The 72,089-nt window shown below is 35.1% G+C and overlaps 2 protein-coding genes and 1 non-coding gene across 8 annotated transcripts; 1 reads left to right on the top strand and 2 right to left on the bottom strand.

Annotated features, from left to right (window-relative positions):
- Window positions 1-15,718: 15,718 nt before the first annotated feature.
- LOC110613103 (protein SEMI-ROLLED LEAF 2) lies at window positions 15,719-28,228 on the bottom strand. Of its 6 annotated transcripts, none has more exons than XM_021754051.2 (21): window positions 28,079-28,228; window positions 27,736-27,802; window positions 27,228-27,395; window positions 26,587-26,661; window positions 26,018-26,133; window positions 25,497-25,611; window positions 25,072-25,200; window positions 23,896-23,943; window positions 23,587-23,756; window positions 23,286-23,482; window positions 22,892-23,187; window positions 21,624-21,773; window positions 21,171-21,530; window positions 20,885-21,034; window positions 19,926-20,001; window positions 19,301-19,428; window positions 18,990-19,190; window positions 18,261-18,401; window positions 18,062-18,190; window positions 16,840-17,040; window positions 15,719-16,292 (listed from the first exon to the last, which is right to left on the bottom strand). In XM_021754051.2, the coding sequence occupies exons 3-21, from the start codon at window positions 27,360-27,362 to the stop codon at window positions 16,134-16,136; spliced, it is 2,976 nt and encodes a 991-aa protein (XP_021609743.1). In that variant the 5' UTR covers window positions 27,363-27,395; window positions 27,736-27,802; window positions 28,079-28,228; the 3' UTR covers window positions 15,719-16,133. The 6 variants fall into 6 exon arrangements, 5 of the variants coding, with proteins under 5 accessions (XP_021609743.1, XP_021609742.1, XP_021609744.1 ...); XM_021754050.2 differs by lacking the exon at window positions 28,079-28,228 and adding an exon at window positions 27,905-27,982; XM_021754052.2 differs by lacking the exon at window positions 28,079-28,228 and adding an exon at window positions 27,905-27,923 and having other exon boundaries at window positions 26,031-26,133.
- A 33,964-nt stretch (window positions 28,229-62,192) lies between these two features.
- Window positions 62,193-63,319, bottom strand: LOC110610846 (tetrapyrrole-binding protein, chloroplastic). The gene has a single exon (XM_021750920.2). It carries the CDS (start codon window positions 63,225-63,227, stop codon window positions 62,409-62,411), a length of 819 nt encoding a protein of 272 aa, XP_021606612.1. The 5' UTR covers window positions 63,228-63,319; the 3' UTR covers window positions 62,193-62,408.
- A 477-nt stretch (window positions 63,320-63,796) lies between these two features.
- Window positions 63,797-63,868, top strand: TRNAT-UGU. Its single transcript has one exon. It is a non-coding gene; the product is annotated as a tRNA-Thr (tRNA).
- Window positions 63,869-72,089: the final 8,221 nt, after the last annotated feature.

Here is a 72,089-nt window from a genome sequence, read left to right as displayed (position 1 = left end):
GCTTTCTTAAGTATCAGATGTGAATTTTTTTTTTTTTGAAATTTTTGTTCTCTCTCTAATCGAAGATAGAAGATCTTCATATGCCCAACACCTAAACTGCAGATCTAGTTTCTATTCTCTCATATATCTCTTATACTTTATTTAATCGAAATTTGAAGATTGATTTGATACCTACAAATTGAAAGGATAAGTCTTGAAATAAAAAAAATGAAGATGTGTGATTGAATATGATACATTGTCATCAAATAAAATTTCTTTATACCATATTGGTATAGAAGCACAACTTTATAGACAAATAAATATCTTGAAGGAAATAGGAGTGAGCATTCAGTCAGTTTGATTCCAAATCAAACTAAAATTGAAAAATCAAAAAATTAATTTAATAAAAAAATAGCAATTGAAATAAAATCAAAATAAATGAGGAATGAATTGCTTCAGTTCGATTCAATTTTGATTTAAAATTGCACCAATAGAGAAGTGTCCAAAACACCTACCCAAATTCTAAATACTTAATACAAAGCCTATTCTGTATCCTTGAATTCTCTACATCTACTGAAATACCAAACATTCAAAACAACATACAAAATTATTTCATTGTTAAACAAATCAATAATCCTAAATATAATCAAATGTTAACCTAAAATTAAATCAATACAATTATCAAATCCCAAACAGATTTATAAGAAGAAAGTATCAATAAGAAAAGAGCAGTATTACACCTAAAATGAGTTATTTTATATTGATATTTTTTTAGAAATAATTACCATAATTTAAATAAATATATTATATTTACAAATTACAAGTACCCAAATAGATTTACAAGAAGAAATTGAATATTGGTACTCAAATTGACAAGAAATAACATAAACAGAATCAATAAAAGACAACAAAAATTGCCTCTGATGGTGTGATCTTGGATCGGTTCAAACATCAAAATCTCGTGAATGAATAAAGGAGGTGCAATGCTCATGATGGGTGTTGGTGCTATTACTTTGAATATGAGATGATGCAAAGTGGGTCTCTCCTTGATGCTCAACAAATTTCTTCACAGGTGAGATAGATGTCATTATCTTGAAGGAAAGAAGATGAAGAAGATGAAGAAAGAGGAGAAAAAGGAATAATAGGCAACCGAAAAACTGAACCGCTTTCCATTCGGTTTACATGAAAACTACTTTTCCTTAAAAGGAGATTCTATGGATCGCAAGATATGAGATAAGTGATTATGGTTTTATATATATACATATATATATATTAGTTTCTAAATCTTGAAAACGATTTTTGTTTCTTTTTTTTTTTGTAATGCAGAGAAGTAATTGTTGTACTTTTTTTATATTTAATACATTATGCAAATATTAGTAAAATGGTTATAAAATTATATGAAATGTAATAAAGGTAAAATTAAATGAATACGATAAATATAATTGAAATAGAAAATGTTATAATTTATGATAGTTCATAAGTATAAAAAGTGTTTGCTTCAATAGTAATCAACATCGATTATCACTTTGAATTTTAACTTTGAATCATAAAAAGCTAAAATTTAAGTATGACCTATATATGTCATTTCAAAAAAACACAATGTTTTAATAAAATATGTCCAAAATATGGCATATCACTTAAAATATCGTACATTTGCAATAAAATATCTAAAATATTTATTATCCCACAATTATAAAAAAAAACTTCTTTCAATTTACAAAATTACAAATCCATAATTGCTCATACTTAGTCAACATGATTTCTTTCGACTTTTTACTGTTTTGTTGCTATCTTGTTTAATGACACTTGGTGTTGGTTGGCTGACGCAAGATGTCGACTGACTACTAGTTTGTCTCCTGAATACAAAACCAATAGTGATGACAGAGATTCACAATAATTTACAATATTAAATCAATAAGATTTTCACAATATTAAATAAGCAAGATGACAAAATCAAATTAGTAAGATACTAACAATATTGAACTAGCAAAAAACAACAAATGAGTAAAATTAAACCAACAATATTAAAACAATTCAAAATCAAGCAAATTATCATATATTTGCATTAAATTACATCCAAATTACCAATATACAACCAACAAAAAAACTAGATAGTATAGTTGCTTCAATAAAATATTTGCAAGGAAATTATCTAAATGATGTGTTGGTTGTCTACTTTACTATGTTACAAAAATAAAAAAATTTACCAGAAATATGATTTAAATTTGTTGACTTTATTTGCATGGTTTGATCTCTTTGATCCTTCATGTTTTTGTTAACGTATACTCTCCAACTATATTTTTTTATAACACCTTGCTTGAATCCTATCTTTCTCATTTCTAAGAAAATATACTTAAAATTTGTGTTTTATCCCATGAGTTTTATAATCATTTTAAAATTTTTCCCTATTCTTGATATCATCCCAATTTGAAAGGTTTGTATCCATCTTGTCAACGTATACTCTCCAACCATAATCTTTTTTATGGCACCTTATTTGAACCCTATCTTTCTCATTTTTAAGAAAATATACTTAAAATTTGTATTTTATCCCATGAGCTTTACAAGCAGCTTTAAATTCTTTCCTATTCTTGATACCATCCCAATTTGAAAGGTTTATATCCATCATGTCCCTTTTATGAAAATTAGAAAATTTCTTTGCATAATCATCTTCTAAATCTAATTTTGTTACTAAATCATTTAACATTGTATATTCTAATACATCTTCATTGTTTAGTTGGTTCATTTAAACTCTCATTCTATTTGCTTTTACATTTTGTGAGTTATTTTAGGGTTTGCCACCCACATTTCTCCTATACAAATCATCTAGGACAGATGCAACATCATTGTCCCCCTCTATGTCATATTCATCATCGTGTAGCTTTGCAATATCCATTTTCTTATTAGAAATACTCATATTATCTATGTTAGGTTTCAAGAATAACATTCTCTATTTTAGAAAATTTATTCCTATTGTACATATGTACGCAATCCCAACCACCATCTCCATCCAAAATATTCCCATCCATGTCTAAAATAAAATTATCAGTAAATTCACTTAACTCTCCTTATCTGTGACCAACCCTATCCATCGTCTCAAGGTTTAAAGACTCCCACCCCTCAAATGTACTTTGGACATTAGCCCTAACAGCTTAACTTTTAGGAATACTTTTCATTCTCATTAATGGATTCAACCTCCTTGTTAATGAGAATGCAATGTATTTCTAAAATGGTCATTACTTTTAGCAACCATAGTATTTGGTCGCTAAAAATGGTTGCTATTTTATTATTTTTTGTAGTAATTTGGTTAGCCGCTTCCTAATCTACAACCTATACCATATTGTACAAGAGTAATCTCTCCATATGTATGACCATTAATATTTTATTTTTATTTGCTATTTTTAGTTTTTCTTATTGAACTTAAATCCACCTCCTTTCCATCATCGGTCTTCTCAACTATAATCTTATACTCATCTTCGCTAGTCTAAGTAAATTATTTCTTTAAATCCTCTGATGTTAAGTGTTGAACATAAATATCACTAGTACGCACAGCTTTTGCTATACATTTTAAATATATTTTTATCATGTCTAAGTGGTTGCAATCCACCGTAGTATTCTCTACATTCCTCCTTTCAAAAATACTGTAATAATCTCTTTAGCTTCAAAGCCTAACAGAAGCTATTAATGTCGTAAAGAGAAAACATGTTCAAATCACATTTGTCTATTACCTCCTATCATCATTTCATGCTAAAAAAAATAATAATAGTATAATATAAATATATGCTTTTAATGCAAATAGACAAAAGACAACTTTCTCAATGCATAAATACTAAATACAAATGATGTCATCTAAATTATTCTCACAATATTACAACATATACACATCACAATATTAAAATAATATTATATAATATAAATTTCGACAAGAGTGGAGGTAGCATCTTTAGTCTACCAATCCACACAGATAGGCAATACTTGAGAGTGAGGGGTGGTGGACGGCGTGACAAAACACTTAACGAATTAGAAGATTACTTTTAATCTAATCATAGTAACTAATAAATAACTACAAGTAAGTAATTAAGATTGCATATATATCAATATGTGACGTATTTAATATTTAAAAAATCAATTGTCCTGCCAAGTAAGCAACGACACACTCTCTCTAATTAGAATTTCAAATTAAAATATTTTTTAAAAAAAGTTTCGATTTTGAACTAATTTATTAAAATTTAAACATTAAGATTAACTTGCAAATTATAATAAGATTCGTTTTTCCAAGACCAATGGCTTATTTAAAATAAACAAAAGTTTATATTGGTGTAAATTATAAAATCTCAACGTAATATCAAATTAACCATTTCACTCAAATGCGGCTTATATTCTTAAGTTTTTATTAGGAATCATCAAGTGGACATCTATTAGCAAGGTAATGTATTACCATATTTATTGGGTAATTTTTATTGACTTTACATGGACTTAAGGTCATGTTACACTATGGTACATAAACTTAATTGTATAACATAAAACCCCCTAATCTTCTTTAATAGTAACTATAACTCATTTTCACCCATGATACTCGGTTAGCATGTTAATAAATAATGTGGATCAATTAATAAATTTCTCTTTTCTAGCATGGAAATAATTTTTTTTTCAGAAAAAATCTCTATTCCATGCACGGCTCTGTCTCCTCCCATCATTTTTATCAGTCGCTAAACTAGTCCCTCAAATCCTCTTCTTTCTCCATGGTACAATAGCTTTGTCAAGTATCGGGAGTGGATTTTTTTTTTGAAACTTTTGTTCTCTCTAATCGAAGGTAGAAGATTTTCATATGCCCAACACCTAAACTGCAGATCTATTTCTTATTCTCTCGTATATCTCTTATACTTTATTTAATCGAAGTTTTCTCATATATCTCTTATACTTTATTTAATCGAAGTTTGAAGATTGATTTGACACCCACAAATTGAAAATATAAGTCTTGAAATACAAAAAAATTGAAGATGTCGTGATTGAATGTGATACTATTGTCATCAAATAAAATTCCTTTATACTTATAGTAATATAGAAGCCAATTTAACAACTTCATAGACAAATGAATATCTTGAAGGAGATAGATGCGAGTATTCAGTTAGTTTGGTTCCAAACCAAACTGAAATCAACAAAATCAAAAAATTAATTTAATAAAAAAATAGCAATCGAAATAGAATCAAAATAAGTGAGGAACCGAACCGAACTGCTTCAATTCCATTCAATTTTGATTTAAAACTAAACCACCTATTTTAAAGAAGTGCCCAAAACACCTATCCAAATTCTAAGTGCTTGAATAAAAAGCCTATTGTGTATCCTTGAATTCTCTACATCTACTAAAATACCAAACATTCAAAACAATATACAAAATTGTTTCATTGTTTAACAAATCAATAATCCTAAATATAAGCAAATGCTAACCTCAAATTAAATCAATAAAATTATCAAATCCCAAACATAAGAAGAAAGTATCAATAAAAGAAAGAGGCGTATTACACATAAAATGAGTTATTTCATATTGATATTTTTTGAGAAATAATTACTATGATTTAAATAAATACATTAGATTTACAAATTACAAATATCCAAACAGATTTACAAGAAGAAATTGAATATTAGTACCCAAATTGATAAGAAATGACAAACAAAATCAATAAAAGACAACAAAAATTGCCTCTGATGGTGTGACCTTGGATTGGTTCAAACATCAAAATCTCTTGAATGAATAAAGGAGGTTCAATGCTCATGATGGGTCCCCGTTGGTGCTATTACTTTGAAGATGAGATGATGCAAGGTGGGTCTCTCCTTGATGCTCAACAAATTCCTTCACAGGTGAGATAGAGATCAATATCTTGAAGGAAGAAGAAGAGGAAGAATAAGGAGGAGGAGAGAGGCATGCCTTGTGAAAGAGAATGTTCTTGGAGGAGGAGAAAAAGAAATAATAGACAAAGTTGTGAGCGGCAGAAGAACGAAAAGGAGTTTATTAAGGTTAGTGATGATAAGATAGTATATATAGGAGCTCAAAACTATATAGTTTTAAAGGTTCGGTTCGATTTTTTTTAGGTCTTTAATGGAAGAAACAGAAACCAAATCGAAAATCGAACTAATTAAAATTCTACAACCAAAACAAATAGAGTAAGCCGAAAAACCGAACCGCTTTCTGTTCCGTTTTATCTGAAAACTGCTTTCCTTAAAAAGAGGTTCTATGGATTGTAAGATATGAAGCAAGTGATTATGGTTATATATATATATATATATATATTAGTTTCTAGAACTTGAAAACAATTTATGTTTCTTTTTCTTTTTTTGGTAATGCAGAGAAGTAATTGTTGTAATTTTTTTTAAATGGGCTGATCACAAGTTATGGAGTTGATAAATCTAATCAATAAACTGAAATGAGAAAGGGAAGCACAATTAGAAGTTGAGAGGGAATAAAAAATTGAAGCAGAGAAGAAAAATGAAATATTTGAGGAAGGGAAGCAAAAAGTGGAAATAGAAATTTTGGATTATAGTTGTAATTTTTCGTAGGTAGTTAAATATTATAAACTCAGTTTATTGTTTAGGAAAATTGGTATTAGAGGATTTTTTTTATTGTAATGGTTACAATTATTAATGTAAATAGCCACTTTATGCAATCTCTGTTTCATAAATTCTTTAATATATTATTTAAATATTAGTAAAATGGTTATAAAATTGTATAAAATACAATAAAGGTAAAATTAAATGAATAAGATAAGTAGTATTGAAATAGAAGATGTTATAATTTATGATCGTTCATAAATATAAAAAGTATTTGCTTCAACAATAATTAACATTGACTATGGCTTTGAATTTTAACTTTAAACTATTAAAAAAGCTAAATTTAAGTATGGTTTATATATGTCATTTCAAAAAAAACACAATACCGTATATGTCTAAAATATGACATATCACTTAAAATATCATACATTTGCAATAAAATATCTAAAATATTTATTATCCTACAATTACAAAAAGACTTCTCTCAATTTAAAAAATTACAAATCCATAATTGCTCATACTTAGTCAACATAATTTCTTTCAACTTTTTACTGTTTTATTGCTATCTGGTTTATTTTTAAGATTTTCTTTTATTAATACCTTGTATGATGACATTTGGTGTTGGTTGGCTGACACATGATGTCGATTGGCTACTAGTTGTTAATATAAAATGTATATTTATCTCGTAAATACAAAACTAATAAGATGACATGTAACAATCCGGTTTAAACTGACCTAAATAATTTTTGTACCTATGTCGATCGGCTACTAGTTGTTAATATAAAATGTATATTTGTCTCGTAAATACAAAACCAATAAGATGACATGTAACGATCCGGTTTAAATTGACCCAAATAATTTTTGTACCTATTTTTCATATTTCTCGACGTGGAACTCTTTCCCGTCAAGCATGTACCTAAATATTACATAACAATAATAAATCAATAAGATTTTCACAACATCAAATAAGTAAAATGACAAAATCAAATTAGTAAGATAATATTAACTAAACAAAATGACAAAATCAAATTAGTAGGATACTAATAATATTGAACTAGCAAAAAACAACAAAAGAGCAAAATTAAACCACCAATATTAATACAATCTAAAATTAAGCAAATTACCATATATTTGCATTAAATTATATCCAAATTACCAATATACAACCAACAAAAAACTAGCTAGTATAGCTGCTACATCTGCATTGAAATTATCTAAATGATGTGTTGGCTATCTGCTTTGCTGTGACATAAAAATAAAAAATGTTTACCACAAGTATGATTTCTTTGATATTTCATGTTCTTGTTAATGTATACTCTCGAATCATTATCTTTTTTATAGCACTTTGCTTAAACCCTATCTTTCTCATTTCTAAAAAAAAATATTTAAAATTTGTGAGCTTTACAAGTAATTTTAAATTCTTTCCTATTCTTGATACCATCCCAACTTGAAAGGTTTGTATCCATCATGTCCCTTTTATGAAAATTAGGAAACTTCTTTGCATAATCATCCTCTAAATCTAATTTTGTTACTAAATCATTTAACATAGTATATTCTAATACATCTTCATTGTTTAGTTGGTTCATTTAAACTCTCATTCCATTTGCTTTCACATTTTTGTGAATTATTTTAGAGTTTGTCATCCACATTTCTTCTGTATAAATCATCTAGACAGATGCAATATCATTGTCCCCTTTATGTCATATTCATCATCGTGTAGCTTTGCAATCTCCATTTTCTTATTAGAAATACTGATATTATCTATTTTAGATTTTAAGAACAACATCCTCTATTTCAAGAATAACATTCTCTATTTTAAGAAATTTATTCCCATTGTACATATGTACGCAATCCCAACACTATTTCCATCCAAAATATTCTCATCCATGTCCAAAATAAAATTACCAGTAAAATAATAATCAATAAATTCACTAAACTCTCCCTGCCTGTGACCAATCCCATGAGGTTTAAGGACTCCCACCCCTCAAATGTATCCTGAACATTAACCTTATCAGCTTAACTTTTAGGAATACCTTTCATTTTCATTAATGGATTCAACCTCCTTATTAATGAGAATGAAAGGTATTTCTAAAATGGTCACTATTTTTAGCAACCATAGTATTTGGTCACTAAAAATGGTCGCTTTTATTATTTTTTTTATAGTAATTTGGTTAGCCACTTCCTAATCTACAACCTATACCATATTGTACAAGAGTAATCTCTTCATATGTATGACCACTAATCTTTTATTTTTATTTGCTAATTTTAGTTTTTCTTGCTAAAGTTAAATCCCCCTTTCTATCATCGGTCTCCTCAACTATAATCTTATGCTGCTTATCTTCTTTAGTCCAAGTAAATTGCTTCTTTAAATCCTCTGATGTTAAGTGCTGAGCATAATTTTTGCTACACATTTCAAATACATCTTTATCATGTCTAAGTGGTTGCAATCCACCATAGTATTCTCTACATTCCTCCTTTCAAAAATACTGCAATAATCTCCTTAGCTTCAAGGCCTAATAGAAGTTATCAATGTCGCAAAGAGAAAATATATTCAAATCACATTGGTCTATTATCTCCTATCATCATTTCATGCTAAAAAAATAGTAATAGTATAATGTAAATATATGCTTTTAATGCAAATAGACAAAAGACAACTTTCTCAATGCATAAATACTAAATACAAATTATGTCATCTAAATTATTCTCACAATATTACAACATATACCCATCACAATATTACAACATATACCCATTACAATATTAAAATAACGTTATATAATATAAATCATTCTCACACACTACACTGTTAAGTAATAGGATTTCTATATTTATAAAATAACTATACTTTAATGTAATAAATAAATAATTTTAACTAGCTTATCTAACCTGTTTATGGTCCTTTAGCAACATATGGCTCTTGATTATTTTTTGATCTCATTCTTTTTAGTACAAATGACAAACAATTCTATATATGCTTTGTGTTTGAAAATCATAAAGCGTTATAAACAAAAAAAATTTAGAAAAAACTTTTGTTTAATACCTTCTTTTGAAGGTAAAAAATAATGGGTTTTATCTGAAAAAACCTATAATACTATTAAGTATTAAGAACAATGGGTTTGCTCTCTAGAAACCTATAGTGTTGTCGAGTCGCATCCCTTCGTTAATGCAATAACTCTTCTAGAAACTCAAATGAAATGATTCAATTTAGATGAGATCGGGAGGTTTGAATATGAGGAATATGCAATTAGTCTTTTAGAAACCCAAAAGGAATCAGAACTCTGCTTACACCGGAGAGAGCAATTTCGTAATGGAGAAATGGAGTATTTGTGATAGCCATGTTGTTTCGCCTGAGAGAGGGAGCAACGAAAAAAAGAAAGGGAGCAATGAGAGAGAGAGAGGGGAGTAAATAGAGAGAAAGAGAAATGCATGGAAGAGAAAGATTCTTTTTTTTTGTTTCTAATCACTACCGTGCTAGAAGAGAGAAATTTATTGAGAGAGGGAAACTGAATCCATGTCATTCATCAACCAACTAACCCTATATTATGAGTGAAAATAGGTTTGTGAACATTACTCCACATTCCTCATTATATTGATATGAATAAAGTCAATTTGATCCAAAGAGTTGTCATTTGCAGAAAACCAATCCCTTTTGTGGAAAGAATGCTTGATATATGCTTGATATCTTTTTAATTAATTGAGTCATTGCTAGTGAGTCATCTTCAAGAAGTTTCAAAAGATACTCTTAAGTTGAACCATACATAAAGAATAATTATATATATATTGATAATCGCTGGCCCTCACACCTCCTCTGGGCCGAGTTAGGACCCGCAAGAGTAGATTAGACCCCAGAGCTCGAAACGACGGCGGGCCTGCCTGACAGTTTTGGCTTGGGCCTCAGAATGCATGGCAGGCCGGGTCATAATGAGCCCACGCTCGAAAAAAAGGAAATCAGCCTGATGATGGGACGTGATGAGAAGCAAACCGGCCAAGTTCTCCCGCAGAACTTTTTGCATGCGTATCGGAGAGCATTAAATGGTCGCCTGACATAGGTAGGGAGACTGACACTGCTGTACGGACGGTCCTGTCTGATAGAAATGGTGCCGTTAAGTGTCGCTAGCAAGCAAAAAGAAAGAAATAAAAGGAGAAAGAAATCATTCTCGTAGATCAGCTTACCCATCCATCGCAAACCTTATTCCTCTGGATCTCAAAACATCATATATATATATATATATATTTCAAGATTAATTTATTGAATATATTAATTAGACTTTTAATATACTAAATACTTTAAACCCTTCAAATTATAATAATTATAAATAGATTGGCACATTCAACATAATCGTTTAATCACAAATTGCTTAGCAAGCTAGATATAGATCTGGCAAACCTTATTGCTCAAATTGATATTTTTTTTAAAAAAATAATTTTGTTTTTCTTCTCTTTCTTTCACTTTGTTATTCTTTTCATCTACTACCTCAAATGTTATGAATCTGTAATTATAGTGAAAATAAAGTAAAATAACATATGAATGTGTGATTCTATTAAGTTTTATAACTTACCCAAGAAGATGACCCGATGAAAGATCCGAGATTGCTATTGTCAGAGCCGCTCCTCCACTATTACTTCTGGCCACTTGAGCTCCTACAACGCCTTAAAGGCTGAAGAAGATGAAACCTCACTCTGATAGCCCAAACCAGGCTTAAAACAACAACTGAAGCACCGAGGAAGGGAAGAAAGAACCCATTAAAGCTCAAGCAAACCCCAGCAGTAAAGGAAAAAGAGGAGAAGATGAATGGAAAATCACATGCAAACCATCAGGGATCATAAGCCAAACATCTCAAGGTCGAGGAGGCTTCAAAACAGGCTTAGAAAGACATACGATGATGGTGAAGTTGTGCTCTGAAGCATCCCATTCATGCCTTCACAGTGAGCCATCTCTGAACCGATCTACGCCGAACAGTAACCAGATATAGTGCAAAGCCTATTCAACCTCAGCCTGCAAAAGAAACCACCAAACACAACGGGAAAGCAAAAACAAAGAAAAGTTGCAGCCATAAACTAAAACCCGCATCAATAAACTCTGCTGCAAACTACCAACAAAATCAAAATAAATATATACACCGAAGGGGAGAAGGAAACCCACAATCCGGACGAGGGAGAGGAGAGCGTCCCCTAGCCAGAAGGGGCAGGGGAAGCCACTGCCCGATGCTGACGAGGACGAGCTCCTCAAAAAGAACAGAAAAAAAAAAAAAAAAAGAGAGAAAGAATAAGAGAATTACTCAGAATGCTATACTCCTGGAAAGAGAAAATATTGCTCTCATTTGTAGCCACCCTAAATACCTTCAACCTTGCTAACCAGATAGTCGTCTGATTGATTTTCTTTCAATTTTAAGATGTAAGAAATGAGTGAGATCTCAAAGTTCTAATCTACTCATCTAGCTGCTACCTCTTGTTATTTAACCTATCAATTATATTGACGTTTGTGCTCTTTTCACAGAAAAAAACTCAAACATTTGATCTCTTTTATTTTTAAAAAGTTATTAATTTGAAAAATTTTTTTTTTGTTTCCAAAGGTAAAACATAATTAATGGATTTTTACTTCTATTTTTAGTATCAAATATTTTAGTCTTTAATTATTTATTATGCCTAAATTGAATATCTCTATATTAAAATTAGGTTAATAAAGTATGAAATACCCCAAAATCCTCCGTTAACTTTTGAAATTTCTAAAAAAATTATCCCTGACCATCAATCTCTCAAATCTACTAAAAATGGCCACACAATATTCTTAAAAGTATTTTATCAAACAATACATATGTATTACAAAATAATAATTTCACTAAGATCCATAAGCACAATCCCAGCAAAAACAAACAAAATCTTACACTCTCAGCATGATTCTTATTCAGCATAAAATCCATATGTACAATTCTAATTTCACTAAGCACAAACATAAACTTAGAGGATAACCCATTACAGTTCAATTTCTCCACAAGTATAACTTTGAGAATGTGAAAAATTAAAACCATAGAGATTGAAGTTAGGCTATGGGGGTTTGGGAAGCCATCATCATTTTGAATCCTTGATGTTTGGCTAATGAATTCCATTCTAGCAGTATTTTTTTTTTCTAAAATCAGTTAGTGTTGATTCAACACAGGAATGGTAATAGAGAATAATATCTCTCTTCGATGATGGTTGTGACTTTTGGTTAGGTTTTGAAAAAATAAAATTAAAATAAAGTTATGAAGATATCATTAATTGTGATTTTATTTTATGGTTCAACTTATTTTTTTTTTCTCTTGTGATTTTCTATTTAATTTTTGGGAAAATTGAGAGAGAGGAACAGATAAGAGAGAGAAGATGAAGAAGAAGGAGAAGGAAGAGGAGGAGGAATAGCAACAAGGAAGGCAGCCATGTTGTATGTAGGAGACTGTAGAGAGAAGAAATAGAATATGTCAAAGAATGAAATGGGGTTAAGGAGGGCATTGTGCGTTTCATGTTGCATAGAGGGAAAATGAAATAGGTGAAAGAGAAACAAATGAATTTTAAAAATTTGAGGGTATATTTGAAGAAGAGGAGGGGATGGGATGGGGACAAAGAGGGCATCGTGTTGCAGAGAGGGAAAATGGAATAGGTGAAAGAGATACAAATGAATTTAAAAGATTTGAAAATATATCTAAAATTATTTTTTTTTAATGACTTTTGATGATCTGAGATCCAGAAAATAGGGTTTTACAATGAATTCTGTAAAATTGAGAAAAGTTTCTCCCCAAAGAAGAATATTTCTACTTTTATATATTTTTTTTTGTCCGTTAGTGACGTGTAATAAAACATGTGTCATTGAGTCACCTGTCCCTGTTACGTTGGTACGGACATACGAGAGAATCAGATTTCTGCTCCATGCGAAATTGCCCCCTGATTCTTTCCGGGTGCGCATGCGGATGGTTCCACAAGGAGAATGAGCTGAGCTGGGCTCGAAGCGAATGGCCCCCACAAGGCGATGGGAGCCCGGTCTTTGAGCTGGGCTGTATCTGATTTTTGAAGGGGGTTTAGAAGCCTTCAGCGGTCATCAACTTTAAATGGTTGATTAACAGAATATTTTAATAAAAGAATTCATAATTTAAATAAAATAAATATTTAAAAATTATATAATATTAAACGTAAAGTTATTAATTATGTTATATTTTATAATTAAAAAATGATTTTTATTTTTAAAGCGATTAGATGTTTGAGACACCTCCAAATCCATTCCACCTGGAGAGTGGCCGACCTAACATCATCTAATGTTTCTTTTAGAGTGGCAGCCGCCAATTTACAATGAGACAAAAAAAAAAAAAAAATCAATTTTGTTACTTTTAAGTACGCAAGTGGATGCTGATCCTTGGATGGTAACCATCATTGCTTGTGGATAGGGATGGCAACGGATCGGGTATTTTCGGGTACCCGATCCGACCGAACCCTAATAGAATGGATTTAGATAGTTATAATCGGATTTGAGACGGATTCGGATTTTAAAAATAATACCCATTGCGGGTTCGGATTGGATTCGGGTTTTATATACAGGGTACCCACTACCCGAACCCGTTTATATAAATAATTAATTTAATATAAAAAATATATTTTACAATAATATTTATAAATTTTTTTTATATATTTTTATTTAAAAATTTAAATTTAAATATTCTTTAGAAATATTAGATTTTTTAAATGAAAATTATTAATGAAAAATATTTTTTATATAAATTATTAATTAAAATATATAAGATTAAACGGGTTCGGATTTTATTCGGATAATAATAATCGGGTTTGGGACGGATTCGGATAATTTAAATTAATTTTTAATCGGATTCGAAACGGATTCGGATATTACTAATATAAATCGAGTTCGGGTTCGGATAGTTTAATTTTCGCGGGTACCCTACCCGTTTACATCCCTACTTGTGGATACATAGACGGCTTCAAGCACAATGTTTGTGGAGAAATAAGAGGAAGGAAAGGGAAAATGAGAGGCAGTATAAACAGCAGAGGAACACAGCCTTTCACTCCATTGTCTCTTGCTGGAAGGGAAATGCAACTTTGATGATTTTTCAATTTTACCCTCTTCTCACAAATAATTTTTAGGTTACATCATATGGGTTTTAGTAAAATCGAGCAGACAGATAATGATTTACATTTCATTTCAGTTTTCATTTATACAGGTTGGAGTAAACAAACTGAACCCAGATCACCTTTAACGACTTTAAATTTAATTTATTAAAATTTTTTCGATTAGAATTTAAATTTTACTTATTTTAAATTTGAATCGAATATTAATAAAATAAAATTTAATTTATTTAGTAAATGAATTTAAATGAGTCGAATTTTTATCAAATTTAATTTTCAATGATTCATGAATAATTTAATTTATTTAAAATTAAATAATTTTAGTTAAATAAATATCCATATAAATTAGTTCATAAACATATAAAAATTAACTCTTAAATATTAACGATTCAAATATATATAAATTTTAACAGTTTAATTAAATTATTTAAAATTAAATTTTAAAAAATTTAAATTTGACTCATATAAATATAGATAAAATTGAATTTATTTTACGAGACTGTTCACAAGTTCACTCATAAACTTAAAAACGAGTCGATCTTATAAATTTTAATTAGCCAAATACAAATATTATAGCGTTTAAATTTGACTTGTTTATTACACGAGTCTAAAAATTAAGCTCGAATTTAACTCGTTTAAAAATCGAATCAAACTTGATCAAATTTTTATCGAGTCAAATTTTCATAACTCATGAATAGTATCACCAAAAAGAAATAAAAAGGAAATCTCTCATTTTCCACCTCTTTTTTTCCTTTTATCTTTCATTATTTCCTCTCCAGACAAACAGAAACCATCGTTAGTAGTGTTTTTAAAGTACATTTAGTGTTGCAGTTGGAGCTGTGATTAGAATATTAAATAAATAACATTACAAAAAAATTTACTTGAAAATAAATTTAACATGTTTCTGTCATAAAAATACCACTAAACGCTAAACTGCTTTCTTCAACCGCTTGAAAAATACTTTTTAATCCTTAAACATCAATGCCAAATAGGCACTTGGTTCTCTACTTCACATCTTCTAGAACTATTTTATTTTCCCGTATTTTGGGAGTTGGGAAGTCCAAGTATACTAGAAACTACCACGCAAAGAAGGTAAGAGGAACAGAAAACTTCACATTACAAGGATATGCTTCCAAAGAAGGAACGATGCCAATCTACAATACAAACAACCTTAAAAGTTTTGCCAAAAATCAAATAAATGTTTATTTCATATAAACATCTATCAAGATATTAACAAAATATTCCTAGAAATGCTCCAAAACAATGCATATGACTAGGACCCCAGCTTCCCAAGAAGACCACCTCTCTCTCCATCTTCCCATACATACATTTGAGGCCGATAAGCAAAACCGTCTAATCAAACTTCGTATTAATTTACGATTAATGCTAGATACAGTCTCCACCACAAAAGAATTGGGAACACAAAAATGGAAATTGAATTGAAGAAAATGGGAGGAAAAGACGACAAGCATATAGAGACAATTATGTGTATGCACATAGTTAAATCTTTAGCATCCAGCTGCTTTCATGAATTTGTCATAGGGGCTTGAAGGAGGTAATCTTAAAGAACTATGTCCGTACTCAACCGACCAGAGGGCAAGTTGATCAGGTGCTTGAATTTGATTCTTACTGTTTAACGTCGAATCACTTTGTAAAAACTTCACTTTCTGGAACAGAGGCCAAATAAATAAATAAATGAGTAATTTGCAAAATATTTTCATGTTATCAAGTATGAGAATTTTACAATAGTTTAATTTAATGATGCCAGTAGCCAGTCAATTTTAGATGACAATTAGACTCGAGATTCTTCAAATATGAACAATATTTTCCACTAAAGAAATGGAAGGAAGGAAGACAACAAATGAGTTTACATTGTCAGTAAAGGAGCATTCAAAAGGCTCTCTGGCACTAAATGGGCCTTACAAAGTCTAGTCGCTAGGTTATTGCACAGTCAAGGGAATAATATTTAGGTGCCTGCTGAAATGGCAACAGCTCCACTATCAAAATGATGAAAATGCCTAAACACAAACTTTCAACTAATAGCAAGAACAGTTACATTATTACCCAATGACCAAAACAGTGATATCCCTAATTTGCATTTTTGAAGAGAGAGAAAGCGGGAACCAGAGGAAAAATAACTCCATATCATTATGTTCATTTAGTAACTAAATTCACCACATTAAATGCTGAAATCATTTGAATAAATAAACTCACCTCATTATATGCTGAAGTGCCTTTCTTTTCATTTGCAGTGAGGAAAATCTTGCCATCATGTTGTTGCTTAAAACTCTGAAGCATTGACATCTTCTGTTGTTTTCCTGTCACAAGAGCTTCACATTGACTCTTCATTTGATCATAAGGTACAGGTGTGGAGGAAATCTGGGAGCTTGCAACTTGACGTGCAGTTTCCAGTACCTGTAGGTATTAAGAACCCATACAATTTGCAAATGTGAAACAGAAACAGACATGCATCAAGAAAAGAAAAACAATTTGAAAGAATGCTGCATATATTGTACACAACCAACAACATTCAAATAATGGTTGGTTATTTCTGTGGCAACTAGAAAAGGATAAACTGTGCTTTTGTTCTTGTAACTACCTTCTTTATCTAATGATATTTAGCGTGGTCTCCTCTAACTGCCACGAACTACAAGTCAATATTTGCCTCTACTAACACTGTTTGGCTTGGCTCTTGAATTAAGATCTAGCTTGTCTTATCATTATGCTTTGCTCAGAGGATAATGACATTGAGCACAATCAAACATTTTGGCTTTCATGTTTTTTTTTCTTACAGTGCATGAACTCTATTTTGTGGAAATGAGTGTATTATGCGTATCTAGTCATCTAAGTTGCTTTGCTGGAGTAATTAGAACAAAAATTACGTGTGCCATATCAGCACCAAGTGTGCAAGCTTGTCAGTTTTAGTAATTGCATGAGCAAAGTGCTATGTCATCATGTATGTATGTTTATGTGTGCTATGTCATCATGAACCTTGAGGAAGCAGATGCAGATGGTCTGGTCCAAATCCTTCCCCCTCCCCAAACAGGAACTGTCAGCTGGTTTTGGCCTAGAACTGGACCACGACCATGTCTATGTATAGTGGTGCAACAAGGAGTTGTATTTCAGTTTGATTTTTCGGACAAAAGTGAATATTGCTCACTCTTAGCAACTGCCACACAGGATTCCACTGCCAAATCATATACATTCCAAGAGGTTTGATTTCACGCCACATCAATTTATGCTTAAACTGAGATGGACCCCATGACACTCAATGAACACCCACGTTAGTAAGTTGATGAAAATTTAGGATGGAAGTCCAATAAGAGGATTACTACTATATCATTAATTAAAGTTTATGAATTTTGATATAGTTGTCTAAGGCCTAATATTTAAGAAGAAAACCAAAGAAAAGAATAGAAAAGGATGGTCCTCTTACAGATTCCAAAAGTTCATTGACACTAAGGATGTCCAGCGAATTGACAGAAAGTGAAGTTTTGCGATCTGACAGATTCCCATTAGCTTCAGTGACCGTTTCATCATCTGTCAAGGAAGCTGCAGGCATGATCTGAAAGAAAACCATGCCAATAAGAAACCTGTGTTACTTCCAAGTTATAATGTAAAACATTAATGATTACCTCTTCAAAAGCCTGAAACTCTGTTTGGGCAAGAGGAGAACATGGCCTTGGCGTCTCCATAAACAAGGGAGCTCCAAATGGATATGCATCATCAGGCAAAAATTCCGGAAAAAGTTGTTCCTTTATGCCGGATAAATCATCCTGGAAAGACAAAAAAATAGTAAATAAACAAAAAACTTGACAAAGAAACACTTCAAATGCAATGGAGGCCTTCTAAAGTGAAGATATTTGTCCAATATAGAACCTTGTGTATGCAGACTCAACAACTAACCTTGGATTTCTCTATGGGCTTGGTGATGATTATACCAGCTCCAAAAGAAGCATAGTTGTTTAACACTATGAGGCATCCTCATAATGTTGCACAGTATATTTGATATAATTTAAGTTTCTTCAAGTTATACAATGACAATGTCACGTGGAATCAAAATTGAATCATTCAAAAAGAAATTTTTTATTCTCCATGCTCACTTCTTGAAAATGCAATCCCATTATCATTTCCATCGGTATTTCCATGCAAGCATTGCCTTCCAATAGTACTCATTCTGTCTTCATAGTACAAATGCAGTAAGTTCTAATCACCATGCAAGATGCAACTATATTCAGTCAAAACTATATGCTTTGACTTTTGAAATTCCATTCAAAACATACTTTACCAAATATCAAAATTTGAAAAGATGGATACATCGTTTATCCTCCTAAGAAATTGCACAGCATAATTGTGGAAGTGACCTGTGTTAATTTTGCAAATTTTGTCACGAACTTCGATATCAAGGTTTCCTTCAAATGGTGGTCATCTAATTCCACTGCCAATAGAGATTTTGATGCAGAAACATCATCTTCCTCTGATCCATATACCATTTTCCCTCCATTAGATTCTAAATAAACAGTCTGCAGCCTGGTGTCTCCAACTGACTCGAGATAAGGATCAGCCTGTCAAAAGGAAAATACATTAAACAAAGTTAAAAAGAAAACATGTGTCAGCCATAGAAAAATAAAATCAAAGAAAGTTGGCTAGCAGTAACTAGATAAAAAGACTTAACTGTTTTTTCTGTCAGAGATGCTTTAACCAAACTAATTAACTCAGGGAAGTTCCCTGCCTTTGCAGAAAAAATAAGCATGTATGATGCCATGGTGAAGAGAGATCTTCTGCGAGACGGCTGTAGACCTCCTGCATTATGCACACATTAAATGAGAAACATACATCAGAATTACTTTTTTCAATAATGTAACTCCTCTGAACATCAGCCAATAAATCTAATTTCAAATGTAGATCACATAATATTGTTTTTCACGAGACTTGTGAAAATGTAGGAGAAAGAAAGGCGCAAACTAGAGTGTTTAACCTTAAGCACAATTACATAGCAGTGACTGCTGTAATTTAATGTAATACATTGAACTAGCTATAAGATCCTTGGTTTTCTATTCTTCTATCATTTTAATAGTACAACTAAAAGATAAGTATTAGAAATGCTTGCAAGACAAAAAGGTCCATAAAAATGTGCATTTGCCAATCCTTGTGTACATGGGTGTATTACATGTAATTCCAAATTTCAAGAATCTACCATCTTTAGCCCAGGAATGTACTTAGATAATCCATGTCCCGTGATAAATATTTTAATTGCTTAAAGCATAAATATACAGCTTTCACCGATCAATTCTACTCACTTTCTTGATCCAGAGAGATGCTTCTAAGTGAGAACGCCAGCTGAAAACACCGAGCTAGAGCCATGTGATTGGATGTCTGTCATCAGTGGAGTTAATAACACTCAATTAAGGATGGCCATGAAATATAAGACAACAAATTAATCTATTAACTGATGTATACCAAAAAGATTGAGACAGAAATGGTGAGATGTTAAAAGTTTCCATCCACGCAAAAACTTCTCTGAGATTTATCTTCCAGGTCAATGCTACTATGAGATATATGTGTCAATAAACTTACATACTGCTTATACCATATCTCACCACTACTATTTAATATGTCAAAATTTTACACTGAAATAACATGAGATGGTGGTACTACCAATATACACATAGAATACACATGCTACACTTGAAGGACCACCAACAAAAAACGAAGTTGAAAAGCATCTCCTTGTCCACCCACATAAAGGAGGTTCATTATCTACAAAAGCCCTAAACTTCCTTCATTTCTAGCTTACATAAATGGACCAAAAGAATGGCATCTCACACTTTTTTAATTCTAGAACTACAAAGACAGCCATTACATTTAACCTCCATTTCTGGGTTTCTTTGGATATACCAAATTAGTCCCCAAAGTTCTCACCCGGTCATGATGATGGTGAAGTAATTTGCTGATTCCCTATTCTTCTTGCAGCAAAATCATCTAATAACTAGATACCTTTCCCGTTCTTCATCAAATTACTATTGACAAGCAGAGTTGCATACCAAAGAAAATGGCGCCATTTTCTTTTATAACTAAGATGCTAGACAGTTTATTAATGGACAAGGACATACACCTTGCTTGCCTGAAATATAATAGCAAGTCACATAAGATTCACAACAATTCATCAGAAACTTGCCATTAGTAAAGACATTTAGACAAGGGCAAGAAGAATGAAGCAGATGCAGTCAATACTAAACATGCTATGAGGATGACTTACTTTGGATCGAGTATACAGCAAAGCAATGTTATAGGAGTTAGCCATGGCCTCAAAATTTTCGGGCATATTCTCTGCTGATGTTGCCTGAACCCATATTGATGAAAGCAGAAGACTGATTTGATGGCTACTCAATCGTAGAGAAGTTTGCTTCTGGTAATAATAATAATAATAATAGTAATTTAACTAGATCAGACTGCTGCCTAGGATTTAAAACAAAAAAAAAAAAAAAAAATCTAAATCGCAAACTAAATTAAACATTAACTTCTAAGATCTAGGAGTTTCATACAGTTTTTTCATCTCTGGTAGCAGACTTGAAGCTATTTGAATGGCTATGCAAGCCACTTTTTCCAAATTGTTTTGCACCCACATCAGATATTTGATTGTCTTCCTCCCATGATTCTCCATCCACAGCTTCTGCCTTATCCTTACCTTCATCCTGAAAGGAGTAGCTTTTGCTCATTGACTTCTGCCGTGTACCCAAAAATCCAGAAATAGCTTCTGATGTTTTCTTATTCTGGTCTGACCAAAGAGAAAGCAAGGATGGCATAAGCACAACAGATAAGACACTGTGTGCTCCAACTCTTGTCTCATGGTCTGGATGAGCCATGGCTATGAGCAACTGATGAAATAGAGCATCAGGAAAAGCCTGAAAAGTTAACAAGTACAACATCATATCTTGGATTGTTTTACAATATCTGAAACAGCAGCAGAATATTTTAGTGTCAGCAAGTGCACTTGCCTTCTTGTGATATGATATGTTAGGGATGGATGCAATGATCTGTGCTGCCCGGTGAACAGCGGATATTGTCGTTCTAGCTAGAACAGCAGTCATTGAAATATTCTCTAAAAGCACAGCCATTTTATCAAGTATGGGCCCCACATCTCCAACCTGTTAGTAACAAAGACCTTTAAACATTAAAAGTTTATTTGATAAAATTTGGCATTTAAATATAACTACAACAAAATACACTAGCTTACGAAGACTATTTTAACCAGAACCATTTCATACACAATTGATTTTTCTTTAACATAATATTTTCACTGATGGTAACTGCTATTCCAGTAAAGAGTTAAATCTAGTCTCTGTGTTAGATAGATGAATGTCAATAGAGTTGCATCTGAGGGTAAATTTCATACCAGAAAAGAAAAGAAATTAAAAAAATAAATTGGCACGTAAATTTGCAATAAACATGAATTAAATTATATGCAGCAATAAACCTGCAAAAAGAACTTGTAAAATAGTTCATTTGTCAAGGCTTGAGACTTCTAAAGCTACAATTTTGTTTAAATTAAATGATGATATTTATATCTCTGATCAAATTAAAGTGGAACAGGGGAGATAGGGGAAGAGAGAAACACCATCAAATTGCCATGTGAATTTCATATCCTATAAAATAAGAAGGCATACTCCAATGCAGTATGCTGTGTACACTGAATGCTGTGCAACCAGAAAATAGAAAAATGTAGCAACGTAAAGAAGTACATCTGTCTCAATCACTTTTGTTACATGTGCAAGCTTTTTTCCCCCATTTTTAATACATATCTGCTATTTTGAATCTAAGGTGATACCATTAAGGATAATGGAATAATTTCCAAAGGCACGAACACATGTCTTGACGACATTGTCAAGTCTCGGGTATGGATGCCAGATGCACGTGTGGTCAGCACAGGAAACTTCAATTCCTTTTCCCCATACTTTCCCTTATATTTGAAGGATCAGACCTAACCATGTTTGACTAGGTGTCCAATTATGCATCCAACACAGATATGGTAAAGGAGAGATATGAGAAACTATTTAAAAGGTAAATTTCTTATAACAAGCATTATGAAGAATAGAAATGAATTGGCATAGTTTATTAGTTTCAGGAACTGCAAAGAAGATGGTAACCCTAGTCCATAATATAGGGCGCTTTTGTAAATCATGCAGTACTCGTCAAATTCAATAGTGGGAAGTGCCATGTATTTAAGCTGAACTTCAAATAACAAACAAAAAGAACACCCACAAACCTTGTTTGAGAGCTGTGAGATGCAATTTTCTATGGCAAACTGAAGATCAGCATTTTGTTTATTAATACAATCTCCAGGGCTAGTAGATAATTCAGCTGAGTTTTGAAGGCATTTTCTCAGATGTTTAATCAAGTCGTATATTGCACCAATGATCGTAACTGTGGCCTCCTGCTTTGCATTTTGTCCAAGCTGTGTGATGACATTAACAATACATATTTGTACAAGAGGCTGTTTGGCAACATTCTTGTGATCCAAGTGCTTGACCAGGTAAGATAATAGCAAGTGCGAGTTTTCTCCTGTTAGTAAGATAAAAGAAAACATCAAACATGGCTAAATATTACTACAACCATAATGCTTCTAGAAAAAGATGGTGCATCAAGATTCCCATTGTAACCTGCTTCCTCCAAAAGTGATTGCAAATATATTAAAACAGGGTAGGCAACTCCTGTTTCTAGGGGCCAATGATTGCTAGTATCAAAATTGTGGAACAGAGGTTCAAGTACACGTCGAACAGTTGTAGCTTCCTTTGCCAGTCTGGCCATGTTACGCAAGCAGACCTTAGACCAGTAAGATGGACATTTTGAAGTGTCCCTGTTTCATTGATTAAAGAATAAGCAACATTAATTTAATTAAAAGAAATCTTTGTAATTTCCTATTCCAATAAGTACCACCGAACTAATACAAGGAAGCCTTACACTGTATTGTCCAATTCAGGTTTGGTAGTAAGGCTTCTCGAGGAAATCTTATCTGGAAAAGATGAGTCATTGTCTTCTGCTTTCAGGACTCCCTGAACCCACTGATCATCCTTGGAATTTTCTGGATCCATTTGGGGATCGATGTAGTTCTCCAAAGTAACTGATATGATCTATTTCACATCAGAAAAAGCATCAGATAACAGAAAAAGCCGACAACTGCATTCCGCATATTTTCACTTTTAATGTACTGTATATGTTACTCATGTTTGTTTATATGAAAGATATCATCACCACAGGAGAACAGCTTACATTATCAAACTCCATTGAGATGTGAGAATGCTCACCCATGAAAGACACCTATAGACAAACAATAGCAATAAAGCATCAGGAAGAATGGAAGAAAAGTTCAAAACAGAATATGACAAAACATGCTGCTTGCAAACAATGAAAATCAGAAAATAGAAGTGAAAAATGAACAGAATATTAATGGTAAATGAACCCAGAACATAATAATCTAGCATTAAGTCAAAGTTGCTAAAGGAAAGGTGAAATCAAAACAACATTACATCCCAAAAGTCGGAAAGGAACAAGTTAGCAAATCAGGACTCACCAACCATATGAGGCCAAATGTTCAAATTTGCAATTCCAGTATTAAGATTTGAAAACATTCCTATCATATATGGACTTAGGTGGATTTTAATCTGATGAATATTTCAATTTGAAAAGAAAAACTAAATGTTATCGCTAGATTTTTTGCTTGTCACTGCTATCCGCCAAAAGCTTTAGTTTTGAGAAGCAATATCAAGTCAAATAAATCGAATTCATGTTTGCCTCTAGTTTATAAAATCCAATAAACTGAAGAAATCACATATCCATGGCCCTGGATGAGACAGAACTATATTCAACTGATACGAAAAGTTCAAGAACAGTTCATCCGATTGCAAAATAAATACATAGCATTGCACTGCAACCGTGTGTAAAAATAGAGTACACAACTCCAAAAGGTCTAGTTAGTTCTTTTTCCCTAAATAAGCTCCACATCATTTAGGATTTGGAAGTCCTTGGCTTGGGAAGCTAATGAGAAAGAGAAAGGAAAAAATTAAAATAATAATAATAATAATGTCTGGCTAACCTAACAACAGGACAATGGAAATAAAGAGAAGAAATATGAGTATGTTCAATCACCATGTTTGAACCCTTTGGCAGAGCAATAAACTATTAAGACCTTAGTCAACTATGCAAAATAAGTAGTAACACATACAAGTGAGACATCTATGAGCAAATTATGGGGGAGAATAAATTTCTTATTGACTGCAATATTAATTAGATTATTACTAACTAAATTGGCTGCCTAGATTGTTTTTCAATTGATAATAATGTGGCAAAAAACATGATAATTATACTAAAGATCACAAAGAATAATTCTTCCAATGAGAACATAAATCTGAATTAAGAGAGAATAGGAGGGTACGGCAGGTTCTCTACCATGGAAGCCAAAGCTTGCAATCCAGCTGAACGCAAACGTAGAACTCTTTCACCATCACCCACATCTTGAGCCAATTGACAGAGCTTAGGAATGATGCCTTCTAAGTTGAACATGTGTGTGCTATCCGTCTATTTTTTTAGTCAACAAATCAGAATCACTTAAAAATTACAAAAACTAATATTTAGGACATATGATCTGACTTTTTGGTGTATGAAACATATAGTTGACCCATAACAAACTTTGGTGCATAAATGAGTTAAAAAGAACTAACAAAGCCTCTCTCTGAAGCAGCCTGATCTTTTCACACTACACTTTTTATTTTTTGGGAGGGCCTAGGGGCACTTTTAGAGCCCCATTAATTGATTACCCCATATAAAATATGCCATCTTACACAGCTTATGTCAACAGCTTTTCCATTACAAACCTGACTATTTATGAAGTCAACAAGAATATTGCAGGCCAGAATCTGCATTTCATCCTGCCTCGTTTCATCCAAAAGCGTTCGGACTATTCCCAATAAACTACTGGCAAATAGTGGCCTGCAAACAATTAAGAGGATCCAGCATATGTCATTGCAAACAAAAAAAGATTCAATTTGCAAAAAGCATAGCACCATCTCAGTGACAGGATGTATTCATGTCTAGGTAAACAAGATCTTACAATACAATGCAATATAATGGAATCAAAATTTCTATTGTTAATAGAAAATTTAATTGCATTACATTGCATTCCAGCGTACCAAACAGAACATTAGTTTTATTTGTGGACACATCTATGCTTCTATCTACGTTTTCTTATCATTACATTTGCTTCCATTTATTTATCATAGACAGTTATATATCAAATCTGACATGTTATGTAACAATGACATTACAAGGTTATCTCCACTGCTAAATTTGTTCATTAAGCTGGGTCATCCACAAAAGACTAAAATGCATAACTTACATCTGTTCCTTACATGACGATAGAAATTTCCTATAAATGCACACCACAACTTTCACGGATCCAAAGTTCCCATGTCGCAATTCCTTGAAAAATCTTTGCTCCAGTGTATCTGTAATCTGGCAGAAAATTTGAAAACTTAAAGCTAGCAAGCAATTGGATCTCATATATTTCAAACAGTTTATCACTCAAAGTTTGCAATCCTTGGTCACAATGCTATAGTTCATTAAAATTTCAATAAGGACCGGGCAACTCAGAAACAGAAATGATTGCTCACAAAAAAATCAGTTTATCTGCTGAAAGCATGCGTACCAATAAGAGTATAACCATTACCTGTGTGTGTGTGTGTGTGTGTGTGTGAGAGAGAGAGAGAGAGAGAGAGAGAGAGAGAGAGAGAGAGAGAGAGAGAGATTAACAACAAGGACAAAACCAGGAAGATGCATGCTAACTTGAAAAATTTTTTTTTCCCACTAAACCCATAAAATAATATAACAAACCACAGAAACTGATCAACTTTAAATTTTAACTAAATGCAAAAATCTGAAAACATGTAAAAGTACAGGAAAACACACCTTGGGAATTCGAAATGGATTCTTTGACACATAATCACAAAGCTTCCCAATCTTCCTATCATTTGGTTCAGCCTCCTGCAAAATGAAGGCAGAGAATAAATAATATTAGAGATATGCAAAAAAAATTTTCTAAGCCTTTTCATTTTAGATAGAGAGTAGGGAGTGAGAATCAATAGCCTTCAAGAACTATGAAGAAGAAATGACCAGAAACATCAGATTCCTGAAGCAAGATGATAAAAATTTACTAATCTAAACCTACAAATCCTCATAAATCCCAGTCAACTTCACTCCTAGTTTGTCCCAGATCATTGATAAAGATAATGTTTCTGATAGCAGCTAAAGAATATTTACAATTCAGCATTGGCAGCCACAGGAGGGAAAAATAATAATAAATAGACTAACCTACTTTGCGCAGATAAATGCTTTAATTGCATCAATTCAGTTACAGTAATATATTATCACCACAGAACTGAAAATGAGTAAAAGATCCACTGAATTAAACACTAATTTGAGCACCTAATTTTCAAAGCACAACAAGGCAGGAATCACTTCCATAAGCATATAACAAAGCAAGAGCTATGTCAACCTAGTATCCTCGCACAATTTCAAGTAAAGAAAGATGAAACACAGATTGCCATCACCTGATTACGAGGGAAGATATCAGCAAGAAACTTCTTGTAACGCTTAACCGGCTGCCTTGACCTTGCCCGCAATGACGGACAGAAGAAACAGAGGTTGCCGCAGGCGGGCAGAACCCGTCTTGACATGACCCCCATTGTCTAAGAAATCCAACGCCTCTCCTCTGCACTCTACAATTGGAAAAAATAAAAAATAAAATAACAACATTTTCATATCTATTCACACTTTTCCATAACATTTGATGAATAATCTACAATAACCTCATTGACCCTAATGCTCAAAACAGCTCAAATCACAAAACTCTACTAGAACTGTGCCCTTAATGCTATTATCAATAAAAATTAACTAGCATTCCATGAGCCCATATGTGTTTTTTGGCTATTCAAAGAATGAAAATCAATGAAATGTCAGAATCCCAAAAGGAATTATCAGAGTTCATATACTCATAAAGCTTAATGAAAACTGAAAACCAGATTGAAGCGGAATTATGAAAAATTAAACGATACCCACCAATCCAAAATTAGCGAAATTATAGTTTCGACACAATCTAGCCGATGTGATCACGATCTAGAATTGCCTGAAAGCCAGAAATGGACAAGAAAATTTGAAAAAAAAAAATAATAAAATACATACATACATACAAAAATTAACTGGATTATTTAAAAATTAAAGAGATTACTTGAGAAAATAAGCCAATTGACGGGAGGGAGGGAGGGAGGGGGGGGGGGAGAGAGAGAGAGGAGGCTTTGACGTCTCCCCCAGGCCGTCCTCCGTGTCTCTTTCAAATATTAATATTTTCTGTTAAATTGTTTAAAAAATAAATAACAAAATCCAGATAGCATGATAATCTTACAGCATGTGGAATTATTGCAACGGTCACAGTCCATTAATCGCGGTTCCATTGAATAAAGAGTCAGCGTTTGATGAGGTGGGATTAGATACCGTGAGATTTGAATGGTGCTGTGACTGATAAGAATGGTGAATTGCTGTGAGCTGGTTTTGGGGGTGTGGAATCTTTTAGTTAAACTCAGCTCATGGCATGAACCTCAACTATCCCGCGATTTTAGGGGGCTGCTTTTTCTCATCTCATATGACTAAAGTGGCCTCCAACTATTTTTCTTTTGACTTTTGTTTTCGTTAATTATTATTTTTAATAATATTTTTAAATTAAATTCAAATGAAAGATTTTAATCCAATTAAAACACATTAATTTTATTTATTTTTTTTATTTTTTTATTTTAATTCACTAATTGCAATATATTCCCCAACATAATTAGATTCAGTTAGGGAGGTTATTATCATAATAAGGCAAAGAGATTATCATTATAAGAAATAGACAATATGAATTGAAATGTTATTATTTAAACATTATTATCACAAAAAGAAAGGAAAAACAATTGATTAACTCAATGAAATCCAACTCATTAGTTGCCAATTTTCAACTATAAATGCTAAAAGATGAAAGTTTCTGCTTAATATAAGTATGATTTCGTATCGATTTAGAATAGAGATAATATGTCTTTTATGAGAATATTAGACGCTTCTCTCTCTTAAGTTAGCTTTTGAAATAAGTTAAATTTATTTTAAATTTAATATAGTATTAAAATTTCTTATAAATGAAGGATTTTTTTATAATCGTCTTACATATTAATTTCGTTTAAATTAATTTTTATATAAATTAAATTTGATTCAAATTTAACTGCAAAGTCTTTTTTTTTTAAACGGTAAAGGAGTCGATTGTATTTATTCGAGTAACAAGTGGGAAGTTAGATCCCATCATTGGAACGATAACTATTTGGGAGTTAATAGCCATTCTCCAACTGGCAGTGTCCCTGTGATGGGGAGGTTAAGGGTTAGGAGGCAAGAAGAATTAGGTGGGAGAGTTACTCCAAATATCTGTCCCTTGTTTAACTAATAAGTATAAGGGCCAAAAAGAAAGTGATTGGCTTTGTCTTTGTGTGCACAAGGCTGAAGGATGGGCATATGCTCATTGATTATCACTTTCACTTTATTTATGATGACAAATGATGGCCATGTACTTTTTATCCCTTTCAAATGAAGACATTGCATTCTCCAATTGCAAAAAGCAATTTTTATTTTTTTAATATATTTTTTAAAATATATATTAATTGAATATATAATTTGATTTCTTAACTTTAGTCAATTAAAATTTTAATATTTTAATTGTTAATTTTTGATATTTTAATCTGTTTAACGTTATGCATGAATGTAATTCATCCACGCTTTGATTAAAAGTTATACTATATAAAATTTAATTTTTTAATAATCTTATTTAGGAATAAGTATTCGGTCGGTTCGATTTTAATAATCTTATTGAATCGAACTGATTTTGATTAAAAATTGAATTGAATTGAATCAATTTGATTCGATTCAATTCGATCGATTTAAATTTTTAATAATTTTTTTATTTTTTACTTTATTTTTAATTTTAATATTTTAAAATTTAATTAAAATATTTTAACTTTAATATAATTTAATCTCTCTATATTATTGAAAATAATATACTATTATCATTAATTGATTCGATTCGATTTTTCTGATTTTTTTTATTAAAATCGAACCAAATCAAAATAACTGAAATTTTTAAAATTAAAAACTGAATCAAACCGAAATAAATAAAAAATCAAATCAAAATTTTAAATTAATTCAGTTCAACTGAATCGTATCTAATTTAAAATGAAAATTGTATAAAAATTTAATTTAATTAATTTTTTTAATAATTATTTTGATTTAAAATACAAGAATTTAATTTTTTTATTTTTAAAAAAATTGAAAACTTACTTGATTTTATAATAATTTATTTAATTTTTTTTTATAAAATAAGTTATGTTAAATGAATGGATAAAGATGTAGATAAAAAAGTTTTTTTAAAAAAAATGAGATACCATTTTTAGGATAAAGTTCAAAGAGCCAAAAATAAATGTTACTGTACTTGCTAGTGTATTAAATAAAAGTTAGCTTGATTTTCTTTGGTGTAAGACAAGCACGTGCTTCTTAACTATTAATTTAGTTAAAAATCAGCATTTGTCTTGTTGTCTCCATGACATAAAACTTGTGTTTTTTTTTTTTTTTGGGTTAATTCTAAATTTTTTTATAAAAATTAATTATCACTCTAATTTTTTATTAATTTTTTAATGTATAAATTTTATGAAAATATAAAGATATAATCCTTAATATAAAATTTAACTACTAATTTTTAAATTTAAAAATACAAATATTTAAATTCTAAAAAATTAACTGTAATATCCGGCTAGACTCCGGTATCGGAATTCCTACCGTCCGGTGGAATCTCGGATGTCGGAAGCCTCTAGTAGGGTAAAATCATGTTTTTGTAAAATGTTTTCATGTTTTTAAGGGTTTTAAGTATGAAATTAAATGAGTTTTTGCATGAAAATAGCATTGGAGGAAAACTCAGGTTCGGCCGCCGAATCCCAAGTTCGGCCGCCGAACATGCATGCACTTCGGGAGTGCTTTAGGCCCCCGAAAGCATAAGTGAGGGAAGTCCAGGTTCGGCCGCCGAACCTCAAGTTCGGCCGCCGAACCTCAAGTTCGGCCGCCGAACATTGCATGGATGCGGAGGCACATTCGGCCCCCGAACGTGGCCTGGCCAGCCACCTATAAAAAGGGGCACTTAGCCGAAATGGGCGAGTTTTCTCCCATTTTCGGCCACAGCAAGCTTCCGACCTTCCCTTTGCAACTCTTGTGTTCTTCTTCCAAATCTCTTACATTTTTCTTGAGTTTTAAACTCACATTGCAAGTTTTGAGCATTTAAACCAAGTTTTGGAGCTTTGGGAACTCAGGAGCTCATTTTCGTGGATCTCCAAGTTTAGGTCATCTCCCTCTCGATCTTCAAGAGGTAAGGGCCGATCTTAAGCTCCTTATGTGTTTTAAGTAAGTTTTATGCAAGATCTATGGGTAGAAATGCATGTTAGGTTATATGTTGAGTTATGGGTTAATCTTGATGTTTTGAACAATGTGTGTTGATTGGGTGTATTTGAAGTGTTGTAGTTGGGGTATATGACTGTTTGAGACCCCTAGGAACTTGTATGCATGTTTTGGTTGAGATTTATGCATGATTTGAGGTTTTGGGAGGCAAGGGGTTCATGTGAACCAAGTTTCTGCCCTTCTGGCAGAAACCAGGTTCGGCCGCCGAAGGGAGTTTCGGCCGCCGAACCCCCTTGTGGAGGCAGCATTCGGCTGCCGAAGCTTGCCCCCGAAAGAAGACTTTCGTCTCTGTCTGGGAGTTTCGGCCGCCGAAGGTGCCGCCGAACCTGCCTGACTTTCGGCTCTGGAGGGACTTTCGGCCGCCGAACCTGCCGCCGAAAGTGCCCTGTTCAGCCATTTCTTGCATGTTTTTATGTGATGTTTTCATGATGTTTTAGGGAGTTTTTGGGGAGTAGTTTATAGTTTTGCTCAGGTGTGTTGGTCCCTCATTTGAGTCCACCTGTGTAGGTTCGGACCCGAGGAACCGAGGACCCCAGCAGTGAGTTCAGCTGCTTCGGTGTTGTCAGAGTCAGCCAGAGGTGAGTGGAACTAAACTCAATCTTTTAAATTAAATGTTTTATCATATTTCATGCATCATGATTATGCAATAGGATGATTGCATTAGTATTCACGAATATGCCGCATTGCATCGATTGTTGTTGATGTGGGTGAATGTTGGATGACCCAATTAGTCCATGACAGGAAGACCAGGCCCCATGCTACAGGCCTGGCACAGAGTAAGAAAGACCAGGCCCCATTCTACAGGCCTGGCACAGAGTAAGGAAAGACCAGGATCCCATCCTATGGTCTAGCACGGTTACGAGACTCGAAGACCAGGAGCTCAGAGGAGGCCCTGGGGAAATGGTAAGTAAAGTATGTTCTGACAGGAAAGACCAGGACCCCATTCTACAGGCCTGGCACAGAGTTAACTTGGACTAATTGGTGACAAGTTCACCCAACCCTTATGTGAATTGTTTGTGTTATGATGCATTCCATTTGAGCATAGTGTTAATGTGTTTTACTAGCTCTACTCACTGGGCTTCTAGCTCACCCCTCTCCCTTTACCCCCAGGCTTGCAGGTACAGTATAGTGCGGGAGTCCGGATAGAGTAAAGAAGTCATGCTTATGTAATAGCTAGCAATGGACATGATCAAATTGTAATGTAGAAGTACAGTATAGTCATGTAATGAGGTTTATGGATGTTAGTGTGTGCTTGACCATAGATTGTTGTATCCCTTTTTAACACATGATCTTAGAGATTTTTATGATGTTTATGTAAACCAACTCAACAAATGTTATACCACCCATTGGGGGTACAGATGAGATCCCACAGAGGGATCAATGTTATGTTAATGTTATGCACAGGTTGAGTTTGGTTGATGAGTATGGAAAGAAAAGTTTTAATTTTTATGCATGTTGTTGATCATGTATGGGATTATACAGGTTCACAGGTTTTATGTCAGGCTTGCTACGGGTCCCGGCGGCCTTAAGTCGACCCGGATCCTAGCGCCGGTAGCGGTCTGATTTTCGGGTCGTTACAGAGTGGTATCAGAGCCCTAGGTTCATATGGTCGGACCTAGAGTGTCGGGCTCATAGATGTTATAGAAGGTCAAGCACAATAGGAAAGATCATGTCCACTAGGATAGGATGTGGAGTCCTGTCTTGCATGATGATGTGAAATGCCATGATGATAAGCATGTGCATTAATGATATGCTATGATACGTGATGTATGTGATGAGGGTTCATGTGTGCCCACATGAACCATATAATGCTAATGTTTATGTGTTGTGTACTGTTTTTCAGAAAACAGGATGAGAGGAACTCGTCGATCAGCAAGATTGACTGGAGTACCACCTGAGGATGAGGGCATGAGCGCCCGTCCTCCAGCATTGCCTAGGGCAATGTCTAGTAGGTCTAACAGAGAAAGAGCAGCAAGAGACCCTAGAAGGTCTCTGGATCTGGGTAGAAGCAGGTCAGTCAGAGGAACAGTTCAGGGAGGAGCGTCAGAGGATATGGGGGATGATATGGACGTAGAACAGAGGAGGGATAGCAGTTTGGGAGTCAGTATGTCAGAAGAAGGAATGGGAGAGTCCCAAGGAGGCACTCAGGCCTCGGGATTTGTACAGCCACCTCACTACCCACATTTCTCACAACATCCCGGGTATTCGATGGGAGGTACATCGGATTACCCTAGTTTCACCCCTTATCCCACACAGATGCCATACCCACCATACTACCCACCGTACTCTCAGTACCCAATGTATCCACCTCCGCCCTACTATCCAAATCCAGCAAACCCTACCTCAGAAAATGTTGTACCACCTCCACCACCTGCAGAACCAGCAGCCCCAGTTGTTCAGCCACCTAGACCTAGCTCAGCCAATGGGAGCAAGGTTAAGATGACTGACTACATGAAATTGGGTGCTCCTCAGTATGAAAAAGGGGATGACCCATTTGTGTATCTTGAAAGGGTTAAAGTGATCACAGATGAGATTGGGGCTGATGATAGTAGAGCCATTCAGATGGCTGGGTTCACACTTAAGTGCAAGAAGGCACGAGAGTGGTTCAAGAATTATGTGAACCCGAGAGTGGACAGCATGACTTGGGAAGAGTTTGCAAACGAGTTTGCAGGATGGGCTTTTCCCGATAGTTCAAGGGAGCTGAAGATGATAGAGTTTGAACAGTTGAGGCAGACGGATGAAATGGGTGTGGAGGAGTTCACCGACAGATTTATGGAGCTGTTGCCTTTTTCTGGGCAGAGTCTGGACACAGATTCAAAGAGGTCAAGGAGGTATGTCATGAAACTTCATTCCAGGTATTCCTCCTTGATTCAGTCAGCGGACAGGGAGAGCTTCCATGCCATAGTAGATATGGCCAGGAAAATGGAGGCTAGTGCCATCATTCAGGGGACAGTCAAGCAGTCAGTGGCACAGTCTTCCGGTTCTAAAACTCCGGGTGGGGGAAGGTTAGATCCCTCTACCTTGAGTGCAGCAGCTTCAGGTAGTAAGAGATGGGGTAAGCCCAAGGGTAAGAAGAATAAGTTCTGGAACAAAGTCAAGTCCAGTCTGGGATTTGGGAGTGGCTCAAGCTTTGGTGCGGATAATGCAGTTTTTGCGAGGTGTGGTAGACCACACAAGGGAGTTTGTCGGTTAGGGACTACAGCCTGTTTTAGATGTGGTCAGGAGGGGCATATAGCTCGAGATTGTCCAAGAGCGGCCCCGATGGCTCAGTCCCAGTAGACAGCTTCAGGCAGTGTAGCGCAGCCAGCAGCTCCAGCCATGACTCAGCCAGTGGCAGAGGCAGAGGGAGAGGAGCAGCCTCTTCTTCAGCGGGTTTCAGAGGTGAAGGTCCATCAGCCCCAGCACGGATCTTCACAATGACACAGCAGGAGGCAGACGCATCCAACACCGTGGTGGCAGGTAATCTCGTCATAGGTTGTTCGGATGTTTATGCATTGATGGACCCTAGTGCATCTCATTCTTTTATTGCTCCGAGAGCCGTGGGGAGGTTAGGTCTGATGACTTCTGGGTTAGAGTGTCCTCTCTGGGTCAGTGGACCCAAGTGTGATCCATCTGTGGCAGAGTCAGTCTGCCAGTGTAGTCCTGTATTTGTTGAGGGGAGATGCTTGTCCGCCGACCTAGTGGTTCTAGATTTGACAGATTTTGACGTCATTCTAGGGATGGACTGGCTATCTACCCATGGTGCTACCTTGGACTGCAGGGACAAGGTAGTCAGGTTCAGAGGTCAGGATGGGTCTGAGGTTGTCTTCAGAGGAGACAGGAGGGGTACACCTAGAGGTCTGATATCAGCTCTTCAGGCTCGTAGGTTGCTCAGGAGGGGATGTCAGGGGTATTTGGCTCATGTGAGAGAGCTAAATAGTCAGGTTAGAGAGCCCGCCTCGGTGCCAGTGGTTAGAGAGTTCTTAGATGTGTTCCCAGACGAGCTGCCAGGTTTACCACCTGCTAGGGAGATAGAGTTCGAGATAGAACTGATGCCTGGAACCCGACCGATCTCTATCCCTCCCTACAGGATGGCGCCAGCAGAATTGAAAGAGTTGAAGGAGCAGTTACAGGAGTTGGTAGACAAGGGCTTCATCCGACCGAGTACCTCACCCTGGGGTGCTCCAGTTTTGTTTGTGAGGAAGAAGGATGGATCCCTTAGACTTTGTATCGACTACAGGCAGTTGAACAAAGTCACTACCAAGAACAAGTACCCATTGCCAAGGATCGACGATCTATTCGACCAGCTAGCAGGAGCGGGTTGTTTCTCCAAAATAGATCTGAGGTCCGGGTATCATCAGTTGAGGATCAGGGAAGAGGACGTGCCAAAGACAGCTTTCAGGATCAGATATGGGCATTTTGAGTTCCTTGTAATGCCGTTTGTGTTAACCAACGCCCCTGCAGCATTCATGGATCTCATGAACAGAGTGTTTAGCCAGTACCTGGATCACTTCGTTATTGTCTTCATAGATGATATCCTAGTGTATTCCAGGAATGCAGAGGAGCATGCCCATCATCTGAGGTTGGTTCTACAGACCTTGAGGGAACATGGCTTGTATGCCAAGTTCTCCAAGTGTGAGTTCTGGCTGAGGAGCATTTCGTTCTTGGGGCATGTAGTGTCAGAGAATGGGATAGAGGTGGACCCCAAGAAGACAGAAACTGTGGCTAACTGGCCTAGACCCACTTCAGTGACGGAGATCAGGAGTTTCTTGGGTTTGGCAGGTTACTACAGGAGGTTTGTTCAGGACTTCTTGAAAATTACAGCTCCTCTGACCAGACTAACCAGGAAGAATCAGAAGTTTCTGTGGACCGACCAGTGCGAGGAGAGTTTTGAAGAGCTCAAGAAAAGGTTGACTTCAGCACCAGTTTTAGCTCTGCCATCTAGTGATGAGGACTTTACAGTCTTTTGTGATGCGTCCCGTGTGGGACTGGGTTGTGTGCTTATGCAGAAGGAGAGGGTGATTGCTTATGCTTCTAGGCAGCTGAAGAAGCATGAGTTGAATTACCCCACGCATGACCTTGAGATGGCAGCAGTAATCTTTGCACTCAAGATGTGGAGGCACTACCTCTATGGGGTTAAATGTGAGATCTTTACAGATCATAAGAGCCTGCAATACATCCTGAGTCAAAGAGATTTGAATTTGAGACAGAGGAGATGGGTAGAGCTGCTAAGTGACTATGATTGCAAGATTCAGTATCATCCGGGTAAGGCGAATGTCGTGGCAGACGCCCTAAGCCGGAAGTCACTAGGCAGTCTATCCCACATCACGGCAGAGAGGAGACCAGTGGTGAAGGAGTTTTACAAGCTCATTGAGGAAGGTCTACAGTTGGAGTTGTCTGGTACAGGCGCCTTGGTTGCTCAGATGAAAGTGACACCCGTGTTTCTGGAGCAAGTGGCTCAGAAACAGCATGAGGACCCAGAGTTAGTGAAGATTGCCAGGACTGTTCAGTCAGGCAAGGACAGTGAGTTCAGATTTGACAATAAGGGGATCCTCCGCTATGGGAGTCGTTTGTGTGTACCAGATGACATAGGGCTAAAAGGAGACATTATGAGAGAGGCTCATAATGCAAGATACAGCATTCACCCCGGAGCCACCAAGATGTATCAAGATTTGAAGAAGGTTTATTGGTGGCCAGCTATGAAGAAAGAAGTGGCACAGTTTGTGTCAGCCTGCGAAGTGTGTCAGAGGGTGAAGCTGGAACATCAGAAGCCGGCTGGAATGCTTAACCCGCTACCTATTCCAGAGTGGAAATGGGAGAATATAGCTATGGACTTCGTAGTGGGGTTACCGGCGACGTCCAACAGATTGGACTCCATATGGGTGATTGTGGACAGACTCACCAAATCTGCTCACTTCATCCCTGTCAGGAGTGGCTATTCTGTGGACAAGTTGGCGCAGGTGTACGTTGATGAGATAGTCCGACTGCATGGGGTTCCTGTTTCTATAGTGTCAGATAGAGGGCCCCAGTTCACCTCCAGGTTTTGGCGGAGTCTGCAGGATGCCATGGGTACCAGGTTGGATTTCAGTACTGCCTTCCATCCACAGACGGACGGACAGTCAGAGAGGACCATCCAGACCATAGAAGATATGCTCAGAATGTGTGTGCTGGACTTTGGCGGTTCTTGGAGGCAGCATCTACCTTTGGTGGAGTTTGCCTACAATAACAGTCATCATGCTAGCATCGGGATGGCCCCATATGAAGCTTTATATGGAAGGAAGTGCAGATCACCTGTTTGCTGGGAAGAGGTAGGAGAGAGGTCCTTAGCAGGACCCGAGCTAGTAGAGATCACCAGCAGGGTGGTGCCCATGATCAGAGAAAGAATCAAAACAGCTGCAAGCAGACAGAAGAGTTATGCAGACATCCGCAGAAGACTAGTAGAGTTTCAGGAGGGGGATCTGGTATTGCTTAAAGTGTCTCCAATGAAAGGAGTGGTTCGCTTTGGGAAGAAAGGTAAGCTGGCTTCACGGTACATTGGACCCTTTGAAATCTTGCAAAAGGTTGGGAATGTACCGTACAAGCTGGATTTACCTGCTTCAATGGAAAGAATCCATCCGGTTTTCCATGTTTCTATGTTGAGGAAGTTCGTGTCAGATCCGGGCAAGGTTCTTAGTGAGCCTGATGTGGAGATCCAAGAGGATCTCACTTATGTTGAACAGCCAATACGGATCATAGACACACACATCAGGAAATTGAGAAACAAGGAAATTTCGATGGTGAAAGTCCTGTGGAACCACCACAATCTGGAAGAATGCACTTGGGAGACACGGGAGTCTATGCTCCGGCAATATCCTCATCTCTTTTAAGGTTAGTCTCTATGTGTTTTATGTGTATGTGGTGATGATTCTGTGCATGTGCTAGTTGTGGAACATTCGGGGACGAATGTTCTTAAGGGGGGGAGAATGTAATACCCGGCTAGACTCCGGTATCGGAATTCCTACCGTCCGGTGGAATCTCGGATGTCGGAAGCCTCTAGTAGGGTAAAATCATGTTTTTGTAAAATGTTTTCATGTTTTTAAGGGTTTTAAGTATGAAATTAAATGAGTTTTTGCATGAAAATAGCATTGGAGGAAAACTCAGGTTCGGCCGCCGAATCCCAAGTTCGGTCGCCGAACATGCATGCACTTCGGGAGTGCTTTAGGCCCCCGAAAGCATAAGTGAGGGAAGTCCAGGTTCGGCCGCCGAACCTCAAGTTCGGCCGCCGAACATTGCATGGATGCGGAGGCACATTCGGCCCCCGAACGTGGCCTGGCCAACCACCTATAAAAAGGGGCACTTAGCCGAAATGGGCGAGTTTTCTCCCATTTTCGGCCACAGCAAGCTTCCGACCTTCCCTTTGCAACTCTTGTGTTCTTCTTCCAAATCTCTTCCATTTTTCTTGAGTTTTAAACTCACATTGCAAGTTTTGAGCATTTAAACCAAGTTTTGGAGCTTTGGGAACTCAGGAGCTCATTTTCGTGGATCTCCAAGTTTAGGTCGTCTCCCTCTCGATCTTCAAGAGGTAAGGGCCGATCTTAAGCTCCTTATGTGTTTTAAGTAAGTTTTATGCAAGATCTATGGGTAGAAATGCATGTTAGGTTATATGTTGAGTTATGGGTTAATCTTGATGTTTTGAACAATGTGTGTTGATTGGGTGTATTTGAAGTGTTGTAGTTGGGGTATATGACTGTTTGAGACCCCTAGGAACTTGTATGCATGTTTTGGTTGAGATTTATGCATGATTTGAGGTTTTGGGAGGCAAGGGGTTCATGTGAACCAAGTTTCTGCCCTTCTGGCAGAAACCAGGTTCGGCCGCCTGTAACAGCCCGGCCCCGTACGACCGGCCCTGTTACCGCTCACAGCCCGTGACCTTCCTCTGGGCCCAGCCACTGTGAGCAGCTCTTAACATCCCTTCACCCTCACGGGTTCCGGGCAGGATTTGTCCCTCGGGGGAGCCATTACGGCCCGCCCTAGCCCGAGTGGATTTGGCCCAATTCCTTCCTCTGGGAATTAGGTCGCCTCCCCCACTGCTCGAACCCTTGACCTCCCACTTTAAGGGAATAGTCTGGTGAGAGTGAGTACCAATTGTTGGCACAATTGGTACTCACTCTCACCAGACTATTCCCTTAAAGTGGGAGGTCAAGGGTTCGAGCAGTGGGGGAGGCGACCTAATTCCCAGAGGAAGGAATTGGGCCAAATCCACTCGGGCTAGGGCGGGCCGTAATGGCTCCCCCGAGGGACAAATCCTGCCCGGAACCCGTGAGGGTGAAGGGATGTTAAGAGCTGCTCACAGTGGCTGGGCCCAGAGGAAGGTCACGGGCTGTGAGCGGTAACAGGGCCGGTCGTACGGGGCCGGGCTGTTACATAAAAAGGCGCCTTTTCTTCCAGTACGGAGTAACTATTCTGTGGATAAGTTGGCTCAGGTCTATCTGGATGAGATAGTGAGATTGCATGGAGTTCCAGTGTCCATAGTTTCAGATAGAGGACCTCAGTTTACCTCTCGCTTTTGGCGGAGTCTGCAAAGTGCGATGGGCACGAGATTGGATTTTAGTACTGCTTTCCACCCACAGACTGATGGACAGTCAGAAAGGACCATCCAGACCATAGAGGATATGCTTCGCCTATGTGTGTTAGACTTTGGCGGTTCTTGGAAGCAGCATCTACCTTTGGTGGAGTTTGCCTACAATAACAGCCATCATGCTAGCATTGGGATGGCTCCTTATGAAGCTTTGTATGGGAGGAAGTGCAGATCCCCTGTTTGCTGGGAAGAGGTAGGAGAGAAGGCTCTTGCAGGGCCAGAGTTAGTAGACATTACCAGTAGAATGGTGCCCATGATCAGAGAGAGAATCAGAACAGCTCAGAGTAGACAGAAAAGTTATGCAGACGTTCGCAGAAAACAGTTAGAGTTTCAAGAGGGTAATTGGGTATTGCTGAAAGTGTCTCCAATGAAAGGAGTGGTTCGTTTTGGCAAGAAAGGTAAATTGGCTCCACGGTACATTGGACCCTTTGAGGTGTTGCAGAGGATCGGAAATGTATCGTATAGGCTGGATTTACCTGCTTCTATGGAGAGGATTCACCCGGTATTTCATGTTTCTATGCTACGACAGTTTGTGTCAGATCCGAATCAGATTCTGAGTGAGCCTGAGGTGGAGATTCATACAGATCTCACCTATATAGAGCAGCCAGTGCGGATTCTGGACACGCAGATCAGACAGCTAAGGAACAAGGAGATTCCGATGGTGAAAGTGTTATGGAACCACCATAATTTAGAAGAGTGCACATGGGAGACGCGGGAGTCTATGCTCCAGCAGTATCCATATCTATTTTGAGGTTAGTTTCCTCCTTGTGTTTTTATTTTGTTGTTTTAGGAACATCCGAGGACGAATGTTCTTAAGGAGGGGAGAATGTAATACCCGGCTCGAATCCGGCACCGGAATTTCTGTTGTTTGATGGAATCCGGGGTGTTGGGATTCTATATAAGGGTAGGAATTATGTTGTCTCAAGTGTTATGAGGTGTTTTCTGGTTTTACAGTTCTTTAGTTTTGAGTTTTGAGTTGAAATGAACCAAGGCAGAGGAGCCAAGTTCGGCCGCCGAAGATAAGTTCGGCCGCCGAAAGTGCCCAATGTTTGGCTTCCGAAGTTCAGGTTCGGCCCCCGAATGTTGCATGGTTTTGCATGCGATTCGGCAGCCGAAGCTGTGTTGGTCAGCCAGCTTTTGAGCCATCCTTAGTCAGCATTGTGGACAGGTGTTATGTCCAACTTGTTGCCAGAAGTTGGCCACGTCTCCCTTGGTTTATTTGCTGAGTTTGAGCAGCTCATGCAAAAGTTTGCTCGTTTACCAAGTTGTGAGGGTTTGAAGCAAAAAGTGAGTTTGAGAGAGTTTGAGAGTGTGAGAGGAGGTGATCCGTTTTCCCTTGTTCAGAGTGTGTAGCTTCTTACTTCAGGAGGTAAGTGATGTTCTTGAATATGTTTTCTGAAGGGTTAAAGGAAGGAGAAGTATGCTTAGGTTATTCATGATAGTTTTGATGAGTTATGCATGGATACCTGTTTATGTGTTATGTTTGATTTGTTGTTTGGGGTTATTAGATAGTTTTGGACCCCTGTGATCATATACTTATGTATATGTGTGTTGAGGAGTTGGTATATGCATGTTTGGAGTTGTTAAAGGGAAGGAGGAGATGTTTGCCGTTGAAGCTGAGTTCTGGATGAACTCAGGTTCGGCAGCCGAAGGTTCATTCGGCCGCCGAACCTCTTGCATGGTGGTGTAGTTGCCACAGCTTGCCCCCGAGTGTTTTTGTATGTTCGGCTCTGTTTGGGGGTTTCGGCCGCCGAAGGTGCCGCCGAAGGTGCTTGAGTTTCGTCTCTGGAGAGGACATTCGGCCGCCGAACCTGCCGCCGAAAGTGTTCTGTCCAGCTTTTCTTTTGCATGCTTTGCATGGCTAGTGAAGTGAGTTTCAGGGGATTCTTGGAGAGTTTAATAGAGGTATTGATACAGTAGTTTGGTCCCTTATTTGAGTCTATCTGTATAGGTACAGACCAGAGGAACCAGAGAGAACAGCAGTGAGTACTGCTCCAGAGTTTCAGAGCCTGCAGAGTCAGTCAGTCCAGATAGCCGGAGGTGAGTGGAACTAAACTTATAACTTTTAATTGAACCACAAATTGCTTTTAGCATATCTCATGCATCATGTTTATGCCATAGGGTGATTGCATTAGTCCACGAATATGTTGCATTGCATTGATATTTGATGATGATGTGAGTAAATGCTGAATGATCCAATAGTCTCAGACAGGAAGTCCAGGAGCCTTTGACTACGCCCTGGCACGTATAGCAAAGACCAGGAGCCTTTGACTACGCCCTGGCAGGTATATAGCAAAGTCCAGGAGCCTTTGACTACGCCCTGGCAATGGTAAGTTCACAGGTGTTATATACACATATACATATATGACAGGAAGACCAGGTGCTCGATTCTACGCCCTGGCACAGAGTTACTGGGACTATGTGGTGACAGGTTTACTCGTGATGTGGCTTGTCTGTGATATGGTGCATTTCATGAGATCATATTTTATTGAGATGTTTTACTGTTCTACTCACTGGGCTATAGAGCTCATCCCACTCCCTTACCCCAGTTTTGCAGGTTCAGTGTACAGTGTACAGGGACAGTCCAGCAGAGTACAGGAAAAGTAAAGAGATCTGTAATAGCTTAGAGTGGACATGTAATCTTAAAGAGATGTAATAGTTGTTGCTTGACTTAGTGACCTAGTGATGTATGTTTTGTACATGATCTGGATATGTATATATGTTTTCCTGTATGTGAAAACCAGGCTTAACAGGTATGAGATAGCCCATCTAGAGCAAGCTCTAGTCAGGGATACAGAGTACAGAGTACATGAGTACAGAGTACAGAGATAGTGCATGCACAGGTTAAGCCTTGGTTCAGAAAAGAGTTTATTTTCACAGAATATGTATGATCATGTATGAGGTTTACAGGTACACAGAGAGTATAGCAGGCTTGCTACGGGTTCTGGCGGCCTTAAGCCGACCTGAATCCTAGCGCCGGTGACGGTCCTTTTTGGGGTCGTTACAGATGGACGCTACTGGTAAACCCACTACAAAATCCATGGCTATGTTCTCCCATTTCCACTCGGGAATCGGTAATGGGTTAAGCATTCCTGCTGGTTTCTGATGCTCTAATTTCACCCTCTGACAAACCTCACAGGCTGTCACGAACTGCGCCACTTCTTTCTTCATGGCTGGCCACCAATAGACTCTTTTTAGATCCTGATACATCTTGGTAGCTCCTGGGTGAACACTATACCTCGCATTATGAGCTTCCCTCATAATGTCTTCCTTCACACTGCCCCTATCTGGCACACAAAGTCGACTCCCATAGCGAAGGATCCCTTTGCTGTCAAATCTGAACTCTGCATTATTGCCTGACTGAACAGTCCTGGCAATTTTCATCAACTCAGGGTCCTCATGCTGTCTCTGAGCTATCTGCTCCAGAAACACAGGTGTCACTCTCATCTGTGCTATCAACGCACCTGTACCAGACAACTCTAGCTGTAATCCCTCATCAAAGAGCTTATAAAGCTCCATCACAACTGGTCTCCGCTCTGCTGCTATATGGGATAAACTGCCTAGTGACTTCCGGCTTAGGGCGTCTGCGACAACATTCGCCTTACCCGGATGATACTGGATCTTACAATCATAATCACTGAGCAATTCGACCCATCTTCTTTGCCGCAAATTCAGCTCTCTCTGACTTAAGATGTACTGTAAACTCTTGTGATCAGTGAAGATCTCGCATTTAACCCCGTAGAGGTAATGCCGCCACATCTTAAGTGCAAAGATAACTGCTGCCATCTCTAGGTCATGGGTGGGGTAATTCAACTCGTGCTTCTTCAACTGTCTAGAAGCATAAGCAATCACCTTATCACTCTGCATCAATACACAACCCAATCCCACTCGAGATGCATCACAGAACACTGTGAAATCCTCATGACTAACAGGCAGAGCTAGCACTGGTGCTGATGTCAATCTCCTCTTGAGCTCCTCAAAGCTCTCTTCGCACTGGTCTGACCAGATAAACTTCTGGTTCTTCTGAGTCAGTTTGGTCATAGGAGCTGCTATCTTTGAGAAGTTCTGAACGAACCTCCTGTAGTAACCTGCCAGTCTCAGAAAGCTTTTAATCTCCGTCACTGTCGTGGGTCTGGGCCAGTTAGCTACAGCCTCTATCTTCTTGGGATCTACCTTAATACCCTCTGTTGATACCACATGTCCCAAGAAGGCAATGCTCCGTAACCAAAACTCACACTTCGAGAACTTGGCATATAACCCATGCTCTCTCAGTGTCTGCAGTACTATCCTCAGATGCTGGGCATGCTCCTCTGCATCTCTGGAATACACTAAAATATCATCGATAAACACAATGACAAAGTGATCCAGAAACTCACTGAATACCCTGTTCATGAGATCCATAAATGCTGCAGGGGCGTTAGTCAACCCGAACGGCATCACTAAGAACTCATAATGCCCATATCTGGTCCGGAAAGCTGTCTTAGGCACATCTGCCTCTCTGACTCTCAACTGATGATACCCAGATCTCAGATCTATTTTCGAGAAACAACCTGCTCCAGCTAGCTGGTCAAATAGATCATCAATCCGAGGTAAAGGATACCTATTCTTGATAGTGACCTTGTTCAACTGTCTGTAGTCGATACAAAGTCGAAGGGATCCATCCTTCTTTCTGACAAAGAGCACTGGAGCACCCCAAGGTGAGGTACTAGGGCGGATGAAACCCTTATCTACCAAGTCCTGCAACTGTTCTTTCAACTCTGTTAACTCAGCTGGCGCCATCCTGTAGGGAGGAATAGAGATAGGTCTAGTACCTGGTAGTAATTCAATTTCAAACCCTATCTCCCTATCAGGAGGTAGTCCTGGCAAATCGTCTGGGAACACATCGAGAAACTCTCGGACTACTGGTACTGTGGCTGGTTCCCTCACCTGACTGTCTAGCTCTCTCACATGAGCTAGAAACCCCTGACAACCCCTCCTAAGCAAACGACGAGCCTGAAGGGCTGAAATCATACCTCTGGGTGTACCTCTCCTGTCTCCTCTGAAGACACACTCTGACCCATCCTGGTCTCTAAGACTCACTAGCTTCTCTCTACAGTCCAACGTAGCACTATATGCAGATAGCCAATCCATCCCTAGAATGACATCAAAATCCGTCACATCTAGAACCACAAGGTCAGCTGGAAGGCATCTACCCTCAATAAACACTGGACTGAAACGACAGACTGACACTGCCACTGATGGGTCACATCTAGGTCCACTGACCCAGAGAGGATACTCTAACTCAGAACTGATCAAACCCAATCTCTCTATGGCTCTCGAAGCAATAAAGGAATGAGAAGCACCGGGGTCCATCAAAGCATACACATCTGAACACCCAATGATGAGATTACCTGACACCACTGTGTTCGACGTGTTAGCCTCCTCCTGTGTCACTGTGAAAATCCGTGCTGGGGCTATCGGATTTCCACCTCGGGAACCTGCTGCTGAAGTAGAGGCTACCCCTCTCCCTCTACCTCTGCCACTAGTCTGAGGCATGACTGGAGCTGCTGGCCGTACAACTGGCTGTACCACACTGCCTGAACTCATCTGCTGGGATGGTACAAAAGTCATCTGCGGACAATCCCGAGCAATATGCCCTTCCTGTCCACATCGAAAACAAGCTGTAGATCCCAACCGACAAACTCCTCCATGTGGTTTACCGCATCGTCTGCAGACTGGAGCTGTGCCAGAGCTTGAGCCACTACCTATTCCCATACCTGACTTGACTTTACTCCAGAACTTACTCTTTGTTCCTTTTGCTCTATCCCATCTTTTACTGCTTGGTGTGGGGACTTTAGAACCCGAAGCCTGTGCCTGTTTCTGAATATTGGCACTAGCTTCCATTTTCCTGGCTGCGTCTATTATGGTATGGAAACTCTCCTTTTCTGCTGGAAGGATCAAAGAAGAATACCTAGGATGAAGTCTCATGGTATATCTCCTTGCTTTCTTCTGATCAGTATCATAGGCTTGACCCACGTACTGAAGCAAATCCAGGAACTTATCTGTGAATGCATCAACACCCATCTCATCTGTTTGTCTCAACTGTTCAAATTCAATTACTTTCATCTCCCTTGAACTGTCAGGAAAAGCCCACCCTGCAAACTCATTGGCAAACTCTTCCCATGACATACTGTCCATTCTAGGCTCCACATAATTCTTAAACCATTCTCTGGCCTTCTTGCATTTTATTGTGAAACCTGCCATCTCAATGGCTCTCCTATCATCTGCTCCCAATTCACTGGTGATCATCCTAACTGCTCTGAGGTAATCAAATGGATCATCTCCTGTGTTATATTTCGGAGCATCCAATTTCAAGTACTCCGTCATTTGAACTTTACCTCCAGATGAGCTAGGTTCATGTCTGTCAACAACAGGGGCTACTGGTTCTGTTTGTGGTGGTGGAGGTACTGGTTCATTTCTTTCTGGGTGTGCTGCACTTAGATGTATAGGGGATGGTGGATACATAGGATATGGTGGATATGCTGGGTAATAATGAGGATATGGCATATATGGCATGTATGTAGGATATGGGTCAGGGTCAAAGCGAGAGTACTCCGACATCCCCTCCATCGGATACTCTGGATCCTGAAACACAGCTGGATAATCAAATCCTGAGGCCTGACCACCTCCCAAAGATTCTCCCATACCTTCCTCAAAACTGCCTATACCCATGCTGTCATCTCTAGACTGATCATCCCTCCTTTCCTCTGATCTTCCTCCCCTCACTGTTCCTCTTCTGCTCTCGTCGACAGACCTTCTCGGGTCTATTGACGTACCTTCCCTGCTAGATCTCTGAGACCTTGCCCTTGGCAATGCAGGAGGACGAGCAGCTGGTCTCTCAGTCTCTGGTGGGACTCCAGTCAATCGAGCTGATCGACGAGTTCCTCGCATCTTTACTCTGGAAACACAACATATAACATACCACTTAGCACATAAACATCACATATCATACACAATACTCATGGCAGATCATAGCAGATAGGACTCAAGACCCTATCCTAGTGGACATGATTTCCTATTGTGCTTGATCACTTCTAACCTGTCTGAGCCCAACACTGTCTCTATAGGTCCGATCATATGAACCTAGGGCTCTGATACCAATCTGTAACGACCCCAAAAAGGACCGTCACCGGCGCTAGGATTCAGGTCGGCTTAAGGCCGCCAGAACCCGTAGCAAGCCTGCTATACTCTCTGTGTACCTGTAAACCTCATACATGATCATACATATTCTGTGAAAATAAACTCTTTTCTGAACCAAGGCTTAACCTGTGCATGCACTATCTCTGTACTCTGTACTCATGTACTCTGTACTCTGTATCCCTGACTAGAGCTTGCTCTAGATGGGCTATCTCATACCTGTTAAGCCTGGTTTTCACATACAGGAAAACATATATACATATCCAGATCATGTACAAAACATACATCACTAGGTCACTAAGTCAAGCAACAACTATTACATCTCTTTAAGATTACATGTCCACTCTAAGCTATTACAGATCTCTTTACTTTTCCTATACTCTGCTGGACTGTCCCTGTACACTGTACACTGAACCTGCAAAACTGGGGTAAGGGAGTGGGATGAGCTCTATAGCCCAGTGAGTAGAACAGTAAAACATCTCAATAAAATATGATCTCATGAAATGCACCATATCACAGACAAGCCACATCACGAGTAAACCTGTCACCACATAGTCCCAGTAACTCTGTGCCAGGGCGTAGAATCGAGCACCTGGTCTTCCTGTCATATATGTATATGTGTATATAACACCTGTGAACTTACCATTGCCAGGGCGTAGTCAAAGGCTCCTGGACTTTGCTATATACCTGCCAGGGCGTAGTCAAAGGCTCCTGGTCTTTGCTATACGTGCCAGGGCGTAGTCAAAGGCTCCTGGACTTCCTGTCTGAGACTATTGGATCATTCAGCATTTACTCACATCATCATCAAATATCAATGCAATGCAACATATTCGTGGACTAATGCAATCACCCTATGGCATAAACATGATGCATGAGATATGCTAAAAGCAATTTGTGGTTCAATTAAAAGTTATAAGTTTAGTTCCACTCACCTCCGGCTATCTGGACTGACTGACTCTGCAGGCTCTGAAACTCTGGAGCAGTACTCACTGCTGTTCTCTCTGGTTCCTCTGGTCTGTACCTATACAGATAGACTCAAATAAGGGACCAAACTACTGTATCAATACCTCTATTAAACTCTCCAAGAATCCCCTGAAACTCACTTCACTAGCCATGCAAAGCATGCAAAAGAAAAGCTGGACAGAACACTTTCGGCGGCAGGTTCGGCGGCCGAATGTCCTCTCCAGAGACGAAACTCAAGCACCTTCGGCGGCACCTTCGGCGGCCGAAACCCCCAAACAGAGCTGAACATACAAAAACACTCGGGGGCAAGCTGTGGCAACTACGCCACCATGCAAGAGGTTCGGCGGCCGAATGAACCTTCGGCTGCCGAACCTGAGTTCATCCAGAACTCAGCTTCAACGGCAAACATCTCCTCCTTCCCTTTAACAACTCCAAACATGCATATACCAACTCCTCAACACACATATACATAAGTATATGATCACAGGGGTCCAAAACTATCTAATAACCCCAAACAACAAATCAAACATAACACATAAACAAGTATCCATGCATAACTCATCAAAACTATCATGAATAACCTAAGCATACTTCTCCTTCCTTTAACCCTTCAGAAAACATATTCAAGAACATCACTTACCTCCTGAAGTAAGAAGCTACACACTCTGAACAAGGGAAAACGGATCACCTCCTCTCACACTCTCAAACTCTCTCAAACTCACTTTTTGCTTCAAACCCTCACAACTTGGTAAACGAGCAAACTTTTGCATGAGCTGCTCAAACTCAGCAAATAAACCAAGGGAGACGTGGCCAACTTCTGGCAACAAGTTGGACATAACACCTGTCCACAATGCTGACTAAGGATGGCTCAAAAGCTGGCTGACCAACACAGCTTCGGCTGCCGAATCGCATGCAAAACCATGCAACATTCGGGGGCCGAACCTGAACTTCGGAAGCCAAACATTGGGCACTTTCGGCGGCCGAACTTGGCTCCTCTGCCTTGGTTCATTTCAACTCAAAACTCAAAACTAAAGAACTGTAAAACCAGAAAACACCTCATAACACTTGAGACAACATAATTCCTACCCTTATATAGAATCCCAACACCCCGGATTCCATCAAACAACAGAAATTCCGGTGCCGGATTCGAGCCGGGTATTACACCGCCGAAGGGAGTTTCGGCCGCCGAACCCCCTTGTGGAGGCAGCATTCGGCTGCCGAATCTTGCCCCCGAAAGAAGACTTTCGTCTCTGTCTGGGAGTTTCGGCCGCCGAAGGTGCCGCCGAACCTGCCTGACTTTCGGCTCTGGAGGGACTTTCGGCCGCCGAACCTGCCGCCGAAAGTGCCCTGTTCAGCCATTTCTTGCATGTTTTTATGTGATGTTTTCATGATGTTTTAGGGGGTTTTTGGGGAGTAGTTTATAGTTTTGCTCAGGTGTGTTGGTCCCTCATTTGAGTCCACCTGTGTAGGTTCGGACCCGAGGAACCGAGGACCCCAGCAGTGAGTTCAGCTGCTTCGGTGTTGTCAGAGTTAGCCAGAGGTGAGTGGAACTAAACTCAATCTTTTAAATTAAATGTTTTATCATATTTCATGCATCATGATTATGCAATAGGATGATTGCATTAGTATTCACGAATATGCCGCATTGCATCGATTGTTGTTGATGTGGGTGAATGTTGGATGACCCAATTAGTCCATGACAGGAAGACCAGGCCCCATGCTACAGGCCTGGCACAGAGTAAGAAAGACCAGGCCCCATTCTACAGGCCTGGCACAGAGTAAGGAAAGACCAGGATCCCATCCTATGGTCTAGCACGGTTACGGGACTCGAAGACCAGGAGCTCAGAGGAGGCCCTGGGGAAATGGTAAGTAAAGTATGTTCTGACAGGAAAGACCAGGACCCCATTCTACAGGCCTGGCACAGAGTTAACTTGGACTAATTGGTGACAAGTTCACCCAACCCTTATGTGAATTGTTTGTGTTATGATGCATTCCATTTGAGCATAGTGTTAATGTGTTTTACTAGCTCTACTCACTGGGCTTCTAGCTCACCCCTCTCCCTTTACCCCCAGGCTTGCAGGTACAGTATAGTGCGGGAGTCCGGATAGAGTAAAGAAGTCATGCTTATGTAATAGCTAGCAATGGACATGATCAAATTGTAATGTAGAAGTACAGTATAGTCATGTAATGAGGTTTATGGATGTTAGTGTGTGCTTGACCATAGATTGTTGTATCCCTTTTTAACACATGATCTTAGAGATTTTTATGATGTTTATGTAAACCAACTCAACAAATGTTATACCACCCATTGGGGGTACAGATGAGATCCCACAGAGGGATCAATGTTATGTTAATGTTATGCACAGGTTGAGTTTGGTTGATGAGTATGGAAAGAAAAATTTTAATTTTTATGCATGTTGTTGATCATGTATGGGATTATACAGGTTCACAGGTTTTATGTCAGGCTTGCTACGGGTCCCGGCGGCCTTAAGTCGACCCGGATCCTAGCGCCGGTAGCGGTCCGATTTTCGGGTCGTTACATTAACTCTTATTTAATATAATTCATTTTTCAGAAAATGATTCATTTGAATTTTTTTTTTAAACAAAAATTTTTTAAAATAAAAAAATTAAATTTTTTCATTTAAATAAAAAATTTGTTAAAAAAGAAATGAATTAAATTTTTATAAAATTAATAATTTCAAATGAAAAATAAATCGTGATCTACCATACATTCATATATAAATAATTAAATAATTAAATATTTATAACTAGAGAAATTTAGTATTTAATTTTTGGATATTATTATTATTAATAAGATAGTTTCTATATTTTCAAAAATTTATTAAAATATTTTTTAAATTTTTATTTTTTCTCTCAAACAATAAAATAGTCATTTTATCATTTTTTTATTAAAAATAAATAAAAAATAAAAAAAATTTTAAAATTTAATTTTAGCTTTAAATAAATTTCCTTTTTTAGTTTTTAGATATTATCATTGTTAAAAAATCACATTTTTTAAAATCTATTAAAATGGTTTTATTTTTTTTATTTTCCTAAAAAAATGATAATTTAATTTTTTTACTATATTTTTAATAATAAAAATAAATAAATAAACTATTTCATTAATAGAAATAAAAAATTAAAAATATTTTAATAGTTTTTAAAATTAAAAATTAATTTAATAATAATAATAATATTAAAAATTAAATAATAAATTTTTCTCATCAATATTAAATATTAAATACTAAAAAATATAAAATAACTTTTATAATATAAAAATGTGTAAAATCTTAATTTTAAGTTGTCCAGTAAAATAGAATTTACGGTATGAAATTAAATTTAGCATATGAAGATCACGTCTTTCGCTTTATCATTTTTTCTTTTGGTGACGTATAACCACTATCCTATAATAATACCACATGTTTTTGTCAGCGTATTTCTCTTTGTCAGGTAACCATTTAATTTTCGGTGCGCATGTTGATAGGGCTGTAAGATGGTAGGACTGTAAGATGTCTGCGTTTGTCTATTCTCCTATCTTTCATCACATCATCAGACTATTTATTTTCTGATAAATATTTGCGTCCGTTCGATTTACTTTAATTTTATATTGAAATGCAGGATTTTAAATCAGTCTATTTTTAGAAATTTAATAAATTTTAAATTTATATTCTTTATTAAAATCTGATTTCATCCCAAATATAAGTAATTCTGACTGTAATCAATTTTAAAATATTCAATTTTATATTGAAAATAAATAATTATGTAAAAAAGTGAACAACGTGCAAATCTAAATATCAACTGATTTTTTTTTTTTATATAAAAATGAAGCAAATGATGTATTTAATTTTTTTTTTCTTTTTTCCCTTTACCCTCACTTGACGTTTTTGTCTTGTCCCATCATTAATATTAATCATTGTGATTTTTTTTTTTTTTAAAAAAAAAACAGAATGTGTCTCCTTCAATATTATAATATATTATTAGTTTGAATTTGAAAACGTGCTTACTTGATTAATAAATTATTACCCCAAACGTTATATTTGATTATTTTTCTAACGGCTAGTTTTATGTTGATCTAAAAAAAAAAAAAATTATATTCTACTTCATTGATGCTTTGTCTTTGAGGCAGCAAAATGGATTTCAATTTGCTGAGAATCACCTTCGCATATGTGAAATTGCTTTTAAAAATAGTATTTTGTGTATTGATTTTTTAATATATCATCGTCCAGAGATTTAACACTCGAACTGAAGTCGAACGCTAGAGAAAATCATTTGATAAAAATGAATAAGAAAGTACATCTGTACATGCAAATCTACGTGGATAAATGGTACTACAACAAATGTCGATTATACGTCATTAAAAAATAAAGAAAAAGTGAATAAAAGAGATACGTATTTTTCTTAATAAAATTTAGATACTTATTAACTCTATTTTCTCTTGATATCAACATCTATTATCTTTTTATAAAAAAAATTAATTTCATTTATAAAAAATATAAAACAAATATATCATTATTTTTCTGAATATATTACTATTTACAATGCATTAAAAACATAAATTTATTAATTTAAAAATTAATAATAGAGTAATATTAGTAGAGAACATATTAAGAAATAAATATATAATTTTTCATGTAAAAATAATTATCAAATTTTTTTAGGGAAAAAAGATAGTAAGAAATTAGGAAACACCTCATTTAGTGATAAAATTATTGAAAAAAAATATTTATCTAATTAAAACATTGCTAACATTTGTCTTATAATCAAAATGATTCAAATTCAATGGAGTCGAACTTTAAAAAATTTAAACTTGACTAAAAAATTTTAAGCAGGCTCAAATCCAATTTAATTCAATTAAATTTTATTAAATTCGAGTTTGATTTCATTAAAATCTCATTTAAACACAAAAATAAATTTATTAAAAAAATTTAAACTCAAGCTTGATAACATAAAATTTAAGCTCGAATTTGAAAATTAAACTTGATAACATAAAATTTAAGTTGGAATTTGAAAATTAAATCAATTCACTTTTGTAATACAAATTTATTTTTATGATTTATTAATTATTAATAATAACAAAAAAAATTACATTTATATAACAAAATGATTTAAAATTTATTCATTACAACAATATAACAAATAAAAAATAACAATTCCATCAAATAATATAAAACAACTAAATTTAACACCAAGCTTAATTATTAATTATTAATATATTATCATTTAACTTTTAATTCAAATATATTATTTATATTAAGTTATTATATATGATAAAAAATACTATATAATATAAATATAAAATATCATATATGGCATAAATATACTAATACAAGTATAATTTAATTATACAATTATATGTATACTCATCATAAATAAACTTTATCAATTTTATTATATACTTTAATTTATGAAATTAATTAAATGATAATAAATATGAGATAATTATAAAAGCACATGTATAATACAATATGAACTGTGGTGTAAAAAAGAGATTTAAGAAATATATTTTTAAAGATTAAAAAAGTGTGCACTCACAGATTTAGCCTGATGGTAAATGCATCCTAGTAAATTTGAGAGATCTCATATTCAATCCCCCACTCTCCATTTTAAAAAAAGATTAAAAAAATTAAAAAAGTGTGTACTATAATAGAAGATAAATATATAAATTCATAGTCTATTTATGATTTTTGTTCATATTTTTTTGTTATGTTAAAATTATTATTCACTTTTTTATTTAAATTATAGTAATATATAAATTGAGTTATTATAACCTTGTTTAATTTTATTTTATTTTCAAAAAATCTTTTAAAATATTTTTTAATATTTAATAAAATTTAATTTATTTAAAATGATTATAAATAAAAAGTAAATAAAAAAATTATATTTTTTAATATGTATAAAAAAATAAAATGAATAAAAATTATAACACGGATGAAATATTATATTTATCCAATTAAAGAAAAATAAATGTATAAACTTTTTTTTTAAAATAAAGGAACTACTAGGCACTAATAATATATAGTTTAATATTATTTAATTTTTTAAAATTTAAAAAAATAAGAGAAATAAATAATAAATATATATTAAAAATAATGAATATTTAAGATAATATTTCTTATCGTAAGTTATTTATAACTTTTTCTATTAAGAGGAGAATTGTCACGATCCAACTATAGATTGAACTAGCATTAAGATTTGGACTGGCCTAAAAGTTTTACAATAAGTAGTAAGTCTATCGTCCGTTAATTTTCAACTAAAGTTTAAAAGAAAAAAAAAACTCAAATTCAAAAAATTAAACGGACAGAGTTCTGTTGTAAATAAGATATATTATCGAAGAAAAAACTTAGCGGACCTATAAGATAGATAAAAAAAAAATCCACACATGGGGAGCTTAGCTTGCCTTCACAATTAGGGGTGGGCATTTGGTTGGTTGATTTAAAAATGAATTAAACCGAATAAACTGAAAAATCAAAATTTTAGTATGTGTGAAAACTGAACCGAACTGATTTTGGATAGAAATAGAATCAAACTGATTCAATTCGATTCGATTGGACTTTTTAATAGGTTTTTTTATTTTTTACATCTTATTTTTAGTATTATAAAATTTAATTGAAATATTTTAATATTGATTATGGTCTAATCTCTCTATATTATCAAAAATAATATATTATTATCATTAACCGGTTCGCTTCAGTTTTTCTGATTTTTCTGACTAAAATTGAATTGAACTGAAATAACTGAAATTTTTTAAATTAAAAACCGAATTGAATCAAAATAAATAAATTACAACTATAATCCAAAATTTTAATAAATATGTCATATAAATTGTAAACCATTAAGTCTCTACTTAATTAATTAGATCAAAATCGTAATTCTTTTAAATTATAATTTTATCCCAATGTCAATTTATATGCAATTAAGTTCTACTTGATTTAACTTTTCATTTTATTTTCTCATGCAATTATTTATGTATGTGACCCATTAGATTCTGAAATTAGCATGATTTATCAGTGTAATTAATATCCCATCATCACAAATGTCCCGATTTAACATTTAATATATGGAACAACGTTAAATCATATTAGATCTCATCTATTAGCCACCGATTGAATGAAATTTCAAATCTCATTTACTAATTTCATTCCACTTTGCGTAAGGATTTCATGATCAATGCTAGCAAATAATAAATAGGACATTCCCTAATTTAATCTAGGGTGATGAATCCTACCTCAATTACACAAATACCTTCATACAGTTCCTAATATATTCAATTCATCCCCATTCATTACTTATAAACTAAGTAAAGTGTGAGATGAATCAAAACATAAAAGTCTCTATATAAGATTATTTATTGATTTCAAGTCAAAGAATAATTTATATAACCATCACTTAATTAATCCATAAACACATGTTATTTTTCATATGAATTTTTCATGCGGGTCAGTTCAGTGTACTTATTTATAAAATAAACATTTACATATTAATTCTAGATATCTCACATATCTCAACCTATGAGATCGGTTGCATAACATAATATGCACTAGTTTTAACAACTCTAATTATTGTCCAATCATGATAAGAACATCGACCAGAAATATTTGGAGACATTACTTAAATACAATAGGAAGCTCACAATTATAACTACATTATAATTTTCTTCGCATTAATATGGTCTCATAGACTTTATTTTTACTTAAAATTCAATTAAATTAACACTAAAGATAAATAAGAACCTTTATATAATGTATTTAAATACTTAAAATGCATGAAAAATAATATCCAGCTAAACCAACAGATTGACTGTAGAGCATATTAGTAATAATCTCCCACTTACACTAAAGTCAATCACCCATATGACTTATCACACAAGTATAAATGCAGTAATTACGTTTCTACTAGAACAATGTTATAGTAAGAGAATCTTTAAGATTCTTATTAGTGAAACTCGCTTTATCTCCACATCTTTTCTTTCAATGATTTCTCTAATCAATTAAAATCACTTAAGTATATACTTGGATCTTTAATGAGATGGGTTGCTTTACTTATGCAATGGCCCAATTATTATCATAGTTCAATGTAAATGGATCAACAATGTTAAGAACTTCACCAAGTTCAGAAATGAACTTATTGATTCAAAACTGTCATAAAATCTGCAATGGTCTCTAGTTTGGAACATTTTCAACTTACTGCCCCACTATTTAGAGTGAAATTGTAACCAGATTGAGATTTTTTATCATCAAAATCTGATTGAAAATTCACATCCAAATATCTATGAATTTTGAGTTCATCAATCCCTTCAAGTGACATAGTCAAGAATTCTTGGATTCTTTTATGCTAAACCGTTTTAGCACTTTGTCAATGTAAGTGGATTGGAATAATCCTAGCAACCTCTTAAATTTATTTCTATAGATATTAATTCCCAAAATATAAACAACTTCTCTTAAATCCTTCATGATGGAATTATTGGACAACCAAATCTTTACAGCTTGTAATAATGAAATATCATTTCTTATTATTAATATGTCATCTACATATAAAATAAGAAATACAACTCCACTCCACTAACCTTCTTGTATACATAAAGTTCATCCATATTTTTTACAAAACCAAACTGTTTGACTGTTTCGTCAAAACGGATATTTCAATTTCGCGAACTTACTTAAGTCCATAAATGAACATTTGCAATTTGCATATCTTATTAAGAAATTTCTTAGATTCAAAACTTTCAGGTTATGTCATGTACACATCCTCAAGAAGATTCTCATTTAGAAATGTTGTTTTGACATCCATTTGCCAAATTTCATAATCATGGTATGTTATTATTGTAAGTAAAATTCTTATGGATTTAAGTATAGTTACTGGTGAAAAGATTTAATCAAAGTCAATATCTTGTCTTTGTCTGTAACCTTTAGCAACTAGTTTGGCCTTGTATATTTGTACATTGTCTTCCATGTCAGTTTTTCTCTTAAAAACCTACTTGCACCCAATGGGTTTTATCCCTTCAAGTGCATTAACCAAAGTCTATACTTGGTTAATACACTTGGAATCCATTTCAAATTTCATTGCTTCAAGCTAGTTTGAAGAATCAATATTAGACATTGTTTTTCCAAAGTTGTTAGGCTCATCAGGTATAAGTAAAATATCGTTATGAGTCTCCACAAGAAGGTTTAACCTTATTGGAGCACGACTTGTCCTAACAGATTTTTGCAGTAGTGCTTCAACTTGTGTTTCCACATCAAACATTATAGTTTTTGGTTCTGATTCCACTTGGATGTCTGTTTATAATTTTTGAACTTCTTCAAGTTTTATCTGACTCCCACTGTTTAGAAAAAAAAAAAAAAACTCTTTTTCTAGAAAGGTAGTATGTTTTGAGACAAACATTTTTTTTCTCAATGAGATGATAGAAATAATATCCAATAGTTTCTTTTGGATATCCCACAAACTTACGTTTATCTAACTTAGCTCCTAGCTCATCAGATACCAGACGCTTCACATAAGCATCACATTCACAAATCTTAATGCTTGATAAGACTGACCTTTTGTTAGTCCACATCTTATATGTGGTCTTATCAATAGATTTAGATGAAACTCTATTAAGAAAATATATTGCAGTTTGCAAGGCATAACTTTAAAAGGACAAAGATAAGTCTCCAAGACACATCATAGACTGTGTGGTTTCACTTATTTTTATTTCGGTGTCTATGGTTCAATTTATGTTAAATTAGTATTTTGTGATATGATTTTCTATCAATATTTCTGATAGTGTCTAAAAGTTGCTACTGTTTATTACCAGTCGTGATACCGCATATACTACTTTGACACAAAATGAATAACAGATTAAAGAGTGAAAAATCAATAAAATCATATGGTGTTTTTTGTACTTTATCCTTAAAAATATGAATTGTTGGTAAATAAATAGTTTATTCTTAATTAACTTTATTTTAATACAATAAAAAATTTAATTTAATAATTTAATAATTTTCTTTTACCTGAAAATTTTACTTTTAAATTTATTAAAAAATTAATATTTATTTATTTAGTATTTCTTCTTAATACTATTAGAATGTTAGTTATTATAAATAAAAATTAATATATTAATATTATTTTTAAAATAATAAAAATAATATTAGAAAATAAATCTTATATAAATTTAATTTATCCAAAGAAATTTTAGTCACTAAATATTATTAACGATAAAAATTTTTTAGTGTTAAAAGGTTTTAGGATATAATTTGCACTAAAAGTTTTAGCGACCCAGCGATGAATAAATTTTGTTTAGCAGTAGAAAATTTCTTCATTAAAAATATTAAAATATAATTTACGCTAAAAATTTTAGTGAAATATTATAGCGACAAACAAATTATGTTTAACCATGATCGCTTTGTCGCCAATTTTTACTATTAGTGATGACATCAAATATACGTCACTAAAAAATTATTTTTTGTGATATTAAATAAATTTTTTTAGTTGATTTTCTAATGGTATTTTACATTAGGCTGATAAAAAAAATCATAAACTTTTTCTGTTTTAATAGATTTATCCTAAATTATAAAAATTAATTAATATATTTATTAATAACAACTTAAGTTTATTTATATTCTCTGGTTAAGTTAAATTATTAAATTTAACGGAAATATCATATCGTGATTCTAATCAACTCCTTAAATTAATATTTTAATATATTTAGAAAGAATAATGATAAAAATAACCTTAAATTTTATCAATTTCAATAATTATATCTTAAATTTTTTTTTAACTGATAACATATAAAACACAAGTCCTATCCAAATCAAGACAAGTGAAAATCTTAGTCCGGACTCTATTATTTACATTTAGTTAAGGATCTATAATTTGGTCGCGTTAATGGAATGTCCAACCAAACAATTTGACCTGTTATTAATTCAACCTCTTTTAACTTAAAACTCATGAGAAATAACCTCTAATCCCACTCTCAGTATGAAACTTTGAATGTATGTATTATGATAATTTTGATATAGTCAGGAGAGATATAATTTTTATTGGCTAAATATTAAATGAGTCAATTATCTACATAAATAAGCGGCTTAAAAAACTTGTCAAAAGTGTAATCTTCCCCTTTGAAAGGACATTTGACAAGTGTATGATATACAAAGGATGACATATATACTCCATCAACTCTTGAAAAGGGTATCATTTTCTTTATCTTCTGGGAATACTTTTACTCATATACAACTTAAAGAATCTTAGTCTCCAAAATATATCACCCAGCTTCATTGCTCTCCTATTTACCACCTTGACCACTACCTAGGTTCATTTACTTCTTAAGAACTCTGTTAACCTCGCCAAGTGTCATAATTCTATACTCTTCAAATCTCAATATCATCATTAATAAATATACCAAAATTAAATTTTTAATTTAGTTTGATTTTTAATTTTAATTTGATTTACTTATAACTTCACGATATATTTTTAAGAGCCTATAACGATTTTCTAACACTTGTTTGCATTGATCATTATAATTATTACATAATTATAGAATACAAATATTATAGTGACATTAGTTATTGGAAATTAAGAATTATGATTCTCTCTGCTTGAAAAATTAATAAGCGAGAATCATAACTTTTTTATTTCCTAGAGATAATATCACCATAATACTTATTATTTATAATTATAAAAAAATTATACTTATTAATATAAAAAAATATCAAGAAAGATTTATCGACTCTTAAAAATACATTATATGAAATTATAAGTAAATTAATCAAACTTAAAAATCAAATAAAATTAAAAACTGATATTGAGATCTATTTGTTAAATATTTAAGGTATAATTGCTGAAATTGGTATTTTGTTTTTTTTTACAATAATCCCTTTTGGGTTGTATATTAGAATATTAGTCCTCTGTTTCATATTTTTATCCACTTTATTTTTTAACTACTATAAAATATTTTTAGAGATCTTTTTAAAAATAAGACAAAATTAAATAAAGTTGTAATAATTGATTTATATACTAATATGGTCCAAAAAAAGAAAATAAATAATAATTTTATAAAAACTAAAAAAAATGGATAAAAATTATGAAATGAAGGAGTAATTTAAAATATTGATTAGGATAATAATTTATTATTTCTGTTATATTTAATGATCCAACTTAAAAATATAATATAAATAAATTTAAGTGGTTAATATAGGATACATTAATTAAGTTTTATAATTTGAATATATTTTTATTAAAATACAAATAGTTCAAATTTTTTAATTATTATCTCTTTAGATTATAATAAAAATTTAATTTAATAGAATTAAATGTTAGTATAGGTTCTTAATAATTTTTGTTAAATACTAATATAAGTTTTTTACCATGTTTAATTTAAATAAAACACCAATATAATAATCAAAATCAAATCAAAGATTTTTAAATAAAAATAAAAAAAATAAATTTGTAATTCTTATATGTAAGTAAGGGTATTTTTAACAATACTAATATTTTCCTCCTACTTTTTCATGAGTTTTGTCTTTATCCTTTTCTTATATCGTAGTAAAAATAGCACAATATTTTTTATTTTTAAACTTTATTAAAATTATTTTTAAAATGCCACATCATTAATTACAGAGATGTCTGTTATTCATAAAGAGAAAAAAACGTTAAACCACAAATATTTTTTTTAATTTTTCCATAATAATATTATTATATTAATATTAATTATAGATTACAGATGGAGAAAATTTTATTATTTAGCCATTAATTAGTTTTGGCCAACTGACCTGAAAAATCAAATCTTTACAAGATATTGTGATTTTATCTTAATATTTTAATTTTAAGCCAAAACTAAAAGTTATATAAAAATTTTATTCTAATAAATTCATTACTTATTTTTTATTATTAAACGTGGCCCGCACTCACAAATTTAATTTGATAGTAAATATATATGTTATTATCAGAATAAATTTTAGAAATTTTGAATTTTAATTTTCCAATCCACCAATTTTCATTTAAAAAACAAAGTGGATCCCATTTCAACACATGAATAAACCTTAATTACTAATTAAAAAAAATCCTAAATTAAAATAATTATAATCAAATTTCATATCCTTTTTGCCCTAATAATCTTGACACAGCACATTAACGTTGCAAGGATAGTATCAGTTGCAAAGACCATAATTATCTTCATTCGCAAGCAACCATATAACTGAATCATCAACAGTTGTGACTTTGAAAAAGTTTCAATTTTTGAATCTCTCCAAATGACCCTCGTTTTTAGGGGTGATTCTATCGTATGATCTATCATAAAACTTGAGAGACTATTGTACAGAAGTAAATCTTCTAGCTCTAGAAATTGTGAATGAGAGATATGAAAAGGTTGAAAAGGGGATATGATAAATTGATATAAATTAGAAGCTAAAATAATTTTTTTTTTTTTATATTTTATCATTCTAACTTGCATACAGAGCTTCCACCCAAACTCATACCATGAAAATAAGAAAAGATTATAAAATTATAGCTCAGAATTTTCATAATTAATAATCATATTTAACACTTATAATGAAAATATAAATCAATTTTGCAATAAATAATGGCTTCATGAGACACAGAAAATTGCGTTTGTGGATTTTTTTTTCATCAACTTAATTAATTATTATATAATGCTTTTTTTTTCTCATATAATTAGCTTAATTGAGATTTAAATTTTAAAATTTTTTAATTTTAAAGACGATTTTAATATTAATAAATTAAATCATATATTTTTTACGAGTTTGAACTTTTATTCAATCATTTTATATTATAGTATGTTTATTTTCAATGAAATGATTGTTTATGAATGGAGACCAAATAATATTATATAATCTGATTTATTTTAAATAAAAAAATAATAATAATTATAAAAGTATTCTATAAAAATAAAAATAAAAATAATCTCCAAAAACATTTAAAATATAAAAAGGAAAGCAACTAAAGTAAAAATACAAAAGAACTTTAAATCTTCTTTCTTCCTGTAGAAGTTCATATTCTAAGATGGAGAGAGAATAGGGTATGTAAATATGAATGTAAAAAACTTAGTAGGAGGGGTCACAGAGTCTCTCTTTATTCTTTGTTCTCCAATAACGTATAACCATCACTCTCTACAATGCTATTCGTTCTTGTCACTCAAATCCGGACGTACAAACTTACAAACATATGAACATATCAGCGTATCAATTTCTGTCAGGTCATCATTTAATTTCTTTTTTGTGTATATACTGATACTGATAAAGTTCGTTCAGTAGAATCTATTGGATTTTAAGACTGATTCACCTGATCTCAATATGAGTATTAGAAACCCGACGGTCATTAAAAGTAATAAAGTTGTAGTCATGCAAATACAATGATTTTCTCCTCTAATCCTATCCTTCATTTTCTTAATTTGCTCTAAGCCATGCAAAAAAAAAAAAAAAAATTCCATTTTCTTTTTCTATTTTATTTTCCCTGTAATGGGTATGTGCTTAAATTATCAAATAACTCAAAATCAAAAGCTATAATTTGGTTTAAACAATCTCTTGCTCAATGGCTTTGAGTTCTCCTCTTCTCTCAACTCCTTATTGGATCCTCCATTTTCATTTCCTCCATCAACAACTAATTCATCTTCTTCTTCTTTCGTATCTTCAAAAGCAGGATGATTAAGAATGCTATTGAGAAGTTGTGTCCCTCTAAGTGCATTTGTCAAAGGCAAGTGTCCTTCAGGAGTCTCATCATTAAGTTCCCAGATGAATTCATTAGGGAAAGATCTGTAATTGTATTGCTCAACTTCAGTATCAAGCTTTTTCATCCACCCAACCTTGAGAAAAAACTTGCTGAAATCTTTGTTAGCCTTTTTCTGCCATATTCTCTTTTGAATACTGTATCCAAACTTGTTGTTACTGTATTGTTTCCACAGTTCATCAATGGCTTTAAGGTCTTTCTCTGAGATGAACTGAACTTCAGAGAAGAACACATACCCACGCTTCTGTGCAGCTTCGCCTGCAAGGACTATGAGGAGGCGGCGAGTTTCTTCATCTGCCTGGCGGAAGTTTCGGGTGGAGAGATGTTGATGGAGGAGGTCAAGGGAAAATGTTTGGGAAGATGGAGTGGTGGAGGTGGTGGGGGAGATAGAGAAGTTGGTGGTACAAGTGGTGGTGGAGGAAGAAGAAGATATGGAGAGGGAGAGAGAAGTGTTGGTGGTAGTAGAGAATGAAGTGGTGGGTTTGAGGAAAAGAGAGGAGTTGGGGGTGGAGTCTGAGTGGTGTAGCTTGACGAGAGAGTAGTGGTGGTGGTGGTGGAGGAGGGATTGGAGGGGGTTGGGGGCCATTAGAGAGAGAGAAAGAGAAAGAGGGGGTGAAGTTAGGAGGTCATTGAGGTGATGAGGGAGTTGGGGGTGGTAGTAGAAAGAAAAGTGATAAGTTTGTGGAGAGCAAAGAGATGTGGGAATTGAGGGAAGATAAGGAATTTGTGAAGAAGGAAGTGAACAAGCCAGTAAGGGCAATACAATGATGGATTTTGATTGGCTAGATGTGGGTGAGGTTGGATCTTCTCTCTCTATCATTAATCAACTGAAAAACAAGTTTTCTAATTTTCCAAAATTGACATTAAAATATTTTCTTGATATTAAACAATGATCTATTTCTCTGTTCAAATTTGATTATTGCTAATTAGTAAATCACACTTCCATAATATTTTTGGATTTTTTTTTATAAGTGAAGCTTTGTCTTGAAACTAAATTCTCCTAATTATTAGAGGATATATAAATGTAGACGAGATGGGTTGTAGAGATTTTAAGCAGATTCATTTCATATCATCATATTTCATATTACTTGAGATTTTTCTTATTTTACGTAATTTTAAATTTTAAATATAGACTTAAAAGATTTTTCATGCAAAGCCCTTATAGCTCAGTGGTAGAGCGTCAGTCTTGTAAACTGAAGGTCCGTAGTTCGATCCTGCGTGAGGGCATATGTTTTTTCGTTCATCTACCTTTGCAATTATCATACGTCACCATCGCTAAACGACTTTGAAATGGAACCCAAAAACAAGTAAAACGACATTCAACAAAGTCCATTAAATTAAATATTTACATTTAGATTTGTAAATTTATTATACACATTTTAATTATTTTTATATAAATTAATATAAATATTTAATCTAACAAATATTAATCAAATGATATTTTTATTTGGTATTGTTATTTTTTTAAAAAAATTAAAATAAATTCTTGTAAAATTCATTTCAGTCAGTTTTAAAATTAAAAAAATTAATTTAAAAATTGAATACTTTAATTAAATCAATTGAATTAAATTTTTATAAAATTTTTAATTTAAAAAAAAAAATAAAAAACTTTGCACTTTTAAATTTATTTAAAAAATCGGCTCTTGAACAAATGGAATCCAAGGAAGTATCAACATAAATATTAAAGGAACCACTTAGAGGAGGCTGCCATCTAGGGATGCGATGATGAGGGCCACGTACTTGAGGAGAAGGTATAGATACAAGCATTTGATAATAAAAAAAATTTTCAGCACGAGCAATTGTTCCAAAGGACTAGAAGTAATGGAGTAGAAGACCCATTCATTCATGCTTTTCTAGATATTCTAGCAAAGAAAGCTAACTAAGGTCAATGTCTCCTGGGAAGCATGAGAATGTGCCTGGCTAAGAAAAAGCCACCATTCCTGAAAAGCTCTATGCTCTTCTTCTCTAGGACAGAAACCAATATTGATTCGAACCAAGAAGCATTGAGACACACAAAAAAAACATAGCCACACAAAAGTATCCTCCTTTGGGTGTTTAGCTGAGAGAATCTTGAGAATTTCTGCACATTCACTTGGGAAGAAGGAAGAGTAGAGAAGAGCGTGATTCCAACCATTTGTTTGAGGGTCAATGATTATCATGATGCCACAGGCTTACAACTTTCAAATTTAGCCAATGCATGTTAGATTTGTTGAAAGAATTTTTCCACCATAATTCATCACTCATTTGTCTAATCTCCACTGTGAAATTAGGTAAAAATTTAAAAGAAGACACGATATAAGAGGGAATGATTTGAAGAACAACCTTGATCATTATCTCTCTGCTCTCTTAGAATAAAAATTTATTTTTCCAGAGTTATATCTTAATAAGAATGTGTTCCGTTATTAATATCAAAATTGATATTTAGAATGTCCCTACTCAACAGGAAGCCCAAGATATTTAGAGAAGGACCCAATACTTTATGTTAGGAAATCCAGAGATTATTGCAACCCAAATTGCGCAGCGAAAAAATAAAAATCATTGATTTCATTTCCCAGAATCCGAGTGCTTCGTTTATTTTAAAGGAAGGATACGAGACTATCCTGTTAATCTCGTCGAGAAGATACAATGCCGGACTGATGGTGCTGCTTTTTCAAACGAACACCCTCAATGGTATCCACATGAACGTCTTCTATCTTTCTAGAGTGCTAGCTCTCTCAAGGATGGATAGATTATGTGCTCCACAATCTACAACTGTTAGACTGAATTTTCTAAAAACCGTTACTCCACAATTCGTAGAAGGATTATTTATATGTTTCAGTCTTTTTATTTTCCCACAACTCTTTTCACAAAAGAGTTGTGTTCAGAACTCACTATCACAATCTCGCAGATACTCAAATATCTTATGTGATAGAGTCCTTTATCTGTAACAGTTACAGATAGACTGCGGATCTTTTAAATATTATTATCTTATAATAATAAATAATTAATAATAATAACACTTTATTATTATTAATTAATATTAATAATAATAACACTTTATTATTATTAATTATATTAATGGGCTTTAGGCTTTTAGCCCATTAATATGTCATAGCACATCAACAACGTTATTTTTTGTGTGACCCAATAGGCTCACATTAATTGACAATAGGCCCAGTCCCACAAGACCCATAAGTCATAATTAGCCTCTAGCAAGACATTATGACTACCCAACTAATATGATGATCAATAGTCCGATAAAGCCAAATAAATAGAACATGTATTAATCCATTTGTCACACGATATCTAGTTTAAACATAAGTCATGGTTAATGTCAAACTTATAATGTTCAAACTTATGATTTCTCGATCTCTAAGTAGACTGATAAATTCAAATGATATTGATCACACTATCAATTCATTTGAGCACGGCCATGCATTTCTCAGTCTCACTTATCGAGGGGCCCAGAAGATATCTCTCTCAAAGAGAGGGACAAATCCTATCTTGATTGTTCAATATCCTCTATATAATTTCTATTATGCTCAATCATAACCTTTATGATTGTCCGATTAAAGACAATGTTTGGTTATGTCAAAATATAATAGTCTTTATATTGGAAACTATGACAATCTCAAGTCAAAAGATTAAGACATAACTACTTTGAGATTCACTTATGACAATAACCCATGTAGTGATTTCAATTCGGGTCCATCCAATACTTTGTTATCTAACAAATATCTATGATTATTGAATTATATCAACATATACCTAATCATCTCATGATTATCAATCAATAATCATACTAGCTATATTTTATTATTATCAACATAATAATAAGTAACCAGGGATGATAATCATTATTATGTAACATACAAACAAATAATAATGATGATAAAAACCTCTAATATTAATAACCAAAACGACATACAAAAAGGTCCAAGATAATGGCGTAGGGCAAATACACTAACAATCTCCCACTTGCACTAGGCCTAATCATACAAGTATCTAATACCCATAGACCTAGTGTGCTGATCATGCTTGACCTGTGAAAGAGGCTTGGTCAGTGGATCTACAATGTTGTCATTTGTGTCTACTTTGCATATTTTGATATCTCCTCTATCAATGATCTCTCGAATAAGGTGATATCGCCTGAGTATGTGTTTAGATCTCTGATGAGATTTGGGCTCCTTTGCCTGTGCTATGGCACCATTGTTATCACAATAAAGGTCCATAGGATTTGCAATGCTGGGAACCACTCCCAACTCTGTGATGAATTTCTTCAACCAGACTATCTCTTTAGCTGCATCTGATGTTGCTATATACTCAGCTTCTGTTGTAGAATCTGCTACAGTGCTCTGCTTGGAACTTTTTCAGCTAATAGCTCCATCATTTAAAGTGAATATGAATCTTGACTGCGATCTGAAGTCATCTATGTCGGTTTGGAAACTAGCATTTGTGTAACCTTTTACAACTAGCTCGTCTTCCAAACTTCCATAAACTAGAAATGCATCTTTAGTCTTTCTAAGGTACTTTAGGATATTCTTAACAGCTGTCCAGTGACTTTCACTGAGATCTGCCAGATATCTGCTTGTTGTGCTTAATGCATATGAGACATCTGGTCTAGTACATAACGTGGCATACATGATAGATCCAATAGCAGAAGCATAAGGGATCTTATTCATCCGTTCTTGCTCATCAGATGTCATAGGACATTGATTCTTGCTGAGATGAATACTATGAGATATGGGCAAGAATCCTCTTTTGGAATCTTACATGCTGAATCTTTTCAGTACCTTGTTAATAGAAGTACTTTGACTCAGATCGATTATCCTCTTGAATCTATCCCTATAGATCTTAACACCAAGGATATATACAACCTCACCTAAGTCCTTCATTGAAAAAGAATTCCCTAACCAAGTGTTAACCTTTTGCAAGGTAGGGATATCATTTCCAATGAGTAATATGTCATCCACATATAGGACTAGAAACACAACTACACTCCCACTAACCATCTTGTAAACACAAGGTTCATCTTCATCCTTGATGAATCTAAAGTCCCTGACTGTCTCATCAAAATGAAGATTCCAGCTCCGAGAGGCTTGCTTCAATCCATAAATAGATCTTTGAAGCTTGCAAATCTTTCCAGAATTTTCAGGGATTACAAAACCCTCAGGTTGTGTCATGTACACATCCTCGAGCAAGTTTCCATTAAGGAAAGCTGTTTTGACATCCATTTGTCATATCTCGTAATCATAGTACGTAGTAATGGCAACGAGAATTCTAACCGACTTAAGCATTGCAACTGGCGAAAAGGTCTCATCATAGTCTATACCATGAGTTTGTTTGAAACCTTTTGCGACAAGCCTTGCTTTGTAGGTATGCACATTTCCATCCATGTCAGTTTTCTTCTTGAAAACCCATTTGCAACCAATGGTCTTAACACCCTCAGGGGGATCAATTAATGACCAAACTCGATTGTCATACATGGATTGCATTTCAGATTTCATGGCAGAAAGCCATTTCTCGGAATCTGGACCTGACACAACCTCTTGATAGGTAGTAGGCTCATCTTGATCAATGAGCAAAAGTTCACGACTATCAGTCATGAGAAATCCGTATCTCTCGGGCTGATGACGTGTCTTACCAGATCTGCATGGGACTTGTGTCACCCTTTCAGTTTCCAGAACTGTTTGTGATTCTGAAAGTGATCCTATCGGCGGTTCAATGCTCTCTTGTGGTGCTTGAGTTTTCTCAAGTTGCACTGTACTCCCACTGAATCTCTGAGAGATAAATTCCTTTTTCAAAAAGGTACCATTTCGAGCAACAAACACTTTGTTCTCTGAGGGAATATAGAAATAGTATCCTTTGGTTTCCTTAGGATACCCCCACAAAATTGCACTTGATAGATTTTGGAGCTAGCTTATCTGAAATTGGGCGTTTTACATAAGCCTCACAACCCCAAATCTTAAGAAAAGACAAACTGGGCATTAAGTCAGTCCATAACTCATATGGTGTTTTTCAACCACTTTCGATGGTACTCGGTTTAAAATGAATGCAGTTGTTTGCAAGGCATAACCCCAAAATAATAAAGGGAGATTTGTTTGACTCATCATAGATCGAACCATATCTAATAAAGTTCGATTCTCCTTTCAGAAATACCATTCCATTGTGGAGTTCCTTGAGGAGTCAATTGTGAAATAATTCCACAATTTCTAAGATGTTCATCAAACTCTTGGCTCAAATATTCACCACCTCGATCAGATCGAAGCATTTTAATAGTTCTACCAAGTTGATTTTGTACTTCATTTTGAAAAGTTCTAAACATTTCAAAAGATTCATGCTTATGTAGCTATACCTACTGAAATTATCAGTGAATGTAAAGAAGTACTGATAACCTCCCCTGGCACTAATGCTTAGTGGGCCACATACATCTGTATGTATTAAGTCCAATAAGTTTGAAGTCCTTTGACCTTATCCAGTAAAAGGGTCCTTTGTCATCTTACCAAGCAAACAAGATTCACAATTTTCAAATGATTCAAAATCAAATGAATCTAATAAACCATCTTTATGAAGCTTAGATATGCGATTCTCATTTATATGGCTAAGATGACAGTGCCATAAATATGTTGGGTTTAACTCATTTGGCTTAGTTTTCTTCGAAGTTATGTTATAGATATTGTTGTCTCTAGAATAATCTAGATTAAGGACATAAAGACCATCAGATGAATTTGCAATACAATAAAGCAAATCATCTTTATTAATGGAGCATTTCTTATTCTTAATAAGAAATAAAAAACCTTCATCGTCCAAAACAGAAACTGAAATAATATTCCTACTCAAAGTAGGAACATAAAAGCAATTGTTCAAAACTAACAAAAGCCCATTGGGCAAAACAAGTTCATAAGTCCTTACAGCTAAGGCAGCAACTCTTGCTCCATTGCCTACACGTAGGTCCACATCGCCCTTTTTCAGTTTTCTACTCCTTTTGAGAGCCTGCATGTAATACCCGGCTAGATTCCGGCATCAGAATCCCTACCTTCCGACGGAATCTCTGTTGGAATATGGAATTTTGATGATGTCAGAGGCTTCTAGAGGGGTAAAATGTGTTTTCTAAAATGTTTTTACTGATTTCATAGTTTTAAATGAAAAAGATTTGAGTTTTTGGAAAAGAAAAGACCAATGAGGGTTTTGCCAGGTTCGGCCGCCGAAAGTGAAGTTCGGCCGCCGAACATGAGTTGATTTTGGGAGCGCTTTTGGCCTCCGAAAGCTATGTTTGAGCAAACCAGGTTCGGCCGCCGAACCTCAAGTTCGGCCGCCGAACATGGGGGTGTTTCGCATGCACGTTAGGCCGCCGAAGGAGGTTTGGCTGGCCACCTATAAAAGCCCCTCAGACCGAAAATGGGCGAGATTTCTCCCCATTCTCGAGCTCAGGTGTGTTCATGTCCTCCTTTGGTCATTTTCGTGTTTTCTCTTAATCTCTTTCATATTTTTATGAGTTCCATGGTTGTTTTGAAGAGTTTTCAAGCTTAGATCTAAGTTTTGGGAGCTTGGAGCTTTTGGAGCTTGGATTCTCCACATCTCCAAGTTAGAGCTCGCACAAACCCTCGATCTTCAAAAGGTAAGTGTGGATCTATGCTTTTCTTTACGTTTCATGAAGTTTTAAGATGGTTTTGCTGGGTGGATATGCATGTTAGGGTTTATGTGGGTTTTATGCCCAATGTATGATAATGTATGTTTGTGTTGGGGTTTAGGCCAGTTTTCAAGCCCCTTTAGCATATGGGAGAGAGTATGCATGATTGGGAGAGAGTATGTGGGGTTTTCGGTTGTTTTCGGTTTATGTTACCCTTTTATGTAAATGTGTGTTTTTGTATGATATATGTAAGGTTGTTGGGGTTTAGGATAGTTTGAGACCCCTATGTGCTTGGTTGCATGTTGTAGAATAGTTAATGCGTGTTTTAGGGGTGTTTGGAAGGTTTAGGAGGCTTCAATGCATGAGAAGCTGAGTTCTGCCCTTCTGGGAAGAACTCAGGTTCGGCCGCCGAAGGTGGTTTCAGCCGCCGAACCTGCCTTTGAATGCAGGGATTGGCCGCCTAACCTTGCCCCCGAAAGTTGAGTTTTGGCTTGAAAGCAGACTTTCGGCCGCCGAAGGTAATGTTCGGCCGCCGAAAGTGCCTGACTTTCGTCTCTAGAGTGAGGGTTCGGCCGCCGAAGGTGCCGCCAAACTTGCCTGACTTTCGTCTCTGTCTGGGACTTTCGGCCGCCGAAAGTGCCGCCGAAAGTGCCCTGTCCAGCCTTTTCTTGGGTGTTTTCTATGCATGCTTCTATGATGTTTTAGGGGGTTTTTGGGTAGTCTTTTATGAGTTGTTTAGAGTATGTTTAGCACCTCACTGGAGTCCACCTGTGTAGGACCGGACCCGAGGAACCGAGGTGTTTAGCGGTGTTAGCCGTTTCAGAGTCGGCCCTGAGCTAGTCACAGGTGAGTGGAACTAAACCTTATGTTTTTAAATAAATCAAATGTTAAGCATGTTCATGCATCATAAAATGCCATGATATGTAATAGGTTGTATTGCACTAGTATTCACGAATATGATGCATTGCATAATATATGTTGTTGATGTGGATGAATCTTGAATGATCCTTTAGCCCTCAGTACAATATGAAATGATATGATATGCCATGGTATGATATGAGATAGAAAGACCAGGTCGCCCCTGGCACTATGTTATGAAAGCGAACACTAGGTGAGGCCTAATCGCCCCTAGTGTAGTTGGACATGTTATGATATGAGTTAAGTAAGCGAATACTAGGTGTGGCCTCATCGCCCATGGTATAGTTGGACGTATTACGATACGTAGAGGGCTATTGGTGACAAATTCATCCTTGATGTGATATGTTTGTGCTGTGGCGCATTTCATGAAAGCATATGTTAAAAAAATGAATTGTTTTCTTTATGGTTTCTGCTCACTGGGCTTTATAGCTCACCCCTCTCCCCTAACCCCAGGTTTGCAGGGCCAGAGGTAGTTCAGGAAGCTGTCAGGATATGGCTATGGTTATGTTATGTAATAGAATAATAGTGGACATGATGCAATGTAAAGTTATATAAGGATGCAAAAGAGTTATATTGTAATATGACTTTATATTATATGTTCAGAGTTATAGTATTGTGCTTGGCCCGAGTTGGATAATCCCCTTGTACATGAGTTTTATTTTATGTTGTTTCATGTGATGGACCGAGTTTGACTTAGGGTATGCTGCCCTAGGGGTTCTATGAGTTCAGTCATAGTGCATACACAGGTCAAACGGGTAAAGTTTACATTTTTATGTTTTAAAGTTTATGCTTATGTTTGATCATGTATGGGATTATACCAGCTGTACAGGATGCATAGTAGGCTTGCTACGGGTCCCGGCGGCCTTATGCCGATCTGGATCCTAGCGCCGGTAGCGGTCCGGATTTTTGGGTCGTTACAGA

Source organism: Manihot esculenta, chromosome 4, assembly GCF_001659605.2.
Source record: "Manihot esculenta cultivar AM560-2 chromosome 4, M.esculenta_v8, whole genome shotgun sequence".
Lineage (NCBI taxonomy): Eukaryota > Viridiplantae > Streptophyta > Magnoliopsida > Malpighiales > Euphorbiaceae > Manihot > Manihot esculenta.
This window is presented reverse-complemented; position numbering and strand designations above follow the sequence as displayed.

Bases quoted from the DNA above. Each gene is read 5' to 3' on its own strand.
- LOC110613103 (XM_021754051.2), bottom strand. From the start codon at position 27,362: ATGGGGGTCATGTCAAGACGGGTTCTGCCCGCCTGCGGCAACCTCTGT. The intron at 25,612-26,017 runs GTAAGTTATGCA...AATTGTTTGCAG, and splicing joins TCGTCATGTAAGGAACAGAT to GCCACTATTTGCCAGTAGTT. The intron at 18,191-18,260 runs GTAATCATTAAT...GTTTTCTTTCAG, and splicing joins AGTTTCAGGCTTTTGAAGAG to ATCATGCCTGCAGCTTCCTT.
- LOC110610846 (XM_021750920.2), bottom strand. From the start codon at position 63,227: ATGGCCCCCAACCCCCTCCAATCCCTCCTCCACCACCACCACCACTAC.